At 36.5% G+C, this 72,089-nt stretch overlaps 1 protein-coding gene, 1 non-coding gene and 1 pseudogene across 4 annotated transcripts; 1 reads left to right on the top strand and 2 right to left on the bottom strand.

Annotated features, from left to right (window-relative positions):
• Positions 1-13,628: 13,628 nt before the first annotated feature.
• Positions 13,629-18,324, bottom strand: LOC104601023 (protein NRT1/ PTR FAMILY 5.2-like; annotated as a pseudogene). Its single transcript, XR_016084212.1, has 4 exons — positions 18,108-18,324; positions 17,788-18,005; positions 14,754-15,322; positions 13,629-14,671 (listed from the first exon to the last, which is right to left on the bottom strand). The product of XR_016084212.1 is annotated as a protein NRT1/ PTR FAMILY 5.2-like (transcript).
• A 15,386-nt stretch (positions 18,325-33,710) lies between these two features.
• Positions 33,711-33,783, top strand: TRNAE-CUC (transfer RNA glutamic acid (anticodon CUC)). The gene has a single exon. It is a non-coding gene; the product is annotated as a tRNA-Glu (tRNA).
• An 8,731-nt stretch (positions 33,784-42,514) lies between these two features.
• Positions 42,515-67,361, bottom strand: LOC104601022 (uncharacterized). 2 transcript variants are annotated; one of them, XM_088901698.1, is made up of 10 exons: positions 67,064-67,361; positions 64,116-64,193; positions 63,418-63,998; positions 60,790-61,416; positions 60,512-60,666; positions 58,251-58,465; positions 58,012-58,145; positions 57,554-57,918; positions 57,369-57,472; positions 42,515-43,026 (listed from the first exon to the last, which is right to left on the bottom strand). In XM_088901698.1, the coding sequence occupies exons 1-10, from the start codon at positions 67,347-67,349 to the stop codon at positions 42,956-42,958; spliced, it is 2,616 nt and encodes an 871-aa protein (XP_088757824.1). In that variant the 5' UTR covers positions 67,350-67,361; the 3' UTR covers positions 42,515-42,955. The 2 variants fall into 2 exon arrangements, with proteins under 2 accessions (XP_088757824.1, XP_010262507.2); XM_010264205.2 differs by lacking the exon at positions 67,064-67,361 and adding an exon at positions 64,737-65,039.
• Between the last annotated feature and the right edge of the window lie 4,728 nt (positions 67,362-72,089).

The raw sequence follows: 72,089 nt of genomic DNA, 5'->3' as shown, positions 1-72,089 counted from the left end.
TCACAACCATAACCAAGTACCTCCTTTGTCTGATTTCCAGTGGGAAGGGAATGAGGATATCTATCCTCCATTGGATAGAAGGCCACAGGCTGGTGAGGTACTACAGGTTGGCGGCCGATTGCTAGGGTATATTGGCATGGTTCTAGAACCAATCACAATGCTACATTAACAAGATTGTATCTGCCTTCATTATTGTCCAGTAATAGCTTTGTTAGAGGGCCTTCTGAGCAAGCGCCTTGGCCCCCAAGTGTTTGCCACAAAGTCCCTTGTGGATCTTCTGGAGCATATACTTAGCTTAGCTAGGTCGGACACATCATAAGTAAGGAAGGGTGAATAACTTCCTGTATAGTTGTTCACCTATTATTTTGCCTTGCACTCAATCTCTTGAGATGTGTATCGATATGAGGGCAATGCTCTGTGGCATTGGTACTCAAAGAGTTGATTGATCCAGCTCGGTTCTACGACCTTCACGGGAGCAAGTTTATCCTCTTCGGCCTTCTCTATGCTGGGGCATGCTAGGTCTTCTCATAGATTCTCCTCCTAGTATTGTCTATAGAGCCTACCAGCTTTGAGAGCGCATCAGCCTAATCATTCTCAGACCTCAGTATTTGACGAATTTAAAGGAGTCGAACTATCTTATCAGCTTACACACCTTCACTAAGTTCTTCACCATCGATGACTCCCAAGCTTTGTAGTGTTTGTTCACCTAGTTCACAATGGGTTGGGTATCACTACATGCCTTCACATTCCTTGCACTGACATTCTTCGCTAAGGATAGGCAATGAGGGCCTCATACTCAGCCTCATTATTGGATGCCAGGAATCCAAACCACAGGGCATACTCTAGCTTCACCTCATCAGTCCTAATAGAATCAAGCCAGTTCCGCTACCTCTCTGGTTCAATGAACCATCCACATGGAGGATCCAAGGATCCTCATCACAGTTGAGGGATGGTTTCACACTGGTGGACACCTCTAGTATGGATGTGGACTCATCTAGTACTGAGGTCGATGAGCTGAAAGTACATACAACCATGAAGTCCATCAGGACCAACACTTTGATCACTAGGCGTGGCTCGAACTGGATGTTGTATTCATTGAGCTCGATGGCCCATTTTGTTAGTCTTCCCGACACCTTTGGCTTCTGTAACACTTGGTGAAGGGTTTTATCATTGAGGATGATGATAATGTGGCCTTAGAAGTAAGGACGCAACTTTTGAGTTGATATGATAAGCATGAAGGTGAGCTTCTCTATGTTTGGGTATCTGGTCTCAGTTGCATGTAAGACCTTGAATACATGGTAAAAGAGTTGTTGTAGTTTATCTACATTCTAGACCAGTACCGAGCTAACTACCTCGTCGCTCATAGAGAGATATAGTTGGAGTTCGTCCCCAGGCTTTGGCCTTGTTAATAATGGTGGCAAGTTATGGTATTGTTTGATATCATCGAAAGCAAGTTGATACTCCTCAATCTATTTGAAATCCTTTGCCTTTCTGTGGCTTGAAAAAATGGAAGGCATTGCCCTGCTGACCTTGACATGAAAGGGCTAAGGGCGGCGATTTGACCTATTAGCCTTTGCCTTAATCTTTTTGTGGTTCGCTTTAATGCCACATTGGTTGACTATGTAGTTGAGAAACTTACTTGACGTGACTCCATAGATTCACTTGTCCAAGTTGTGCTTTAAGCTATATTTTCTTAGAACAAAAATTGCATCGGTTAAATTTAGAGAACTATAATTTTTACTTTTTGCAACTATATCTACATAAACTTTTACTTTATTTCCAATCAAATTAAAAAAAAAAACTGTTTAGAAGGTCGCCCTAGCGTTCTTTAGACCAAAAGGTATGACCTTATAACAATATAAACTAGTTTTGGTTACAAAGGTTGTTTTCTCTTGGTCTGCTGGATTCATCTAGATCTGGTTGTAATCGAAATAGGCGTTCATGGAGCTCAGTAGCTCGAACCCTGAGGTGGCATCTACTAGTATGTCCATCATTGGTTGTGGGAATTTATCCTTTAGGCAAGCTCAACTCAGGTCGGTGTAATCTATGCACATTCACCACTTCTCGTGTGCCTTTTTGATGAGCACTACGTTCACTATCTAGCTCGGGTACTCTACTTCTCTGATGAAGTTGGCACTTAGGATTTTCTTGACCTCCTCATCAATGTTCCTCCACCACTCCAGGGCAAAGTTCCTTTTCCTCTACTTTATGGGTCAGCTTGGAGCGCAGAGGTTCCTCGAGTCCAGATATGATCTGGATCGTCTTCTCGGGTTCGGTATTTAAGATTGGCACCAAGACGACATCTTCCACTAGACAAGTTTTGTCCTCACTGGACTCTAGGAATCTAATTGGTGCCTACGCACTACCCCAATTCTGGTCTCTGTGGGGAATTTCATAGCTAAGTGGTACGTGGATACCATGGCTCGGAGTGCATGTAGGATGGGGTGGCCAAGAATGGCATTGTATGGAGAGGGTGTGTCAATGACCAAGCAACGGCCAAGAATGGCAGTATGGAGTGCATATAGAATTGCCACATGCAAAGCAAGTGCACACTTACTAATGTCTATAAAAGTGTGCTTGCTTATATGCATAGAGAAATTTTAGGTCGACATAAACTCTCAACCTTTTAGCTGCAAACTTATTTGTTATGTTTAAGATTCTTTAGGCTGAATTTGGAAAGAATACAAATACAAATATGTAGAATGCAAAACCTTGTATTTTATATTGTTTTTTATGTATTTATACTATAAATATTTGTATTTGTACTGTTTCCAAAATGAACTCTAGTTATTTAGGGAAGCTCACTAAACAACCCAACCATAAAATCTGTTCCTACGAACATAGAAACATGCAATTTAGGTTTTAGGGTAAATTATACACTTAATATGCATGAATTTAGGAGATTGGACTTAATAGTTACCAAACTATCATGAGTGAACACTCATAGCGAGCTAGGGAACTTTTCACGAGTGAACAAACTAGTTTTCCATATGCATAAAGTGTGGGTTCCACGTGCCTCCATATGTATAAAACAATGGTGTGTTCACTCGTGATAGGTTGCCTAGACTTACTAGGAGATCCTTACTATTTCAATAGAACAATGGTGTTCACTCGTGATAGTTCTCTACCACTTCAACCCATAAGGTTATTCTCTCATTCTATTGCAATAGACATGCCAAGACATCCTTACAAATAGCATCCCTCATTTGAGCCACCACCTCGCTACTATTATTGTTGATTAATTGAAACACTAGAACACCCTAGACTCTATCTCATCACCACAACTAATCAATTTCCTTACCTTATAGAATCCAGGAAAACTTCAACAACCACCATTATATTGTCACTGAAAAGTAGTAGTTTGGTCATCTAGCCTTATGTTCTTAGATGAAAATATAATTTGCCATAGTCTCCACATGCTAGCTCATTATTGAATGAAGGCAATATATAGGTGAACACACACCACCTAATTTATCCTTCTAAGGGTTCCCATAAGCCATTTTTTAATAGTTAATCAATTTATCATTTGAGTGAACTTTTGGACTATCTGTTCTTTCCCTATTCATGTTCTAAGAGTAGCTTTCTAATTACCATCCTTTATCTTTATATTTAATTTAACTTTTTGCAATTCTTCTTTTACATTATATTGGATAGAATTGATTCATATGCTATATCTTCCATTAGATTAACCTCAGTCAATGTTATTGAGAAATTCTAGGATCAAGTGATATAGTTACCATTTTCATTTATTTCCCTTAATTAATACCCAATTGGTAGATTAATTAGTATAATTATTCTTCTATTCATTAATCTTGTTAGCAATCATCAAGTTTGATTAGTTCCCTGTGATCAATTTGGTTATCTATTTCTATGTTATGGAAAAATTATTCTCTATTTAGGATGCGAAAATCTTGAGTTTACTAAATAATCACCTTTTTATGGGATTAACAATTTTTGTTTTACCAATTGATTATTGTCTTAGGTTACCCAATAGTTCCCTCTTCATTAATATCTAGAAGATTAATTGGAAGTAGTTGACACTATTATGCTTGTTTTTTTTTAGCTTCTTATTATTAAATGATGTTAGTTCCAAACTCTTTTTTTTTATATTGAATAATCCTCACAGTTTCATTTAATTCTCTTTTTGGGTCAATTTAGATAGTTTCTTTTTATAATTTGCATTTGCATGAATTATTAATTATAATGCATGAGTCACCTCTTATGTTGTTAACTTCTATCTTTTGTGGCATTTGTTAGACTAGACAGATATTGGCATTAGTTAATTCTTATTACCTCATCTTGTACTTTTTTTTGTTGATTTTGGGCTTTCTCATATGCTTAGCCCCACCTACTGAAATGGGAGAGGGGTTTCTAATCCCTTCCCTCTCATTTCCAAGTCTTATCAGGCGAGTTAAACCAATGCCTAAGGTATGGAGTCACTACCAGAAAACGTAACCTAGTAGTCCATCAGTCCCAATTTAATCCAATGATGGGTGGTGACTCTAAATTTGCCCAAGTGGGTGGTTTCCCAATCCTCACAACTTGTAACAAACCACTTCTTCTAAATGGAGATCTTGGTAGTCTTCTATCCATGTGATTAAACCATCTTAGTCAACTATTTCATTTGATCATCTATTGGAGTTAGGGGTGAAAATGGATCAGATCACGATCTAATCTGGTCCTACTTTTCTTGAATTCAGATAACCCTCTATTGAATTTTCAGATCAGATCGGATTGGATAATAGGATTCGATTGGAAATCAGATCGAATTCGGATCAACCCCTATCTGATCTGAAAGGATCCAATCCAATCCAATCCAACATATACATATGCATATGCAAATATTTATAAACATATTAAAGATGCATATATATATTAATATATTTATTAGCATATTTATTTATACATATGTTTATATTGCATTTTTGTAAATGTTTTTATAAAAAGACATGTCTATATTAATACATATGATGAAAATAGTTGAAAAAATATTATTTTTTCTTTTCTTTATATAAACTGTTATGTTTATCTTCTTTTAATAATTTATTATAATATTCAGAATTTGAATGTGTAGGTACATGTTCACCATGACCACAATGTCAACGAAGGTACTAAACCAATGCTACAGAGACACCTACGACAAGTTCACAAATCGGCACAAACTTGTGATGAGCTCAAAGTCACCACAAATTTGTGTTGAGATCAAAGCCACCACAAAACCACAATGAGCTCAAAGCCACCACATACCTATGATGAGCTCAAGGCCACAATAGACTTATGACGAATTCAAGGTCACCACAAACCTGCAATGAGCTTAAATCTATCGTGAGCTTGCAATGAGCTCAAAGCTATCGCAAATTAGCGATGAACGAAAATATGATGATCAACCAAAATCGCTCGTGATAAGACACCTAGTAGGATCAAGTAGGACACATCAAACTAGCCCTGACATCACGCATGCCACATCAGTACAGGAAACTGACAAAAGGAAGTAGCACACATATATTATGAGAATCCTTAGACAAAAGGAAATTTAGTCTTTGAGAGATCTCATAAGACACATGGCAAACCCTTAGTAGTGTTGCCCTGACAATCGACACTAAATCAAAGATGCCCTTTCCAAATAGGAATCAAATCATTTTGGTTCCTTTCCTTCAGGACCTTGGGATCTCTCCTATAAAAGGAGGCATGAATCATAACGAACACACAATTCTATCGATAGAGATCCATAGCCTACCCTTGCTCTTAGCCTTCCTTCATCTTTAAAGGAGACCACCTCACTTAGCCTTACCACACCACTCACAGAATGAGATTAGATTAGATTCATTATATGACATCCTTAGCAGATTCAAATTTGAATCACCATTTGTGAGATCCAATTAGATTGGATTCGGATATATCCTAATTTGAATCCAATCTAATCCATTTGCATCCCTTATTGGAATTATTCCTAAGTTCCTATGGATAACTTCATTCCTGATCCTATCCTTTCTCGTTTTTCCAGTCATACATCTTAGCATTTGCATTTTTGCTACACCCATTTTCTAAACCTTGTTTCTTGACTACCTAGTACTCTGCTTTGTATAACATAGTTAACATTAGAATTTTTTATAGAATTTTCCTTTTAAATTAAGTGTTATTTTCCTATTACACAAAAGTCTAGATGCAACCCTCTATTCTTTCTAATTTGTTCTAAATCTTTGGGTGACATCCATTTTTTCCCAACTTGTTCTAAATTTACATGTCATATACTTTGTTTTAGTCCTATTTATTTTAAAACCTCTTGTTTCTAAGGCATTTGTTTATAGCTTGATTTTGCATTTAATCTTTCATTAGTTTCATCAATTAAAACAATGTCATCTACAAATAGATAAGGACTAAGTGCTAAACCTTGGTGAAGATCCATTGTAACTGTAAAATCTGAAGTCTCTCCTATTGGTGTTCTAACATTGATTGTTGCCCCTTCATACATTTTATTAATTAGGTCTACATACCTATTTTAAACCCCTTTCTTTACCAAGACCCACAATATTATCTCTCTAGAAACTCTATCTGACGTCTTTTTTAAATCAACGAACACCATATGAAGATCTTTCTTCTTCTCTCTGAATTTTTCTATCAATCGTCTCAAAAGAAATATAGCTTCCATGGTTGATCTTCCTCGCATAAAGTCAAATTGATTCTCTGATACACTTGTTTAAAGTCGCAGTCTTTGTTAAATTATTTTATCCCAAAGTTTCATAATGTGGCTCATGAGTTTAGTCCCTCGATAGTTATTACAACTTTGTATTCCGCCTTTGTTCTTAAGCATAGACACCATACTGTTGGCTCTCTAATTATCAAACATCTTTTGTTTTACTATTTTAGTAAATAACTTAGTTAACTATAACAAGCTACCTTTCTCATACCTTTTCACACTTCCATTGGAATCGTTTTAGGTCCTAACCCTTCCCTTCATCTTATTTAGTACCTCTTTTACTTTAATAGGTCTAACTCTTCGAAGGTATGCATTATAAATAGTTACATACACTGAGTTTATGAAAATTTATAGGCCAAAAAGTAGACCTCTTTAAATCTACATATTGCATAAGTAAGGCCTAGACCGACATCAATAGCTCTAATGGAAATTTTGTAATTTTTCAAGACCCATGGGTATTAACCTTATGGGGTAGGCTAAAAAGACAAAGGGAATAAGAATGAAGATTTGACTTTCTAATAGTTAAGGGCCCAATTAATAGGGAAGAGAATAGAGATTGCAGGAACTGCACTTGATGGCTGTGTTAGGGACTGTTTAACCCATAATAACACCTCACATTAGCAAGTGAAGTGAGAGATATGGAGTGGTTATAGGGCATATACAATTGATGGTTGTCATGGGGTTTATATAATTATTAGTTAAAACAGTTCCAAACGTAGCCATTAAGCATCAAGTGTAGCTCATCCAGACTTGAATGGAGGGTGAATTTTATTTCTCAATAGTTTGATGAGGAGGAGAAGCAAGCCGAATTCACATCGGCACCTCACAGAGCGCATCTTATGAGTGCCCTACAAACATTCTAACCGTGTATTGGGAACATCTTCCAATGATAAATATGAGAGATATTCCTAATGCATGCTGAGATATGCATGTGAGGCACTTGTGGGGAGTGCTCTGTGAGGCGCCAATGTGAACTCAAGCAAGTAATATAGCAAGTACTACCAAAGCAGTCAACACTTCCGTGAGAGAATAGGATATTATAGAAGAAAATTATGAATGTAGAGCTCTCTATTAAATCAGCATTTATATCACACATTTTGTAAAAATGGTCCTTATCATCATTATGTTGGGTGGGTGCACTGGAATACAAAATGGATAGATGCTGAAACAGAAATTTATATAGGAGTTCAGATTGGCTAGAGACAAATCATACACACAGAAGGTTGGACGAACTATCATGAGTGAACAAACCAGTGTTCAGGTGTTTCCCGTGGCTTTCATGTGTACGGAAACACCGGTGTATTCACTCGTGATAAGTTGCCCAGTCCGATATTCATGATTTTGTCCCCACTCCATCCATTTCCACCATTTAGAGTGCAATTATTTATATAGAAATTGTATTGTGATAGGCTGCTGTTAAGAGAGAGAGATTCAAGAAGGTATAGATGCAGCGAAGCTGTATGTCCAATGTATAGGAGAGAAATGGTTGAAACAAATGTTTATAAGCAATGTAAAGAAGTTGGCATCTCTATTTGTATCATGTAATTAATTTTTTTATACAAAATATGCCAGCTCATAATCTAAGTGCTCGTTTTGGGAGGGCTGAAGGGTAGAAGTAGGGATGTGATGTCAATGGGTTGGGTTTGGCACGGGTTTGTCTTAACCCTAACCTGACCCTCCAGCACCCCAACCCGATCTAGCTAAAAAATGCATAATTCTTGAACCCGACCAAACCCTATAGGGTATAACCTGATTCTGACCCGATGCGACTCGTATAATTTCAAATGTATTTTTTTAACATGTTTTGAAGATATAAAATACATTAATTTAAATTAGGAAGTTGTTTTATAGATTCTAAAGTATTGCTTTTTCCATTTGAAAAATAAGAAAAACAAAATCAACATGTAAATAAATTATAAACTTTAAGTCTATAAAGTTAGATGTCAAAAAGTTGCAATAATACTTGGTATATATGCAGGGTATCATGACTCGGCAGGTTGGATCAGCCAAAACCCAACCCGAAAACAATTCGAGTCAAAGAATCAAAACCCTAACCCAACCCTAAATCGAATATACCTGACCCTATATGGTCGGGTCAAGTCGGATTTACCATTTAACCCGACCCACTGATATCCCTAGGTAAAAGCTTCTGGATATTCATTTGTGGGGTCCACATAGATAGCCTATAAACTATGTTTAGTGAAAGCGAAATTGGTTGCCCACCAGTTGAAGGGCTGTCTACTTGATCACCCTCTTTGAATAGTTTATCTCAAGCGCCTTGTCAAGAGTAGCTAACATTTTAGCATCTGTTTGGCATTGTTGTCATTGCTCTAGAAAACAGTGCTACATCAGTGCCAAGTCAGAAAAAACGGTGCTCCAGGAAATGGGCATTTGTTTGAAACAACTTTTTCATTAAAAACGGTACACCAAGCCATGCCTTGGAAATCGAGAAGGCATGGCTTGGAGCAATGCCGAATTTGGTGTTTCCTAGATCTGCAGCTCATTGCTGCCAACAGGGATGTGAGGTGACAGTGATGTAGCATTGGATAATGGGTACCAGTACAGAAAACGTTTCCTGGAGCATTGGTATCAAACAGAAAAAAAATTATGTTACTCCAGAAACATCCTACCTAGCAGCAACGAGTCCAAATAAAAAAAAAAAGACACCATTTTCTCATAAACCAGTGTTTCCAACCCACACGTCAGCTGCTGCATCTGCAGCATTGATGCCAAAAATATACTTAGATAGCTAAGCCAGTTGTGAACAAACATAGTTTATATCATTTATGCAGTTGAACCAATTTAGCTGAACCAAAGCTCATCTTGAGCTCAGTCCTCCCAAAGGGGCTGTAGGTTTATAAGTAAAGAAAAGAAAGATTTTGTATGTTCATCATACATAAACCTCTGGTTGGGATGAGAGTAATTTTTGGGCTCATCAAACTCTGATAGTATTTACTGTTTTAACTATTTGCTAATGCAATGGAAAACTGGGTTTGACAAATAGAGCAAAGTGGAGCTCAGATCTGAAATCCAAAATTATGCTATTGGATACCCAATACTGTGCTCTCAGATTGTTTTGATGATTTTGCTCTCAGATCTCCTGATTTTGCTCTCAGATTGGATACCAATAAACCAGTCTAGCATTTATGCTTTTACGTTATAAGTAATTAAGTATGACCTCCCTCCCTACTCCGCTACTCCCTCTCTGTATTCTCTCTTTACACTACATTTCTGCATCCGATGGATCGCGGAGGGATGATAAGAGCAAACCCTTGGAAGAAGAGACTGATTTTATCAGTCTCTGAAATAATCGTCGCGCTGTTGTTGGTTGTAGTCTTCGATGTCATAATAGCTATTGATGAGGGCAGATTTGGCCCTTCAGTGAAATTGTGACACGTGGCACCTCGTGACAACTAGGCAAATACCCAGGCAACAACTTACCAAGTTGGTGTCCCCCCCGGGCACCGGTCTGGCTGGCCTAGCGTGACCTGCACGTGGCCTACAGGCGGCCTGCACGCGGCCTGGCGTGGCCCGCGCGGCCTGGCGCGGCCTGCGCACGACCTGGCGCAGCCTGGCACGGCCTGTGCGCAACCTATGCGGCCTGCGCAACCTGGCCGGATCAGCCTGCCACAGGCGCCGACCTGGCAACCTGGCCCGGACACAAGCGCCGACCTGGAAACCTAGCCCAGACACAGGCGCCGACCTGGCAACCTGGCCGGACACAGGCGTCGACCTGACAACCTGGCCCGGACACAGGCGCCGACCTGGCAACCTGGCCCGGACACCGACCCGCCGACTGACACAGGCGCCGACCTGGCAACCTGGCCCGAACACCGACCCGCCAACTAACATAGGCGTCGACCTGACAACCTGGCCCAAGCGCCGACCTGGCCGCCTGACACAAGCGCCAGCCTGACAACCTCGAGGAGTTCATCATCGTACCCCGGTTCTAACGGGATATGACGTCTTACCGTTTGAAGGCTTTTCACCCACCTAACCCGCGAGGGCACCACTATATAAGGACTCCGACCCCCAAAGCCAAAAGGGGGAGGAAAAAGGATGGTAACCCTCGCTCTCTAACTCTCTCATTTCTCTCCAAGCCCTCTGTAATCAACATGCTAACTTAGGCATCGGAGAGTCCCCGCCGGGAAAATACCCCCGGGTCCTCTGATTCAATTCTCGCAGGTCCTTCAACTCCCGCCGCCTACAAAGGAGAGAAAATCACCCCACGCGGAGGGTAGTCGGGTTGCGCTGCACCAGGGAGCTCCACCATCCTCTAAGTTGCAGGAAGCCTAGGAGCAAGTCAAGTGACGAGTCCACCAAGCAGTTCGCCACCAAGCAGCTCGCCACCAGGCAGTTCGCTACCAGGGAGTTCACCCCCAGGGAGTTCGCCACCAGGCAGTTCGCCCCCAGGTAATTCGCCACCAGGCAGTTCGCCACCAGGGAGTTCGCCACCAGGCAGCTCGCCACCGGGCAATTCGCCACCAAGCAGTTCGTCACCAAGCAGTTCTCCCCCAGGGAGTTCGCCACCAAGTAGCTCATCACCAAGGCACGTCACCACCAAGCAATTTGCCACCAGGCAGTTCGCCCCCAAGCAGTTCGCCACCAGGGAGTTCGCCACCAGGCAGTTCGCCACCAGGGAGTTCGCCACCAGGCAGTTCGCCACCAGGCAGCTCGCCACCAGGCAGTTCGCCATCAGGCAATTCGTCACTAGGCAGCTCGCCACCAGGCAGTTCGCCACCAGGGAGTTCACCACCAGGGAGTTCGCCACCAGGCAGTTCGCCGCCAGGGAGTTCGCCACCAGGCAGTTCGCCGCCAGGGAGTTCGCCACCAGGCAGTTCGCCACCAGGCAATTCGCCACCAGGCAACTCGCCACCAGGCAATTCGCCATCAGGCAGTTCGCCACCAGGCAGCTCGCCACCAGGCAGTTCGCCCCCAGGCAGTTCGCCCCCAGGCAGTTCGCCACCAAGGAGTTCGCCACCAGGCAGTTCGCCGCCAGGGAGTTCACCACCAGGCAGTTCGCCCCCAGGCAGTTCGCCACCAGTGAGTTCGCCACCAAGCAGTTTGCCACCAGGCAGCTCGCCACCAGGCAGCTCGCCACCAGGCAGCTCGCCACCAGGCAGCTCGCCACCAGGCAGTTCGCCATCAGGCAGTTCGCCACCAGGCAGCTCACCACCAGGCAGTTCGCCCCCAGGTAGTTTGCCACCAGGGAGTTCGCCACCAGGCAGTTCGCCCCCAGGCAGTTCGCCACCAGGGAGTTCGCCCCCAGGCAGTTCGCCACCAGGGAGCACCACCCGACAGTTCGCCACCAGGCAGTTCACCACCCGACAGTTCGTCACCAAGTAGCTCTCCACCAGGGAGCTCGCCACCAAGCAGTTCGTCACCAAGAAGTTCTCCCCCAGGGAATTCGCCACCAAGTAGCTCATCACCAAGGCACGTCACCACCGAGTCAAACAACGAGGTACTTAGCCAAAAAATTTATACATCACAAAAAATGGTACCTGACCAAAAACGGTTACATCAGCTATGTACTTTAGCTACGGTCAAAAAACCGTAGTTACGGTGACATAGTTGGCGCCGTTGTCAATAGTGCTTTGTCGAAGGAGATTGTGGTAGCAAGGCCAGTCATTCCAACTATTGGCAGTTTTGATGCTTGGGATAGAGATCGTTTCTGGGTTGATGTGTTGACGATCAGCGGATCTTATTAGAAGAATGTCCAAGAATGCATCGAAGCAGTGCGTCGAGTGGAAAAAGAAGCCAAAGAGGTATATGAAATTAACAATGATGGCGACCTGGAATCGGGTAGGATGTATTACAGATGGGACGAGAACACGCTGAGGAAGTTGGCCGAACAGGGCTGTTTCATGCTAGTTACGGCGTTGTCCTACTTGGGTGTTTTGGAACCATGGCCTATGCATCATGGTTACAGGAACGCCATTAATGGTGGATCATCCCATCAGCGGACCAACGACGAGCAGATCAGAAGACTGTACGTCTTGTCCATGTTTGACCTCAACAACCAGTTCCCCATTGTAATCCTCAAGCAGCTGATAAAAACTGATTTCTTCAGGAAGGAATTGAATTTGAATCTCAAGTCAGTAAAACTTAAGCGGCCAAATGATCTAATGGGGATGGTCTTGCTTGACGTGCTAGTGCAGAGAAAAACAGCTGGGTTTCAAAACTACAACCGCCAACCCTCCTCTACGCTCTTCACGTAATTGTCATCGGAAAAGTTCCCCCCCCCGTGACTACGGCAAAGATAATGAAGAATGGTGGACGATGGCGGGCGCGACGGACCTCATGAAAAAGGAAATTACATTCAGATCTAACAAAGGAAAGGGAATAAGAGGAATAAGATTCTCGGCCTGGATGAAATACTACGTCTGTCTCTATCTCTCATCTTTCTCATGGGATCATGACACAGCAAGTTTATTCAGGACTTTGATCGCTTACGAAGAGAAGCACTATGGAGACAGACGCTACAGTGAAGTGCTGGCATACCTCAACTTCATGTCGGAGCTTATTCGCACTCCTGCCGATGCCAGAATCCTGGCGTTAAGTGGAATTGTTGTTGCAGAAGCAAGAGTAATGGATAACGAATTGCCAGATGCATTAAGTAAATTAGTTGAAGGCAGAGAGATACACAAGCACAATCTCCACGATGTTCAGAACCAGATCCGCCGTTACGTGAAGATCATTTAATGGGGAAGAAGAATTTGGGCTTAAATGAAATAGTTATTTTTTAAGAAAAGGTTAATTAAAGTTTGAAGAACTGATATATTTTAAAAAGAACATTTAATACGGAGGGGTTAAGTTCTTGGTTAGTTGTTACACTAAAGTGGACTCCTCTAACATGATTAAGGACATGTGGAATCATTTTATTGGGTTATTAGAGAAGGGAGTAGAGGGAAGTTAGTAGGAAATCCGGACTGGCACTTTACACTATACAAGTATATATATCAATAACAACCCAAGAAACAATAATTAATGAATCGGTCTGGACATTCATCATGAACAACAAGAGACATAGATATAGACACATTGCTAGCTAGCTGTAAATTTTCTCTATACAAACAGCTGGCTATCGAAATTCCCCAACTCCTGTTCGTTGGTGACCTTAAACGTTGACATGACCCGTAGGTCTTCTTCCTTGAGCACTTCCATTGAATCAGAAACCTCCGCTCTGTAAACATAGAGCCTGCTTACACCAATGAAGAAGATGAAGTTCAGGAAGCTGAGTACTGCTAAGAAAAAGTAGTAGTAGTCCAAGTGAGACGCATTCAGGTTATTCAGAATCCATCCCTTTTGGCCGTGCCTCTTGGTGATGTGAGACACAGTTGAAAGAAGAAAACTACTAAGAAAGCTTCCAATCCCAGCGCAAACCAGGGCGCAAGAAGTCCCCAAACTCTTCATGTTCTCAGGTGCCTGGTCATAGAAGAACTCTATTAATCCTACAAGTGAAAATGCGTCCATCATCCCCACGAGAACAAACTGAGGTAGCAGAGTGAATATGCTGAGAGGAACTCTCCCTCCATTTTCTACTATCCCATGAGACCTGGCCACACTTAGTCTCCTCCTCTCAGTCAGAGCTGCAACTAACATGACTACAATGGAAAGAGCAAAGCCAGTGCCCAATCTTTGTAGGAGAGTGATACCTCTGGGATTCTTGGTCCACTTCCTCATGACTTTGGTGAAATACAGATCATATATCACCACGCTGACAAGCATGGATATCGTAGCAAATCCACTTATGCTGGCAGCTGGGATCTGGAAACTCCCTACAGCTCTGTCCAGTGTGGTGCCTGTTTGACAAAAAGAGTATTGGTCTGGGCAATCGTTGCAGTCGGTACAAATGTCGTTAACATTATTGGAATCATACGGAGCATTTGCTTCGTCTCCTCTACTTGGGTCACTGGACAAACCATCCATGGAGTGTTTGAAGAACCTGTCTGCACAGAGGCCTTGTTGAGGAACCTGCATATATGTATGCATGAATTATTGAGAATTAAACGTTTTATTTTCCCGTCTTAAACCAAACCACCAGAGGAAGACTAACCTCAGAGAAGTTGTAGATTCAATCCTGAACTTCCCTTTTACTTCATATTCCTTCAGGTCAAGCTCATAGAGCTCTCCAAGGTCAGCAGGAACTGGCACCCTCCATTTCATGAATGCAGCCACTATGACCCTAGCCATCCTTGTCAAGGGACTCCCTGTGAGCACCTTATGCCTATAGAAGCGTGAGCCAGCTATAAAGATTGTAAATGATATAGCAAGCCCAATTGTAGGGAGACCATACCCTAGGGCCCAGCCCACATTGTCTTGTATGTATACAAGGAAGGTGGTTGCAAATAGTGTCCCAAAGAATACGCTGAATATCCACCAGTTGAAGAAGGAAAGCTTATGGGCCTTCTCCTTAGGGTGGAAATCATCAAATTGGTCGGCACCAATGGTGGAGATGTTTGGCTTGGTTGCACCAGTCCCCAGTGCCAGTATGTAGAGGACACCATAGAACACAGCCAATTGTAATGTGGAAGCTTGTTTACACTCCGCGACATTAATTGATTGCCCACAGGGAGGTGGTTTCAGGGCAGAGATAGAAACTGCTAGTGTTAGGAGAATCATTCCCTGTGTCAATCATCAAAAATGTTAATGATGGACATACTAGTTGCAAATAGTGGTGCACATAGAGTGTTGGAAGCGGACTCGATGGTAGAACCGGTGAACCAATCAGCCATTTGGGTCCTAGTTAAGTAGTTATTTGATGCATGGTTTTCATTAGGGTTTGGTTTTTTGTTCAATTTCGGTTAACCATTTAAAAAAATGGCAGTTAATCGAATTGACCGATATATATACAGTAATATATATTTATATAATATTATATATATTATATTTTTTATTTTTTTTGAAAATCGAATAAAAAAGTTTGACAGTCTGAGAGACTTTCAGCCTTTTCTCTTTGAACCTTTCAATTGAAAACTAAAAGTTCAGCAATCTGCCAGAGTGCCAGATTGTTAGACTGCCAGTCTCGAAAATTGAAACTTTTCAGCCTTTCTCTTTTGTCTCTTCGAATTAGAAACCTAAACCTTCTCTCACTCTCTAATTCTTTTCTCTTTTGTCTCTCTCAGTTTTCTTCTAAGTTCTCAGTCTCTCTTACAGTCTTACTCTTCTTCAGCTCTTCATATTCCTCATATGGCCGCACGGCCCGAGCCAACCACCAGCACCAAGCGGCAACGCCGGTCGTCGTCTCTTCTCTCTCTCTCACCTCTCCTCTCTGTAGCTCCATCAGGCGCCACCTCTCAAGCTCTCACTTCAGGGCCTTTCTTCTCTCTCTCTCTCTCACCTCTCCTCTCTGCGGCTCCGCCAGGTGCCACCTCTCAAGCTCTCACTTCAGGCGACGGTCGATAGCAACCTCTAGCACCAACCAGTCCGGCACCGATAGCAACCACCAACACCAACCAGTCCAGCACCAATAGCAACCACCAACAATTTTAGGTTTTTTTTTTAATTTTATGTGTATAAAAAAACTGAAAAACCGAATCACGGTTAGTCAATGAACCAATTATCCGATTGCATCGATTCGATTTCGGTTTGAATATTTAAAAAGCTGATCAGATTGATTTGATTTAAAAAAAATACCCTACGGTTTGATTAACTGAACCGTGAACACCCCTAATTTTCATGGTTGCATTTGTATGATATAACCGGCCCCGGTATCTGGTAAAAGTTAAAATCATGACCCCGATGAGCTTGTCGATTTTTTTTTTCTTTTTATCCAAGTCTGATAATTAAGTATTTGGAATGCAATTATTAATGGGGAAAATCAACGATATCGAAAAGATATGGTACTTGATCAATCAAAACACCTCACAAATTTTGATAAACACTACCTGATTGGCCACCTCTTATATTATATGAGTTGATTATCGGTAAATTTTTATGGTGTCATGTCTTTCTGGTATCATATATATGGTGGGACTCTTATTAAAATCAGAGGACAAAATAATTAGGGGGGCAATTTCATTTTTGTATAGATGAACACATGGATCAGACTAGATAAGGTCGACCATGCCATAATAGAACCTAAACTTGGTAGACCCAAGCTACACGACTCAAAATGAGTCATACCAAGGGCCCATTTGGAAGGGCTGAGCTGAAATAAGCTTTTCAGCTTCTTTGATAGAGATGTACAAATAACATATGCTATGTTTGTTGGCAACCGGCTTAAGTGTCTAAGAAATCAAAATAATCTAGGGCTGTAAATAGATCAAATCAATTGGATACAGGTATATAGATCTGAATTTGATTATATTCGAATTCAAATTGGATCTTATTTGTTGAATTTATATCGGACTCAAATGGAACTTAGATATTGAATAATGTAAGTAAGTTAAACAAAAATGAACTGAATTAAAAATAACTTAAATATTACATTTGAAGAACAAAATTATTTGAAAATTAATTGTACAAAACTTAAACCTATGAAATTATTAGATAGGATAGTGGTCGAGCCACCATTTGATTGAATCCAAATCACCCTTAACTTGATGTAATTCGAAAATAATCTTCGCAAGTCATTCCATATAAGCCCTTTAATTAAAGAGGCTGAAGCAGACAGCCCTTCAACTTGCTGATTGACAGCCGATTTGGCTTATGGACGTTTCACCAAAAATAGCTAACAGACAATCAGAAGCAGCTGCGCCAAACAAGCAACAAGTTACCAACTGGATTAGGCCTTTTGGGCGAATTAAGAGTCTTTTAGGCGAGTTTTTGACCACAACCAATGCACAGAGATAGTGTTTTGTGGGTAGATGTCCTTTTAGGTTGCTTTGGAATTCTAGTGGTAGGAGATTCGGAGTCCTTTTAGGTTGCTTTGGAATTAAGCTGACCAAACCTACTTACTCTGCGAAACGAATGACGTGGCCAATTCAGACCAACCGTCAAACTGAAACCATTTCATGTTGACCACCTCTTCCTCCGATTAATTCGTGGTATGGAAGATTATCAGCTGAAATTGTGGGACTCCAATGTACTGTTCGATGAAATATTCATATGGAATGGAAGCAGTAGTACTAATTATATGTATAAATTACCAAGAGATAGATGACAGATCCGATGAGGAAGGTCCAATATCGACCGAGATATGCATCAGCGACGTAGGCACCCAAGATGGGTGTCAAGAAGACCGTTCCGGCCCAGTTGGTGACATTGTTGGCAGATTTCACTGTGCCCTGATGGAGCTTCGTGATCAAGTAAATAACCAGATTCGATGAGATGCCAAAATAGGCCATTCTTTCAAACACCTCATAAGCTGCATGCCCAACACCACTCAGAATTCAATAAGCAACAGATCATTAATTCCATCAACTATGAACTGGTTATGTATGAGAGAGATCTAAAGAGAGAGAGGTACCTAGAATGAAGGAACAAGCTTTCCATCCACCTCTTTTGCATCTAAGAACAGGGTTCCCTTTAAGATCAACAGTCCCATCTTGAGTGTGCTCACCACCGCCTTCTTCCCCGGCCATGGCTGCTGTTTAGCTGTTATGGCTTCTACTTCTTTGGGCCAAACCTATCCTGATTTTTATAGACATATTGTCAATTACTAATGATAAAGTTATAGAACCTTATTGTTCATGGAAAATTCTCACGTGCAATAAATGAAAATTAATTAATTAGGTTTTTCTATATTTTATAAACAATTAAAAACTTGATTGGAGGTAAAATGTGTGGAAAAGAAAACAAATGGTTTCTTAAAAAACAATACTAGCAGAGGGGGCCCTGCGTTGCAGGGGCTCATTCATAAACTATCAGGCTCGAGCTCAATTCGAATTAGATACTTGAGTTAGAGCTCAATCTCGGCTCAAGTTAAAAGCTCGAAAGTTCAAGCTCGGCTACCTTTAATTGTAGGTCTCCCAATTAATCGAGATGCCGAGCAGAGGCCTCCCTCAATTGCCGAGGTGCCAAATCGAGGTCTCCCTCAACTGCTCAAGTGTCGAGCTGAGGTTTCCCTATCTGGCGATATGTCGAGCTAAGGTCACTCTTATTCGACAAAGTGTCGAGCTAAGGTCTCCTTTAGTTGTCGAGGTTTTAAGCCGAGATCTCCCTCAATGATTGAGGTGTTGAGCCGAGGTCTCCCTCAGTGGTCGAGATGTCATTTAGCTCGAGCTCGATTCGAATTAGAGACTTGAGCTTGAGCTCAGAAGTTCGAGCTCGGCTTGGCTCGAACTCGACTACCTTTGATTGCAGATCCCCTAGCAGCCGAGATGCCGAGTTGAGGTCTCCCTCAGTTGGAGAGAGAGTGACATTCTTATAATTTATGAGAGTGAGAGATGGCATTCTTGTAATCTGTAAGAAAAAGTGAGAGAAAGAGTTGGTAGGAGAGAATGGCATTCTTGTAATTTGAAAGAAAAAAAAAAGCAAGAGAGAGAGAGAGAGAGTTGGTAGGAGAGAGTGGTATTCTTGTAATTTAAAAGAAAAAAAAGCAAAAGAGAATTGGTAGAGAGTGGCATTTTAATATATTTAATTTATATAGATTACATAGAAAAACTATACGTGTGCAATCAATGGAAGTTACGGAAAGAAAAGAAAAGAAAAAGTTGGAGATCACATCAGTACCCTATGAATGCCCCATGTTGGATTTTAATCTTATTAGAGATTAAATCCAAGGGATACAGATGGTTCAGACCAAGGTCAGAAGTTTTGGGCCCAAAGTACAGTTGGGGTAGGTACCAGTTCGGAATTGATGCCGATTCACAAGCAGGCCTTGGTGTATAGAGTGAGGGTTTTTGACATTTTGAATGTCTATAGATTTGCATTGGAATTCAAAAATCTGCATTGGGTCTGTCCATACTTTTACGAAAGATCATTGGGTTGCGTTTGATTTGACAACTTTATTAAGGCCCCGTTCTCTTTTCTATAAGTTACTTATTGGGGTAAATGCACTTACCCAGGTAAGTGTTTTCAAAAAAGACATTCATGTAAGTGAATTTACTCATCTTCCTTTATTACTCGTGTAAATAAGGCAATGATCATTTTAATCATAAAAATCAATTATTAAAATGAGCATTTTTGTCCCATTGAAGTGTTGGTAACTTTCTCCTAGGTGAGAAAGTTATTCATCAACCTAAGAGATAGGTATCATATCACTTACCTGGGTCAGTGATACTCAGTAAAATAAGCTTTCCCTAGCACCACATAAATATGAAAATAGATGACATGGATTTCTTGTTTAATAGGAATCAAAATCCCATTGACCAACTCTCCCCCTCTCAAAATCCCAACAAAAATGCCCCCAAAGTGAAATTTCATATATTTTGCTATAAAAATATTGATTAATAAAAGAGTCATTTTGATTTTTACCAACAAGACGAGGTCCGCTGCAAATAAAAGCTGTGTACATAAAGCACAGACGTTCAACTATACATTGTAAACATCTCCCTAAACAAAAGGGATTGAACTATATGGGCAAAAGAGTGTTGAAATTATTGCTGCGATGGGTTATCTTTTTCAATGAAAGATGAAAAAAGTAATTGGCTTGTCGGGACTAGAGCCGGGTCTCTCGGGTGAGAGACCAAAATCCTAACCACCAGGCTGCATCGGATGTTGACAAATGAAACGACATTATATTAAACTATATGAACGTTTTTGTCGTTGACAAATAGGGCAGGACACAGATCTAACTTCAATGGAATTCAGACTCACTGCACTCTAGATGCAGTCTACCATCAACAAATACTAATAAATTATTAATATTCTTTATAATTCATATCTTGTTATATACATCGATCTTATCAATATATTATGTTGTGAGACTCGAATGTCTTTGATCCAACTATCCATAAATGCTAGCATTGATCCGTAGGATGCATGGACTTCTCTTAAAAATATATTTAAAAAAAATGAAATAATGGTTATTCATCAAAGCTTTTAGATATGTTTAGTTCTTTACATACAAAATAATAGAAAATAATATTCTTTTCTATTTTTTGTTATTGAGCTCCAAATTTATTTATTTTTATATAATTTATATATTATGAAAAATACATAAATCAAATTACTTATCATGAGAACCAATTGATGGTGGCTCAGTTAGTACGTTCTTTATCTAGTTGTAGTGTGACCTTAGGATCAAATCTCACTGCCATTAAGGTTGGGGTTAAGTGTTTATGGGATGGGCTACCCACCATTGTGTAATCCTATAAAAAAAAAAAAAAGCTTAGCATGGCATCAATAACCAAATTAAAGAAATAATTTCAAAATTGAATTGATAAATATAACAAAAAAGAAAAGCTTAGCATGGCATCAATAACTCTTAACCCTTGTATATCTGTTCTCCCTTTCCACTCTCAACTTAAAAAACAAAACAACAGAAAAAATTCACTCTTAAACCAAGAGCACTCCATCTCTTAACCTCTCTTTTTCTTTTTTTTTTCTTTTTTGTTTTTTAATAAGAACAAACTTCTCTCTTTGAACCTTACATGCAAAACAAACTTTTTATATGTAAAACCCACTTTAATCTAAAAGAGGGAGCACACCCACCGTTGGATTATAACCTAATCCAACAATTGGAAAATAAGACACAATCCCAATAGTTTGGATGTCAATGAATAATTAACTTAATTCTATATTTGCATGGAATTGATCTCATATAGAGCTGTAAAATGAGCATGTGTTGGCTGGCACGGTACGGCCATGCTGACCTACGAGCCACCCCGAGCCGTGCCACACTCCCCTAGGATATTTTGGGGGGTTGGCCAGGCACAGCCCACGGCCCAAACCCTTGTGGGCCATACCATGGGTTGGACTGGTCTGTGGGCCAAGCCTTAGGCCAGGCTAAGCCGTAGACTGGGCCAAAGCTATTTATTTAAAAAGAATTGAAAAACATCTTAAAATTTTTATTTCATATTAATTTTGATGAATACAATTGTTTATATATACAATAGTTAAATAAAATGGTGTAATAAAATTAAAAACAACTGTTTATTTTATTAATATATTATATACTATATATTATTATATAATTATAATTTATATAGTATATTATATATAAATATATAAAATATATATGGGTCGTGCTAGGCTGGATCACGGGTTGGGCTGTGCCAGCACGCAGGCCACGAGCAGCACGGCCCGCTCGGTTGTATTGTATTGGCCCAACCCGCAACCTAGCCCAACACAACCCATATATAGTTACAATCTACAAGATAAAACCACAAAAATGTTTGAAATAAAATAATGATCAAGAAAATCCTATAACAATAAAAATAAAGAATTTCAAGCAAAGGATTTACATGATTTGGCCATATTGCCTACATCAATAAAATAATAACCATTTTTCACTATAAAAGAAAATGACAAATAGTATATGGTACCTTATGGCTTGCAACCCAAACCAACCCTTAACCCTTATATATCCATTCTCCTTTTCTCAATATGAAGAATAAAATAAGAAAAAAAAAATCTACTCTTGCATTAAGAGCACTCCTCTCAACCACTCTTTTTTCTTTTCTTTTCTAATAAGAGCAAACTTCTCTATTTGAGCCCTATATTCAAAAGAAATCTTTTGTATGTAAAATCCACCTTAACCTAAAGGGGGGACCACACCTTCGAATATAACCTAATCCAACAACTAGAAAATAAGATAAAATAGTTTGAGCATCAATGAAATATTTAATTCTAGATTTGCATGGAATTAAGCTCACCTTAACTTCATATTGTCAAGGAAACTATAAATAATTTCATTTTCATGAAAATTTGAAATGAACTTATTTAGTGTTGGAGAATAAAATCCTATTTAGGAACCTCACCTAAAGCTTAAGATTTTAGGGTTGAATGGTTACATGAAATGGTATCAGAGCCTGTTTGACCAAGCTGTTTGGTAGTTTATCCTTGTCACCCCATAATAATTAATAAAGTTCAGCACAAGGTGTGGGTGGGCCTCTGCTTGTCTATGCTTAAGCTTGTGCTCTAGAAAGAAAAAATGAAATAAATTCATATACGTTCAAACAGATTATTAATATTTCAATAAAATCAACTTTATAAAATAAAATATAGGCAATCTATAATTGTTGCCAATCTTCATCTAGTTTTAGAATGTTATAGGAAATATGTAGTGATATACAATGAGTCGTGTTTGGTTTAAAAGAAAAGGTAGGGCACGACCCTAAAGTCATTTACTTCCATTCCCTACCTTTTCTTTCAAACCAAACACATCCTGATGTCTTTGCCCATAGGAAATAATAGTAGAATTAAAATTTCACTCTATTGCAATAATTATCTTCATGTACTGAGCTCTATATTTGTGGTTTCCAAATCCAATTATATCATGATCAGAAGTGTGTTGACTTTTCATTCTCATGCGGTCACTCCAAATTTTGTTTAAAGCCTTGGGCTTTGGCCCATAAATTACCCAATCATGAAATTGATAGCTCTATTGTCTAGCCAAATTGAAATTTTGAGCATTTACATTTATATATTATATTGAAAGATGTAGTGTAACAAATATTTTATAAAACAAATTTCTTCATTTGAGGAACCAATTTGTCCTTACCATTTTATTATATCCACTGTTTAATAAATTCTTGCATTCTTTTATAGAAAGAACTTCATAAAGAAGAAGAAGATATAATGGAGGCCTGATGATATCTTATCACCATGATAAATAGCTTTTGCCTTGATACATTACTTCAAATGCTTTTATAATACCAATATTGCCCCACAGGTTCTATGACTAAAAACCAAAACTCAGAAATTGTGTTAAAGAAACAAATGATGGAAAAGATCAGAACTGCAGAGAACCTACTTTTTTAATCTTACCTAACGAAACTCAAGGAAAATAAAAAACACAGCTCTCCAGACATCTGAAAATGAAATATGACCCTTGTAACAATTCCCTCTAGTTTCTAATGTTCAAAGCTTCTAACGGCACTCTCTCTCTCTCTCTCTCTCTCTCCGTTTTATAAAGAAGAAATGGTATAAACAGAATTAGAGAAATTGTTCATCTCTTATCTCCTCTTCTCCCTTTCTTTATTCTCTATTCTTTGTAGAAGGTATCGACATCTATTTACAATTAAGGGGCGTTTTTTTTCTGGATTTTGAGAGGGGGGAAATTGGTCAATTGGATTTTGATTCTCATTAACCAAAAATTTCATGTTCTTTTTTCAGATTTATGTGAGAACCAGAGAAAGTTTATTTTTCTGAGTATCACTTATCCATACCCATCTCGTAGATGGGTTTTTCCCACCTTAGGGGAAAGTTGCCAACACTTGAATGGGACAAAAATGCCCCTTGTAATAATAAATTATTATGGCTAAAATGGTCATTGTCTTATTTGCATGGAAATAAAAGAATATGGATAAATGCACTTACCCGGATAAGTATTTCCCAAGAAAAATTTACCCGGATAAATGATAAATAACTTGCCAAAAAACAAACAAAGCCTAACAACAGAATCTGCAGAAAAATATGAGAGAAGCTTTCTTTTCTTTTCTTTCAAAGTCCGAGGGAACTTCTCTCTCTTTCATTGTTTACTCCTGGAAGCAAAGGGTAACTTTTACTATTTAATCAACATGTAGTGCCAAAGGGTATCGTCCCAATAACCAGATTTATGCCATGGACAGGACTCAGTTTCAACCGGCCATCCAAACTTTCCTCTTGCAGCTTAGAGCTGGAATCAGTAGTAAATGCATTAACCAACAATAGTAGGGTGTATGCTGGATTAACTGACGTTCCAGTGGTGTGGGTTTGGGGATTTGGAGAAAGAAAGAAAATGGCATATTTTTAGACTTTCATGAACAACTAAGGATATTTTTGTCTTTTACACTTTATCTATTAGATCTAACGTCAACAAAGCATGTATAAGTAGATTTGAAAGTTTAGGGTACATTTAAATAGCTTCCTAAACATACAGGGTATACATAACTAATTAACCCCTTTTTATTTTAAACTAGCTGTGGGCCCTGCGTTGCAGGGTGCTATATATGAAAAAACAAAGTATTTTTTGAATAAATAATTTTATTTATGTGGCTGAAGTCATTATTAAAAAAAAAATTGTCAAAGAAAAACAGTCTTATTAAATTAAAAAAAAAATGTTTACATTAAAATAAAAACATTGCTTTTTTTTAAATAAAATCCACACAATCTCTCTCTCTCTCTGTGACCCCATGGGTCCCATGTAACCCTCTTTATTTTTTAATTAAATATTTGTTTTGGAAAAATATTCACTTAAAATAATGAAAAAAAAATGGTTGAAATTTCCCCTGAAGTTTGGTAATTGTTATCACCTTTCCTAAACTTTCAGACATAGTTGCAAGTAGACCCCCTCTATCTAAAAATAGGCATGAAAATGTCTAAAATACCAATGCAGTCAATTTTGACCAAAATGTTTATCGTCCAAATTCTTTTCTTTGTATGGATTACTACCCCAAACCCTTTCAATCCTTTTTTGAAATTAAATTATATTTCAAATTTGGCCTTCATATAAATTGCACAAAGGTAAAGCTGCAACTTTAAATTCTCTTTTTTCTTGTTTATTCATAAAATTTGTAACATTTTTTTCTATGGAAAGTAACCACGCTCAATAGTAGTTGCATGGATATTTTTGGACATTTTCATGCCTCTTGTTAGAGGATTCTAAGAAATCGGCTCTACATGCAACTGTGTTAGAAAGTTCAAAGGAATTGATTGCTATTACCAAATTTCAAGGGACATTTTATCAATGACTAGAAACTTCATGGAGGTTTTATAAATTTACTCAACTTTTAAAATTTAAATAATATTATATATTATTTACTCAATTTAGTATCCCCATAATCTCCATCCCCATCCCCTCCCAATCCAGTAGTAACAAGGATAAGGAAAATTGTCATCCTTACCCACTCTACCACCCCCCCCCCCCCCCACCCCCCGCCATCTCAACATTGTTCATAAGCACCCCCTATCGGGTTCTACAACCCTTTCCCATTATGACACCGGGTCCCACACCCCTCTCTTGCCTCTTATGACATTGGGTCCCACAATTTAGTAATTAACTATTTTGAACAATTAACTAATTTAATTTAAAGATTTTAATTATGAAATGATTACTTTTCATTGTTATTAGTTTATTAATAATTCATTATTATTTTAATTATAAAACCAAAATGTTTCATAAGTGTAAAGGTAATGATACTTTAGGAAAAATAATTGGACTTTTCTAAAATTTATTAAAAGTTTAAAAATCAAAATCAAGATTTAATCCAATTTTTTGTCTTTAAATAAAGCAAAATATATAAAATAACATGTCATTTAAACTTTTGCAAATTATGTCCTATGAAAATGAAGCAAAACTCCAACATAGATTTTTATATTATATTATTTTATGAATATGAATGTTGTAACATACATTGTGGGTGATCATTATTAGCCCAATCCAGAAATATGGCCCAAACCAGTTGGCATATTTCCGGGGCTGGGACCAATTTTTCTTCTTTGAACCAACCCAGTGTCGGCTAGCATTAAGCCCTGGAATTTGTGGGCTGGACCTAGGCCAATACTTCAATCCCAATCTGAAACAATTTTTTGGAGTTCACGTCAGCGCCTCACAGGTGTCTCAAACAATCAAAATCTGCCACCTGTTCTCCCACACGAGCCACCCATCACACATGCGAGAGTTTGGATCTGTTCTTCACAGAGCATGACTCACATTGACCTCACGTCATGTCTTGGCCATACATCGGGAACATCTCCCTAATTGTATATATTATTTATACAGAGATGTTCCCAATACAAGGTGGGATGTGGATGTAAGGTTGGTGTGAGGCACACTTTGTGAGGAGCAGATCCCAATTCCACATGCAGAGTAGGGGTGCAATTTAGGCGGGCTTAGCCCGAGCCCGAATTGGCCTAATCCGGAATTTTACACAGGCTGGACTTGGATGTTTAGTCCTCGGGCTCAAGAAGTTGGGTTTTATTATTTTTCAGATCGGGCTCGGACCTGGCCCTTAGGTAGCCTGAGCCCGACTTGAACCCAGCCCAACTATATACATTTATACATACATATGTATATATATGTAAATGTTACATATATATATATATATATATATATATATATATATATATACCCAGGCTCGAGCCCAACTTGAACGCATCAAATTACTATGTGTGTTGGGCTTAAGTTGGAAAATCGGGCTTGTTTCGGGCTTAGGCCTAAAGCCCAAGTTTTAGGGCCGGGTCTGGATTGACCATAAACCCGACTGAACCCGCCCGACTTGCACCCCTAATGCGGAGCTAACTTTATGGATATTAATTCATCCTGTTAGCTCCTACACGAGCTCCACCGGTTGTACCCTTGACCCTGAGCAGCAACAGATGGGCCTTATCTTGGAGATCATCCACACTAAAAATAACCATCCGTTGACCCCAACTATGTGCTGCAATTTTGACTTTTTGTTGGAACAAATGGAAAAGAAAATGCAGCAAGACTTGAAAAAAGTTGCACACAAGGAGTTGAAAATAGTTAGTTGAAATTGATAACAAGTCATGCTCGTACATGACCTAGATACTCATTGATGCAAAGGAAATGGAACAAAACAAAGCTGAGATCCATGATTAAAAAGCTTGGTTTTAAACCAAAAAATAAAATTATTGAAGGTCAACCTTTTAATTATTTGTTGGAAAAATAGAAATTAATACACATTAACATGCCATTATATTGATCAATACATAATTTGTGGCTGATATTTAGTCCTTGCACTTCTGATTTGTTTAAACATTAGGCTTGGAATGAAATAGATAAGTTTATATTTTATATTAAGTGATTAATAATTAGATTTTCATGCATGTTTTTATATCTCTAAAAATGTGATTTCTAACTTATTTTTTATTATTTTCTTATAGATTAAACATGCTAAAGGAGAATACTTCACATGTTGGATGAGGACAAATTTGATCAAATTTTACACCTCAAAGTCATTTTTGGGTTGAGTGTCATGTATTCAACAACCTTGAATTTGTAATAGATTTTAAACATATGGATGTATTAAAACACCTTGAGATTTAATTCGTTTTTTCATTATATAATCTTTTATTGGAATTTTTCATTCAAATTCCATCTTATATTATGAATGAAATATGTTGTGCTTGTATTCAATACAGGAAAAAAGACTTAAAAAAGTAATAAAAAAATTTTAGGATCTAGTCATCAACCATATATTAACAATTTTAGGTATGGACAGTTAAAAACTGTAGCTATAGATTCATTTTTGGCTACAGCCTGTTTAAACTGTAGCTATAGGATCAGTAGCTATAGATTCATATTGGTAGCTATGGACATTTCAATACCTTAGCTATAGATCTAAATTTTTTAGCTACGGACACTTCAAAACCATAGCTATAGAGTGACATGTAGCTATAGAGTCAAAGTTGTAACTACGAATAACTTAAAAACCGTAGCTAAAACTTCACATATAATTATTGAATTAGGCTTTAGCCACAGACATAGACCATAGCTATGGGTTAGTTTTAGCTACGGATTTTATCATCCATAACTATTACCTATAGCCACTGTGACTGTAGCTAATGGTTTTTTACCGTAACTAGTTCGTAGCTATAGGTCTATTACTACGGTTTTTTGGATTTGTAGCCACAGTTTTGTCTATAGCTATAAGTCTATTTTCTTGTAGTGAGGGTACGCAACTTGTCCTATATTAGATACATTTTTCCATATTAAATATGTTGTCTACCACTCTCAAAACATTAGAACTCACCAGCTTCACTAATGTATCTGAGGAGCTACTCATTTTCAAATAAATAAAAAAAGAAAGAAAAAAGAAATCATGCCCAATAGAACAAAAGTGTGAATTCCTCAATCCGTTTCTAGCTTTGTAAGTTCCTAACACCCTCTCTCTTTTTTTCTCATATTTTTATGATTTCTTTTTTCTTATTTTCTTTACTCCCCCTCCCCCCCTCCTTTGGGTTGCTCTAAGAATTTCTTTTTAATAATTAGACTCTTTTTTGGTGTTTGTAGCTATAAAATTACAGAAAGTCATTGTCTCAAATCCCTGTATAATAAGGTTTGCAATTCTTTCTCTTTTTTTTTTGTGTGTGTTAGGGTTTAAAGTGTACTCTCTGTTTTCCTTTTATTTGCAGTTCATTAGAAAGCACTATTACAACATCAAATCTTATAGTTAGAAAGCTACATTAATAAATAGATGGATTCACTTCCTGAAACCTATGACACATAGGGTCTACTTCAGATTTTCGCCTTCTCTGGTTAAATTTCTAAATATCACTGTAGATTATTGTATACTTAAATGACATCTCCTACTCTTGAAGACTACATCTCTCACTGGATTAGGTATCTTGTAGCAAACGTGCTTCTCAACTATGACATTGTATGCAACAAGGATCACTATTCTTAGTGAGGTGTCTATTGCCATAACCTTTTCTCTCTAAACATTTTCTTGGATTATTTGAGCTCTCTTTTCTATGCCTAGGAATATGTCAAAGTTTGAATTTGGGTGGGGAGATTTCACCCTCCATTGGAGCCTTAAAGAATTTGCATGTGCTTTTTCGTATTTCTTCTCCTATTTCTCATTTGCTTTCATTTTTTTTTTCATGTGAATTAGCTTCCTTTATTTATTTATGGGCAGAGATTTAAAAGGAAACCAACTAACCAATGAGCAAATTACTTTGACATTCTCTACCAAGTTTCAAAGCATGACCGTAGGACTTGGGAGATTAACCAGTTGGTGGGCTGAATACCTTCAATTTTGTTTCAGATTCCAAATCCCAAAACTGATCAATAAGTTAACCTAATTTTTAATGTATTTGTGCCTATGATGTTGATTGTGATTTTGCAAAAATCAAATCCTTAGTGGTTGTTAACTGAATACCCTGCACACCTTAACTATCTTAGAATCAAGCTCATAATTTTCCTATTATTATTTGTTTTGGCTGGCCTTATAAGTCCTTTATTATTTCACTTGAAGAGTTTATACAATACAATTTAAGGGAAGTAGGACAAGAATTATAATCATGGGTTACAATTGAAATAAAGAGTGATTATAAACATGATGATCAACTCTGGAAGATGAAGATTTGTCTCAAAATAATCCTTGGTCATGTTTTGAAATGGAATTCATACACAAGATGCCAATATGTTAGGTTTGGTACATGTTAGGGTTACTCCATCCCTAACCTTACTCCTTTAGCTTTAGCTCTAAGCCAGTAAGCCACCTTGCCAACTTGACTTGCTAAAAAACCACATGTCCTGACTTGACATATCCAAAACCACTATCCACCCACCCTACCCTATGGGTTTTATAATTGGATGAACCAAAAAGTTAAAGAAGCAACTTAAAAGGAAATGTGGAGTAGGAAAACTATAAGAAATGGTAGTAATGCAGCAGATTTGCCGAAAACCAATTTAGAAATTAACATTAATAAAATCTAAAGACAACCAATTCAGAAATTTAAGATATATTTGTTGTAAAACTAAACAAGTTTGAAGAAAAAACACCATTTCAAAAATGTAAGAGATATTAGTTGTAAAACTAAAGAAGTTTGAAGAATGAAACACAAAAATCTATATAAAACAATCGATTGCTAACTTAACCTAAAACATCTAGAACAATTAATTCCCCTATTATTAGAAAATATGCAAATCACAACTTTTGTTTTGAGAATTATTCTACATCTTATTGTCTTATTTTAGCTACAATGTGTTCAAATTATGTTTGCATTCCATAATTCTTTTTTATCTCCTAAATTAAATTATTCGAACACACTCTATCGATCATAACATCCATGATAAAGATGATAATATTTTCATATGTATCTCTACAGGTGCCACAAGTGCTGTAACTACCAACAAATTGATTTTCTGGTTGTTCATAGAATTGATTTAAGTTGAATTTGTTAGAAAAGTAAAGTTTGGAAAAATATTTTATGTTTTTCTTTTTTTTTTCTGATAATACAAGCCCAGGGGTAGCACAGACCCAACTATCCAATAGGCAAATACAAAGCAAGCAATCTATTCAGATCTATAAGCCAAATAATGATGTTCATCCATGAGTACTGGATTTGTCAATTGATATATGAAAAATCTCTCCCATTATTCTGTATTTTGGAAGATTTTTGCCTATGTTGTGAATTATCTTCAGTTTGTTTATCATTTGAAGTTTTGTGATAAAAAAAGGTAATGTATGTTTATTTAATTCAGTTGTTTGATTTGTTGTTCCTCCATTTCTCAAGTTTAGGGATCAATGCTCAATTCATTAACTGAAAAATAACAAAATTTTGTCAACTTTAAAATTAATTCAAATTTCACTTAAACTATTGGCTTTCAACCTTTTTTAATGGAAAACCTATTAAAATTGGTTTCTATAGAAGGGATGTGTGCATTGGAAATTTGCCACTCTTATTGTGGGTCCATCTTAGATTGCGATAAGACCAATTAGATGTAATCCAAAAATAACAATTGGGTTGAACAACTTAGCCCAATTAGAAATATCAATGTTTTGGAACCGTCATTGACCTGGACGGTCGGATCATTTGGATCAGAAACCATTTAGGCAACCAGTTCCGTTTTACCCCAAACCCGATCTTTGGTCAAAAGTAGTTGAACAGTTTGACCTTTGAACCGTTCGACCTGGAGAACGGTTTGCAGTTTATTAACTTGTCAAAAGGGAAGCTCAGATCTGAGATATACTGAGACTCTGAGAGAGATGTGTGTGTGTGTGTGTGAGAGAGAGAGAGAGAGAGAGATCTCACATTTAGAGATCTGAGAGAGAAGTTTAGACTTTAGATTCTAGATGACAGATCTGTCGTCTGCGAGAGAGAGAGAGTGAGATCGATTTGATTGAGAAATCTCAGATATATTCTCGTTTTTCACCATCGCCACTGTTGTTCCCGCCATCACCGCCGCCACTGTAAGTAGCCGCTGCAGCCTTCAAGCCCTCCTCTTCCTTCTTCTTCTTCTTCTTCTTCTGAACTCTTTCAGCCGAAACTTCTCAAATGCCTCTCATTCCATCTTTATTTTTTCTTTATATTTATATGCATCTTACCCTAATATTCCAATCTAATGGATAAGATGACATATCACTGATAAAATACTCTACCTGTCTGAATCATTTGACTTGGACGGTCGAACTGCTGACCCAAAAACCAGTGACCAGAACGGTTCCATTTCCAGGTCGATTTTTAAAACCTTGAGAAATATTATAGGACTCATGCTTCAATTTTACTTGATAAAAGATCTTGGTATAGATGGGATTCAATCCCGGGTGTCCACCATTACATGTATGTAGCCAAGTCTTTGTACGTATACATGCTTTAGGTGCTCTTTCATTGTATTTTTTCCTCTCGTATTATTTTTTAATGGTTTCCTACTTTTTGTAATAATTCATGCCACATTAAAATGTGCCAATTTCTACTTTAATATATTGTGACATAGTGACAAATAAATGCAATATTAAAACGTGCCAATTTCTACAAATTATAATTTTTCGTGCATCGCACAGGTCCCCGCTAATAAACATATATGCTCTAAAAGTTGTGTGTGTGTAAGAGAGAGAAAAAGAGGAAACCCCTATAGACCTTCTCTAGTTCTTGAGGATTAGAGAACACAACATGAAGTAGAGATATTTCATGTGAATTCTTCTATCTCTCAATAGCCTTTTGATTGGGTTTAGATGACCCACTATGAGTGTTCATTTCTTCCCCTTATTTTTCTAGTCAAACCCTACCTTTCCATTAACAAGAACACTAAAACACAAAAGGGAAAATTTTGGCAATTTAGTAGCAATTTAGCAAGATAGATGTTCAAATCCATTGGATTCTCTAACCGTAGTTGGAATTCGATTCAGAACATTTTATCAAATATCCAATAGGAATCTGATTCAATTCAATATATGGAATTGGATTGGATCTTTTAGGATCAAATAAGGGTGATTCAAATTTGATTCGATTTTGAAATGGATCCTATTTTGTCATTCAATCTGATTCGAAAATCCAGTAGGGGGATATCTAAGTCTGGTAAAACCGGATTGGATTCAAATTTGGACTGGATCATGATCCGATCCATTTTAACCCCAGACAAATGATATGGAAACACTTGGATAGTTGATGCACTAGAGAAATGTACAAAAATTGCTTAAGTACATTAATAATACTAAATCTAATGCTGAATTATCTACAAATAAGATATAAATATATGAGAAATGCACACTTTAATAAGTTATATGAAAAGAAACATTACAACCAACAATAACTAGACCTTAGAACATGTACACATCATACAATATTTACTACTCTATTTCAGTTTTTGTAATTATCATTTTCAATTTTTATTATTTTTTTGGAAAATTTATTTCTTTAGTATTTTTATATAAATAATAACTCTACTTTTTCAAATAATAAATATGTTTTCATTTTTAACATATAATTTATATGTAAAATAAAACATATAAATCATTGATGTAAAATAAATTATTTTTATAAGTCTTAGTTTTTATTAATTTTATAGAAAAAATTAAATCTTAAGTTATTTAGGCCTACTAAAGAGCTAAAGCGTTCATGACTTCCATTTAGGCCAAGTTTGAGAGTGCTTAAAAATAATTGTTTATTCAAATGAGCATTTATTTTGAGTTGAGACCACACCAATAAGCACTTTTAGGTATTTGGGAAATAAGCCAAAATAAACACTTATTTGAGAAGGCCAATATTTGGGCTTATTTTTAAGTGTTCATTTCATAAACACTTATTTCCTTTCTAGGCTATCTTGGCCTGCCACATCATTCATCATTTTGAAAATACTGATACTACCCCCTATTTATAAGTGCTTTTTTACCAAATGATCATGAGCGATTATTAGGATAAGCACTTGTTTTTTAAATAAGCATTCGCAAACTTGGTATTAGTGTACAACGAGTATGAACCCGATTAAGCCAGACCTAGCTCATGTCCCATTATTTATGTGGAGAGAGCCAAAGGGTGCAAAACTGGTTTATAGCATATTGGTGCAAATGTCTCAAGTTCCGTTGTAGTCTAGTTGGTTAGGATACTCGGCTCTCACCCGAGAGACCCGGGTTCGAGTCCCGGCAACGGAATGAAGCTTTTTCATCTTCGTTTATAATAAAAAAAACTGGCAGAATCACGTTTTCTTAACCCAATGCCATCTCCATTTCCTTTTTGATTGTCAACTTTATATGCCTCTGTTCATCAGTGTTCATCTCTAATCGATATTGCTTGATGTTTGTTACAAATGCAAGGCAATGGAAATTGAGTTGTCTTATATTGCTGTAAGTGCAATCGGGTCGGGTCAGATCTGATTATTCCGACTAATAATTGATTTTGTACCGGCTTCAAAATCACAGGCCAATAGGGCCTGATTCGGTACGGGTCTACACACTTTGGCCTACCATATTTCGAACCAGACCTGAATTATTGACTGGCCTACAGTTGCCATCCAACACTTTGATTTATGCTGCGTTTGGTTTGAAAGGCCATTTAATTTCTTCACGTTTTCTTTCAAACCAAACACAGCCTTAAAAACTTTCTTTAGCAATAATTTGACGCCCATTATTTCAATCTCCTTTTTCTTTTCTATTGTCTGCTCTAAAGTCTCATGATCCTCTTTAGCATAGGTGAAGTCATTTATAATAGCCAACCCAAAAGAACTCAATTAATCAACCTATTGACAGCATGGTACCAAGAACTTTAACCTAATATCTGAAAACCAAGTAAAATGTTTGTAATTTCAGTGTTATATCTGAAAACCCAGCTCATTTGTAGGTAAACAAGCTTAGCCATAGGAAATTTTCCTAAATTTTCTATAGGGCTGTCAACGGGTTGGGTCCGGACCAAAATCAGTTAGAATCGGAACTGACCTGACATAAAATGTTTAGGGCCCAATCGGTTTGGGTCCGTTGGATCTGTCGGGTTGGACCCGACCCATTGACAGTCCTAATTTTCTGTTGCTAACCAAGCATAACTCAACGATCTTTTAGCTTTTACTTGAAAGAATGCTAATGTAGTGAACATTTGCGAACAGCCGAACACCTCCTAAAATGAATCTACTAGCAAACCTGTCTATACACAAAAAATGGTTTCTGCCTAGGCCGAGTAGGTACTAGGTAATAGGGGAGCAACTCAGGTTGGCCCAAGTTAGCATTGTACACTTCTTTCGTCTTGGGCCTTTAGGCCAGGCCCATTCATATTTTGAGAAAAGCCCAACCCAAGCCCACCAAATTGTACCCATATGTAGTAGGCTGTAGGTAGCTTCCTTGCACTGTCATATCGGAGCATCTTGTGGTGTGGATGATTCAGACCTTTGAAATGGATTAGCCATATAAACAATGTCACAGTCCATTTTAGCCACATAACCCGCCTTTTATTTGTGGTTTTGACACAGTTAAAAGGATTTAATTATTTAATGTGAAACTTTTCCATAAAAGTATACTTATTTTATGTGTATCGGGATAAGTTTCGAGTTTAATTTTCACCATAGGTAGGGTGAGGAGAGAAACCGACCTAACATGAAGTATTGAGGACCCGGAACCATACTGGAGACTGATAGGGTCTATAGTTTTAGATCCATAATCAAATTGATTGGTTCTCGGGACAATCGGGGTCTGGTCTAATGAATCCGATTATAATAAATAAATATATATATATATATATATATGTTTAATATATATTAAATATTATATATAAAACTTGGGTCGGGTCTGAATCGATTTGAGACTGGGTGAAATTGGTTCCGAACCGATAATAATTGGGACACTATATCAAGACTCAAAATTGATCCATCAGTTCCAGTTCCTAGAACTAGAACCGGCCAAATTGGTTTGGGTTTATCAGATCGGACCCGACCCATTGACAACCCTAACCCGTCATGATCATCCTAGTTCATTTATGGTGATTTGGATGAACTGGAATTTGCTGATTTTTGAACAAACCAGACCCTCGGCGTGTTTGGATTTTGGCAAAGATTCATCTCAATGAAATTGATAAGATATTAGGTTCCACTCAGTTGAGTCAATCAACTTTAGCCGCAGCCCCTTCTCAAACTAGAGATAATCATGCTCTTTCTTCAATTTTCCTAAACTTAGGCGCTTTCTTTTAAGAGTTGAAAGAGTCCTCTTTTAGGTGAACGAGTTCTCAACCCTTTGGTTGAGTAAGTCCCCAAATCTTACTATCTCATTGTAATTCATCTTATAGTAATGGAGTACCATATAATTTCATTTTGTTTCTATTTGTTTAAGCAAATTTCTTTCATTTATTCTTTAGAGCTTGCAAGTTCATTGCTCTAACTCTCTTTTATCATCCAAAAATAGTATTGCAGGTTTAGAAAATAGGGCAAATGGTGTCCCTATTTTGACAATAAAATCATCAAAATTAGTTGACAAAGTTGCCTACATATCCAAATTCTTCCAAATGTGAGGTAAGACGTTGAAGGTCCAAATTGAAATTCAACACAAGACTCCAATTCGATATGCTCGTCTTGATGAAGAAATCAATAAGCTTAAGAAAGGCTACAAAAACCTCCAATAATATGCAAATTTATTAATAAAATGAAAAAATAGTAAGAAATTTTCAGTTCAAAAGTAATTTTTATCATTTAAAATATTTTAAAAACTTATAAGTAATGATAACAATCAATAAATATAACAACAAAAAGCAATTAATAAAAATAATATATACATTTTAAAGTTTCTTTAATTTAAAGCCCATTTAAAACACTAAAATTAAAATTATATATAATATAAAATAATAAAAATTAATAACAAATTAATAATATTGTATAAGGCTCCTTATGCCACAATTTCTTTTAACAAAGCTTGTGCTTCACATGGGTCTTATAACTATTAACCTAACAAATTTTAGATCTTCACTATTATGGAAATATAACCAATATCAAGGCTGGGGCAAGAGCAATACTGAATGGGACTCGATGTCAAAAGACAGAGAGGGAAAGGGTTTATGTGAGATCCGATGTCACAATAGGGAACAATAGGACCCAATGTAGAGAGAGGGGGTTGTGTATTGGGAAGGGGTTTATGTGCCCCTACTTGTATCTTCTTATTAACTGCTAGTTGGATCAAACTTGACAGTGAGCCAAATTTCATAAAAGATAAAAAATTATACATATAAAAATTTATTTCTTATTATTCACATAAAATTAAAAATATTATATAATATAAGCTTGATTAGACTCACGAGCTGAATTTCACTGGACCTTGAAACTTGGCTCAAAACTTGGTTTAGATTGAATCAATTTGAGCTTTTCACAAACTGGGCTCGAAAGTTTCATGAAAAAACTTGGTTCGCATCCACAGCTACCTTTAGATGAGCAAACAAAGCAGTTCATTTGATGGCAAAATTTACAAGAACCAAGTGGTGTCTCATTTTTCTCCTTAGATTATATTCCTCAATCTTTAGCGAGGTTTTGTATCTTGCTACACTCAATTAGGTCCTATAAATACATAACAAAAATAAGTTAGGTTTAATTGTTTTGTCGGATTCATCATCTTAGTGGAAAATATATGCCAATAATTTGAAAACAAAAAGGAGAGAAAAAGTGACTTCTTTCAATTAAAGAATCCAACTTTGAGAGAACCTGCAATTACATGGATTTTATCCCATGCTTTGGAGGGACACCGAGTGACCATCTCAGCTGCTGAATCAACCTCTGCATTTTATTGCCTCGTGCTAGATATAGGTTAATGCATGGTTTTCAAAACTGAATTCGAACGGATGGTTGGACCGTAAAAATTGGGAATCGGTTAAATGACTGGTTTTGGTTTTCATTAAAACGGGATTTTTGTCAAAAAAACGTTGATTTGATCAATAAACCGCTGACTTGGGCGGTTGAATCGTTCGAACTATTCAACGATTTTGATCATTTTTTTATTTTTTTATTTTTGTCAGAATGGATCATCCGTTTGATTCAAACAATCAAACTGTTCGACCCAAGAACTAGCCCCTTGACCGGTTTGTTGTCCGAGACGATTTTAAAAACCTTGGGGGAACCTTGTGGATGTTCGCATGGATGCTTTCAAAGTTTTTAATTGTGGATATTATTTCTTTAATTTGGTACTTGTGGGAGAATAAAGATGAAAGGATTTTTCAATTCAATAATAAGACTATCCTCTCTCTTATTATTTTGAGTCAAGACTTAAGTGCCTTCTTAGAGGTTAAAAGCTTTAAATCAGATTTGATGAATAGAAAATGTAAGATATTGGAGACTATTATGTGGAAATGCACCCCAATGGACACTATCAGGGTTAACTTTGATACATCTTGTACATAGGAAAATCTGATATCCAATATGATGATAGAAGGAATTAAAAATATTTGTAAAAGTCACCCCAACAAAAAAAAGTAATAGAAGAAACCATAAATTTATATAGGTCAACAGTGACATATTTCAAGTTTGAAATTAATTAGATTAGTTAAGTTAATTTGGTTACATAATTTCATTAGGTCACCTGGGTTAATTAAATTGACTTGATAATTTGGGTTTGGTAAGAATATTAGGTCAATTAGATTGATTATGTCAACCATGATAGTTCCACTTAATCAATTAATTAGTTGAATTAATTAAATCAATCTGGTAGTTAAATTAGGCTAATTTTGTAATTAATTATTTTTATTAGGTTTATTAATTATTAAGTCAATAGATAGAAAATAAATAAATTGTTTGTTCATTAATTTACTATTAATTTATTGTTAACATTTTATAGTTAATGAAGTTTATTAATAGAAAACGGAAAAGAGTAATTATTATAAAATTAATAGTAATAGTAATAGTAATTTCTATTAATTAGGAGTAACAAAAAATTAATAGAAAAAACGATAATAGAACATTAAATGACTTAATTAGCCTATTTACTATTAATTTACTGCTAATAATTCTTATTAACAAAATTTATTAGTAAAAAATAGTAAATCAAGTGAGAACATTAACAAATTAATTCTTAGAATTTCACTAACAAACTAACCATTAGAAACTCACTAACCAAAATGGTTATTGAAAGCCCATTTATGAATTTAAATTAAGGTTCATTCATCTTATTCTCTCAAAACGATTGATGTTTCTGGCATCAATCTCCCCCTCTTGAAAAGAAGTCATCCTCGAGTTGAATAAAAAAATGATTTGTCACCATGCCTCAACTGCATTTCTTTTTCATTGACCCTTCGATAGGCAATTGATGGTGTAAACCACCAATTTGGATTGTGGTTTTTCATTGTGCCTCATAACTATTGAAACACATTTTAACGCCCATTCAAAATGTTAAGAAGATGGCTGCCCATAAGGATCTTCATATACTTGTATAAAGCAATCAAAATCTCCTATTTGATTAGTATTATTTTCATCAATTTGAAATTGATCACAAACAATAGAAGATGCCTCATAAATAATACTCTTAATCAAACTTTGGAGGACTAGTTGTCTCCATTTTTAAATTAATTACGAATGATAGAAGATTCTTTATAAATAATAGACTTTTCATCAAGCTATGAAAAACCATACCAGACAATATAGTCTTCTTTATTTCATATTATTAATGAAAAGGGCACATAAGATTGTCATTGCATGTATTGATTGTTAACTTGGGCCATCAACATCTTACCTCACTTTTTGAAGAATTTAGGTGTGTAGACAGCTTTGTCAATCAATTGTGTTTTTAACTATAACATTTTGTAGAAAATTTTGATTAATGAACCATTAATTTGTTTGTTGTATTACAAAATAGACCTGAAGATCCTTCCGATGGTGTATGGCATGGCATTACCTATTTTGATAAAGATTTCATTTCCGGAATTAGAACATCATCTAGCTCATTTTCTAAAACTACAACACTGTTTATGGATGAGGAAAGAGAATAGAGCAATAAAGTTACAAGTTCTAACTCAACCCACTCTAATACCAACCAATTGGTGCAATTTAAATATGAAGAAAAAATGAAAGAAATTTGTTTAAAGAAAAAATGGAAAAAGAAGAAGGGAATTGAACAAAACTTTATTGATATAAGGTGAACAAAGAGGCAAAAGATTTAGGATTCACTCACCAAAGGGATTGGGGACTCACTTAAGAGATGACTCTCGCAACTCTGAAAAGAAAGGACTAAGCTTCACAAAACAAAAAGAAAAAAAAAAAAAAAAATTTGATTACCTCTAATTTGAAATTATAAGGCCTTTTCTTGGTACTTAACACAACACACTAACTTTTCAATGTAGGTGCTTATAGCGGAATTTGAATCCGCATCTCTGTTGGGACTTTCCAGTTAACATACCAATCAAGCCACCACTCAATTGGTATAAGGCGCTATATAGAGAACAAAAAAACTAGATGTTGGAACATTTAATATTTTTTATTAGAAATAGTAACATCATTAATGAAATATCAAGATGCAACTGTCAACCCCTATTACGGGGTGTTGAGCCCAAGGTAAACTTTCATTACAATATTTCCCAAAACAAGTTCTCCCTCACAGTCCCTTGTTTGGTTAAGTTATCAATTAATCCATTAGTTAACCTTATCGTCCACTTGAAACATGCATCAATCTCCCTTATTATGCTAAGGATTTCCTTTATCAATTTTCTATGTGTCCAAGCTCCCAAACAACTTGACTGCAACCATTCAATTAACAACTTAGAGACTTCTTCTATCTCAATTTGGTTTAACCCAAAGTGTTTGGCATATCTTACACCTTGAAGCAAAGCCATCACTTTCGCTCTTAACAAGTCCTTCACTTTTATTGGCCCTGAAACCATAGAAAATATTCTACTATCTCCATCTCTGAAATCTCCCCCTGTACTCGAAGGGTTTGAGTTACCTTCAGAGCTTCCATCAAAGTTCAACTTCATCATTTATTGTGTTGGTGGGGACCAACGTTCCTGTACAACAAGTTTTAGGGAAATTATAGCTGCCACCTCACCATAATTCCTGTAAATGTCCTCAACTAAGAAGCCCTTGAATAAATCAATTGATTTCAACTAATGAATAATCATAAATGGTTATTATTTCTACAATTTCCTCCTTGGATATTTTTACACTTTTAAAGATCCTATTGTTTCTTTCTTTTTAGACTAACCAAAGAATAGTTGTTATTGTAACTTTCCACATAATTCTTCTACACCTCTTTGGTTGCCTAAAAAAATTGGGTCAAAAAGTTTTACCACATCCAAAGGAAAGGTCCACACATATAGTCAAAAAGATAAGAAAACCAAGACTAAATAAAGAATGCAAAAGGACAAGAGATTAGGCGTGTGATCATCTCATTAGAACCCAAGGAAAGGCAACAAACATGGGGTGAAAAAAGGCAAAGATTTTGCCTTTTTTCTTTTCAATACATCCTAAATATTGAATTTTTGAAGTAGCACCTCTCAACAAAAAGCCCAAATTTTTGGAAGTACAGGGCTAAACCAAGCCTTCTTTAAAGGAAAGTTCCCTACAAGCTTAGATGATTGAATAAGGCCATTATAGACAAGGAAGTTTTCTAAATTTTGCCATCCAAGCATGATTTATCCAAGTAAACCAATCTTAAAAGAGTAATAAGTTCATCCACCATCTTCATTTCCAACTCCCTTAACCCTCTCCTTAAGCCTAGGTCCCATGAATTATCAATAAAAATCAAAGAGAACACTTTTCTTTTATTCTCTGAAAGTGAATAAATAGTAGAGAACCTATCACTAAGGATAATCCCTCTAACCCAAGCATCTTCCCAAAACAACACTTTGTTTCTTGCACAGGCATTAAATTTGAAATAAAGGAGAATGAAAGGCAAGATGCCATGGATAGCTTTCTAAGGAGAACAATGAAAAGCCCTAGCATTGAGACCCACATCCCAATAATTGTTTGCCAATCCATGTTCGTTAGCAATCACTCTATGCCACAGTCTATCTTATTCCATAAACAAACTCTACAATCACTTCCCCAATAATGATATATTTCTTAGCTTGATATTTCCTATTTCTAGGCTTCAATCATCTCTACTTCTAGGAACCACCTCCTACTTCACTAGGTGATCTCCTAAGTTTCTTCCTGTTCCAATAGGGAGTCCCTTGTAATCTTCTCTAATTGGTTGGTCACTTTTACTAGTACTTAGAAAGTAGATAGGAAATACACTAATAAATTGGCCAACGTTTTTAATTAGAGTTATCCTTCCCCCAAGGAAATGTAACATTTAATAAAACACCCATTAACAAACTAGTGGTTAGAAACCCACTAACCAAAAACACTGTTTAAAGCCCATTAGTGAGTTTAAATTAAGGTCTATTTATCTTATTCTTTGGGAATGATTTGATGCTTCTTGAATCATAATTTTAAACCGCATCACCCATTGAACTGGAGGCTTTCACCTTTCAGGAAAGGTTTATTACTTGCTCAACAGCTTAAGCTGAATCAAATTCTAATTGAAGGAGATTCTTTGGAAATAATCCACGCCCTTTGGAATCCAATGTTGTCAAAGTCCAAGCAGATTGGACAGTTGGACTATCAAAACGGGGAACTGGTAGACAAAACCAAAAACAGTTTCTTTTTCTTTTTCTTTTCTTTTTTTTATGCTCAATTCTTTGAAATGTTGGCACCGTGAAACTAACTCTATTTACATTTTAACATGCAATATGCCCTATAACCCTTTAAAATTTATTTATTTTATTAATTAATGTTTTTAATTTGAATAAATCAAGTGGTTCAACCATTTGCCCAAATAATATTGATCTAAACACGGCTTAGTGAGGAGAGTCAGCTTGATGAAAGGAAATTCCATTTGTCAGTAATCAATTTATGGTCCACTGGAAGCCATTTAATAATTCTAGAAGACAAATATCATGCATGGTGTCCTGACCTTAAAATCAAGAATTACCTGCTTTTATTTGATAATAATAATAAAAAAAAAAAAAGACTTACATTCACACAATTTTGTTCTTCTACGTGGTGGTATGTATTCTGATAATCTATTCTCTTTCCCTGCGCAAGGGAATTGGGAAAACTGACATTCCCAGATGAACGTTCACAATGTGAAATTCAAGGAGTGAACATGGGACCCATAAACTGCGCCCATTAATAGCTCAGGTGACACCTTGGGAAAGAATTAATTTAACAATGCAAGTTCCCCACTGCAATACTCCTTGAGAATAAACTGAACAAATTATACTGTCTTGGTGATGGCCATCCAGACAAGCTAACAGCCATTAACTGCCTGATAATCTGATGAAACTTTGGATGATCAGACTAGAATATTCAGAAGGGGTAAATGCCATATCGAAATATCAAATGATCCCTGTTCTGATACTGGTAGTGGCATTGATCTTCAGGGAGTGCTCTGGGATATAGGTCCGACCTGTTATTGCAAACAAATGTTCCAATCAGAATCATTGCTTCTACCCACTAGAACGTGGGGTTAAACACTAGCCAGAAAGGTAGCAATAACTTGCCAAGTTATTTGAATAACTTGGTCCCATATACCCTAACCCTACATGGGGGGGTATTATTAATGCCTGTAATGTTAATCAAATTCAATAAACAAAATAAACTCACAAAAATGAAAAAAGTGTAGGACTAAATTCAATGCTGGGAGAAAAAATAAAAAAGAAATGGCACAGAAGAAACCATATCTGCCCCTCCAAAGGCTCCAACTTATTTGGAAGTTGGGTTATACTTCATTTACGAAACGACAAAACACAAAAACTATGGCCTCTTCTAATCCATAACTTCCATATTCTTCTTAACATCAATGCTAAATAGACTCCCCGATTGATAACCTTTCAGATATAGTGCATCTCAGACTCCTTAAATGTCTTTGGTAAATGCACCAATTGCAACTGTCTTGGGAACAACAAATATGGTAAGAGGCTTCTTTCTTTCAGGCTGCGTTTGGAAACAATGCAAATATGTAGAGTGCAAAACGGTTCATATAAATTGTAAAGTTGGGTTAGTTTTGCATTGACAAATTTACCTCCTTACCGTACAGACTTTTGGCTGTAATGGATGCAAACACGAATTCCAATAAAGCATATGCTTTTTTTTTTATCAAAAGCCCACTTGAATGCAAATTTACTTCGTTTTTATTGATGTATTTTTACATCTTATTATCAATGTAAATATGCATTGATCTGTCATTTGTCAATGCAAAAATGTAATGTTGCCAAACACAGGCAAAAGTGAACCAGAGTGCAAATTTACCCTGAACTGGGATTTACACTCCATTTGCATTGTTTCTAAATGCAGCTTTAGAGATTTGAACCCTAAAATTATTCTTGTGGAAGTGAAAATTTAGGGATTTTTTAAAGGCTTAATGATGCAGGAGCTAATATGGGATTTCTCTATCTATCTATATATAGTTCTGTCCCAGAAATCAGGTAGTGATTAATTATCATGTTGCATGATTTAAGCTATTGTAGTGACTGATTACCATAAATCATAGTCACTCTAGGATCTCATTGACTGATTCTAGGAATTAAATTGATTTATGTTTTCCCTTAATTTTACATCCAAACCAAAATTTACCCATTTCAACATTTTTGTCCTTTTGTGTCAAACCATATGCAAATACTTTCGTGTTAGATGCATCAAAGAGACTTGATAAAAGATGAGGAAATCAAGAAAAGATGGAGAAGCTATTTTAATAGATATTAAATGAAGAGCATAAAGAAGGTGATAGTGGAGGAGGAATTAGTGACTCTAATATTACTAAAAATAATATGTACCTTCATAAAATTATAAGTTTCAAAATGAATTAGGATATGATAGTATCACAATAGGATAATGAACAAAGATGTTAGATGAATGGGTAAAGAACACTATGGTTTCTATATTCAAAAACAAAGGTGATATACAAAGTTGCAACGATTATCATGGGATTAAGCTCATTAGCCATATTATAAAACTTTGAAAGATTTTTTTGAGTAACAACATGCAATTTATTCATCCAAAAAAATACACTACCCAAGAGCTAGATAGAATGGATAAGTACAAGATGTACAATGACCCCATTCATTTTTTGGTAAATGGAGAGGGGAGAAATTGGTCAACAGGAAAGTGATTACCGTAGACCAACAATCCCATGTTCTTTTTTTGGTAAACCATAGGTCCCATGGTAAATGACCTTTCCCCGGGTATCACTTAGGTGGTTAACTTTCCCACCAGGGGGAAAGTGGTGGGTAACTTTCCTAACTGGGGAGAAGTTGCCAACAAATGATGGGACAAAATTTCCCTTCTAATAATAACATTTTATGGGAAAAAAGGTCATTGGTTAACTTACCTATTAAATCTCTCTACAATGCTTTGTCCAGAAATCAGGTAGGGTCTGACTCAATTAAAGGAGAATGGGGGAAACCAATTCCCCCAGTGGTGGAGGCTTTTGCTTGGCTCATCTCAATGGGAAGTATCCTGACTCAAGACAATCTTTGCTTGTTTGAAGAGGAGTCTATTCTTCACCTTCTGATTCGATGCAATTACATTAGGAGTATTTGGGCCTATTTCTTCAAGCTATTTAACATGGACGGTTGGGATCCTAATGTCTGTATGGAGATTTTTGGGCGCTGGCCGAGGGTAAATGGAAACATCAAAACAAAAATCATGTGGATTTGTGCTCTATTTGATGTATGTTGGGAGGTCTGAAAGAAAGAAATAAGAGAATATTTGAAGGCAAATTGAGAAGCAATATAGAGTTAACGGCTGTCATCACTCATCAGTTCAAGGATTGTAGGGTGGGTTTTAGTTTTGCCAGAATTCAAAGGACTAAGCAAAGAAAACTTTGGAGATGACTTCTGGAATACCCTGAATGATCAAGTCTTGCTGTATTTTCTGTTTTTTGTTCTCTGCTTCTGTTTTGTAAGAATTGGGGTGACTTCTTGTCACCAAATCAATGTACCTTTTGAAGAAAAGGTACATCAATCTGATTGGAGCTAAGGGCATAACTGTCTAACACCTTTTGGCCTATTTGAATAAATTTTTGTCTTTATTGATCTTCAAAAAAAGAAAAAGAAAGAACACAAGTAAATGTACTTACCTGGGTAAGTGTTTCCTACCCAGGTAAGTGCACTTACCCAAATAAATGGCTTCCTGAAAAGTAACGGGGCCAACGTGTTAGTCAAGATATCAAATAATAAGCTCATAAAGAAACTCACAACATAATAAATGGTCCAGGTTTTCCCCAAACTAAATGCTCTTTGTTTACTCCAAACTTGGCAAGAAAATCTACAGCGCACTTGCAAACCTAGGGACCCATCCAAATTAAATGAGCTCTTTAGATTGTGCCCTAGTTTCTGTACTTATTAAATTAAGGTTCTACACCTCCATGGAATGTCTTCTTCTTGCCTCATAAAACTTTAAGGAATTTGGTAGTCCCCTTGAATGACAACTTCTGTTCACCCTTGAGAAATCATTAGATTCAAGCCTTCTCTTACTGCCAAAATCCCAACCTTCAAAGAATTACCATGCCCAGTTAGGCTTGAATAGCTGAGAAGAGTTTTACATCCATGATCTCTTACAATGCCTCCAATTCTAAATGCCCCAGGTTACAAAGACAACAGCCACCAAAATTAAATTTTATATTCCCCCCTTTGGAGCTCTCCATTCCTCTACTATTTCAGAGGCTCTAGGCTGGTGAGATATCGCTATCAGTCAATCTCTCCAAAGATCATCAAATGAAAACACCTTTAAATTCCTCACATGCCAAAGCCCAATGTTCTATTCTCATTTTCGAAAATTTCAATAAAGGAGTTGATATCCAAGTCCTTGTCTTCAAAAATCCTAGCATTCCCAAGATTTTCTGGTTGGCAAATAGTTTAGAAAAACATGGAGCATTAAAAAAATAGATTTTTTGGGGACAAACACCCCAAGGACTAGAGTTTTAAAGGATCTTAGATGAGGTGGTTAACCAAGGATTACCTTTGAGGGATTATCTGATGATGTATGAACACACTTTGTACTACTCCTTTCTATATCTTTATTAATAAAAGTCATAACTGTTATTCATCATTAAAAAAAAACTTAGTGTTCCTTTCTCCCCATATTCTCCATAGGATTGCAGCTCTCATACAATGCCATAGAATTTTGTCTTTTTGTGTGGCATACCAGCAAGTTGATGGAGAAGAATAGATGATGGTGCTATTCATACTCCACCAAGGAGAGAGAAAATAGATCCGAACCTGAGAAGCAAAGTGAAAGTATAAAAGGAGATGGTTAGTGTTCTCTCCATTCTTGGGAACAAAGAACACACAAATGAGGGGAGAGGCGTCAAGTTTTTCATTCCTATGAAGTCTGTCCTTTGTGTTAATGGCCTGCATAGTAGCTTCTTAACAGAAAGTTTTACTTTTGGAGGGGACAGACCAATCCAAAGAGCCTTAGATGGGAAAGAGAGTGGCAGTATTGAAAAAGAATGCACAAGTGAACTTGCCCATTGGATATCAAGGGGTACCTCTTTTGGGTTATCATGAAGATCTATTACATTTTTTATCAAAGAGAGAGAGAGAGAGAAAGAGAGAGAGAAGAAAACAGAAGATCTATTATATCTAGAGTTTCTTACCTTCTAATCCCTCCCCTCAACCCTAGGTTCCATGTGATTCTCCCTTGGTCCATGATTGCAAGTTCATTAATATATTGTGAGGTTATAAATTCTGGGGTAAGATAAGAGGGGAGTCCCCCACCATGGATCCTCCCAAAGTTTCACTTTACTTTGGGATAGAGTAATTGAGCAGAGATTAAGACATAAAAAGTATATTGGGAAAACAATTTAGTGGCATGACAGGGAGATCAACAATGAAAGCTATCTGTTTATTGAATCAATTGATGGAAAATTTTAGAGAGAAGTGAGATCTTCATATGGTATTATTGATCTAGAGAAGGCATATGATAGTCCTGAGAGAGATAATATGGTGGGTTTTTGAAAAGAGAGGAAGCCAAATAGATATGTGGATTTAATTAAGAACATGTATGAAGGGCTAAAAACCAATGATAGAACACCTATAGGAGAACCGGAATTTCTAATTATAATGGAACTTCACCAAGGCTTAGTACTTGTCCCTTATTTATTTGTAGTGGTCATGGATGAATTGACTAAACATACTTACGAGGAGACCATGGTGCATATTATTTATTAACAATGAAGCATAAAACTATAAATTGGTAAAACTAAAGAAGGATTAAATGGAAAATTAGATTAGTGGATAAATACCTTAGAAGAAAGAACCATTACTTGGTGTAATAGTATAATCTTGTGCTAGCAAGAGTGAGAAAATTAGTTCAAATCTGAGAGTGGCCACTTTGTGCAAAAAAAAAAAAATGCCGAAGGATAGAAGTTAGAACCATAACTAGTCTAGGACCAACATTGGGTAATGGCCTTTTTTGACCTAGAGATATCTCAATGTGACATCTTTCATTACCTTCGTTTGATAACCCACAACAAGGGAGAGAGTGAGGAGGATATTGCCCATATAAATTGGGCAAAATGTAGGGATGCATCTAGAATATTATGTTTTAGGAGAATACAACTTAATCTAAAAGGAAAACTTTATAAAATGGTTATAGGGCCAGTAATTTTGTACAGAGCAAAGTGTTCAGAAGTCAAAAAACATGCCCAAAAAATGTGTGGCAAAAATGAAAATATTAAGATGGGTGACTGGGGAAAGTATAAAGGATAAAATCAAAAAAAAAAAAAAATCTTACTCGATGAATACATGAAGGAGAATAAGAATATGGATGATATGATTTTGAGAGTGAAGGACCTTTTAGGCCATCTACCAATGAGTGTGATAAAGGCAAGATTAAACCCACCAAGAAAATAGAAGAAAATTAAACCAATTGTCATACCATCAGAGAGTAAAAAGGATGAAATAGCTTTGAATCTAAACCCGAAAGATAAATCTACAATCAAATCAGATCCCACCTAGAGAAGCCACGGAATTAGAGAAACTTATGAGAGATTTTCTATGGGAGCCGGGAGAAAATAAGATGGACCATCTAATTGAGTGGGAGATTGTGTGCAAAAGTAAAGAGGAAGGGGGTTTATGCATAGGAAATGCAGTACAAAAGAATGCAGTGTTTTTAGAAAAATGGATGTGAAGGTGGCCTTTGGAAAGAAAGAGTTTGTGGCACGAAGTGGTGGCTAGTATTCATGGCTGTTTAGAGAACAGTTAGAATGTCGGTGTATCTTGTCAAGCCATGTTGGCAATACCGTGTAAGGCAAGTCATAGTATTCTTCCACAATTTCTCAAGTTTAACAGGTATTATGTGTGTTATAGGAATTTTGCTTGTTTTTAGGAGGATGTTTGGGTTGAGTACCCTTAGTATGGAGGTTGTGTCCAAATTTATCCCCACTCCAGCTCCTTTGGCCCCAACTTGGGACTTTAGTTTTCATAGAGGATTAAGAGATGAGGAGATTCATTCCTTGTCCAGTTTGTTGAGTACCTTTAGTAAGGTTTGTATAGATCCCTCAAAATGAAACAAAAGGATTTGGTCTTTTTTTGTGTGCCTCTTATTTTTAAACCCCTCTGTCAATCTCCTTCTCAATGTTTCCAATCAAGGAAGTTTGGTGTAGGCCTGTTCCCCCTAAAATTAGTTCTTTTTGCTAGGTGGGAAAGGAAAAACCCTCAATAATAAAAGAAAGACCTTTCTCGTGCATCTCACCTATTTGGCATGTTCTTTGTAAGTCTAACAATAAGGATTTCTTTCATTTACTAATTTCTTGTGTGGTTATTGTGAAATTATGGGATTGGATTTATTATTTGTTTCAGTGCAGGTAGACTTTGCCATTAGAGGTTAGCATGCTATTTTATTCTTCTACCTTTGTTTGGCCTAAAAAAATAAGGTGAATGTGGAGGTGTGCTAGAGAAGCTTTGTTGTAGACCATTTGGGAAGAAAGGAATGCAAAAATCTTCCAAGGAGAGAAGCCTACAAGAGATGAAGGATTGTGTGTTGTATAGGGCAATCCATTGGTTAAAAACATAGGAATTTTTGGGTTCTTTTTCCTTTGATGATTGCTGGAGGAATTGATCTTCTGTGGCAAGTTTCTCTTCCAGAAATAACAACTACCAGTGACTTGGACATCCCCCCTTAAACATTATGTAAAACTAAGCTTTGATAAAAGTAGTGTTGGTAATCCAGGCTCATCTGGTATGGGTGGGGTCCTCAGAAACGAGGTTGGGAATATCTTATCTATTTTTTCTCAGGTCCAATGGGAGTTTGAGACTCTACAAGGGATGAATTACTAGCGGTTGTTCAAGGAGTGCAAATAGCAAATCAGCTCAGAGTGGAGTCCCTACAAGTAGAAGGGGACTCAAAAGTGGTGGTGAGGTAGTTGAAGGATTCAGATTCTGTTATGTGGTGCTATAGGAATGAAATCAAGAGATTCAAGTGGATTACATGGAATATGAATATAAGCATACAATGAGTGGGAAGAGTGGCAAATGCTTTAGCTGATGGTTTAGCCAATCAAGGGATCAATATGGAACATCTGTTTTGGGCTCAGTTGTAACTTGCTTTCTGCCTTAACCTATGTATTTTGGAGAGGATGCAGCTCACGCCTCTCCTAGGGATGATTGTATTGATTTGATCTTTTGATTAATAAATTATTTTTCACTGAAAAAAAAAAATCAGCTTACAGACTAGTGAAAGATCAAAATAAAGGCAATCATAGAGTAATATCCAAAATCAGAATATTTGGACGTTAACATTTCTTCCTCAAATCAAATATTTCTTGTACCTGTTATTTAATGATAGAATACCATCTAAGAGTTTCCTAAAAAGTAGAGGTAGGAACATAGATATGGATTGCTCCACATGTGGAGAGCAGGAAAGTACTCATATATTCAAAAGCTATGAATATGCACAACAAATCTGGATGTTATTAGACCCAATATTCCCAACTCTATGGGGTGTGTGTAACCTCAATTGAGTAGTAGAGAAAAAGTAAACAAGTCAGACAATAGAGATTAGATTTACAGATTGAAGGAAAACATGGGAATGTTACTATGGCAAATTTGGAAAAATATAAATCAAAAGGTGTTCAATAACACTATTCTCCCTCACCTAACATCATTGAGGCCAGACACTAAATGTTAGAATATAGTGCTACTAGCATTTTAGACAAGAATTAAGAGAGTGAACCTTAAAGCTATACTAGGTGAGATGAAAAGATCCACCAGAAGGGTACATCAAGATAAATTTTGATGCTTCAAGAAGAAGTGATTGGAGTACTACAATCAGATACCTAGCCCAAAATAGTGAGGGCAAAGCTCTATTTCCAAAAGCTAGGGATATTGGGCTTGTGATTGTCAATGTTGGGGAGGCATGTTTTGCCCTGGAAGCCCATAAATAACCACCAGGTTGAAAAACGGAAATATAATTATTAAGGGTAACTCAAAGCATGTAATAGACAGTGTAAAATGAGTTGATGAGAAACAACTGGGAAAGAAATTTATTACATGATGAAACACACACAAGAACAAGTGGGAAAGAAGCCACTAGAATATTTATTGTCTGCAATCAAGTTCAATATGCATGTAAGCACAGATAAACTAGCTTATAAGATTTAGATACTTGAACTCTTTGGTTATCCTCTGGGTGTGAAATATTCTTTTTGGGTTGGTGTGTTCACTCACTCAATATTCTTCCTTCCTATACATTCTAATAGGCCATTAACCAATTCTGGCCCCAGCTATTTCAAGGGTACCTTGGGAGGGGTGGACTGGATATGGACCTAACATCTGGCACTTTATGCACAAAATGACCATTATCAACTCAAATGTGCATTAATGACTCTTGTCAGCTCAAGACTTTACCATCACTCCAACCAATGGACCCTCTTTCCTATAAATTTTATTTTCTATTAATGATTTTTTTTTATTTTACAAATAAAAGAACTGTCAAGTTAGCCTGTCTATCATGTACTTAAATGTTTCCAAGCAGAACATGTTTTCTGGTATAGCAAGAAACTTCCTAACTATGAAAGTTTAAATGGCTCATACATGTAGTTTTTATATGAAGACTATGTAACCTGAAGAGCTATACTCGAAGTAGCAAGGAAGAGAAGAAAACCACAGAACTGAAGAGAATGTCGAACTGTACTAGCCAGTCGACCAGTCCTTTATTTATAGATGAATATAGTACAAGGTACAAGAAATTACTGGGATGCCCCTGATTAGTGATGGGACACCCAGATGACTTAAATCATTAAACAGGAATAGGCCCATTAACACAAGCCCAGTTACAAGATAAGTTAAACATAAGAATGGGCTAATAAGAACTCTTATCAGCCAAACATAACTCTAACATTCTAACACTCCCCCTCAAGCTAAGCAAGGATATCAATCATGTTTAGCTTGCCAAGTATGTCCCTGAACTTCATTGATGCCAGCCCTTTAGTTAATACATCTGCAATCTGCATCTCTGATGGAGTATAAGGCACACAGAGTTCTCCTGAAATAATTCTCTCTCTAACAAAGTGTCGATCAATTTCAATATGTTTTGTCCTGTCATGCTGCACAGGATTGTTGGCAATGTTGATAGCAGCTTTATTATCACAATACAGCTTGAGAGGACCCTCAGTCTTGATACCAAGCTCATTAAGGAGAGTCCTGAGCCATAAGAGTTCAGCAACCCCGTGTGCCATAGCCCGATATTCTGCTTCTGCACTTGATCTAGCCACAACATTCTGCTTCTTACTGCGCCATGTGACTAGGTTTCCTCCCAAGAATGTATAGTAACCTGAGGTTGATTTTCTGTCTCCAACAGATCCAGCCCAATCCGCATCAGTGTAGGCTTCAATTTCAAGTCTGTTGTATTTTCTGAATAGAATTCCTTTCCCTGGGCAAGTCTTCAAGTATCTGAGGATTCTTTCCACTGCTCTCATATGAGGGGTCTTTGGTGAGTGCATGAATTGACTGACAACATGCACTGCATAGGCAATGTCTGGCCGAGTAAGGGATAAGTATATCAGTTTTCCTACCAACTTTTGGTACCTTTCCTTATCACAGTATTCCTCACCCATTGATTCTTGTAATCCATGGCTTGGTTCTATTGGAGTGTCTGCTGGCCTGCACCCCATCATGCCTGTTTCCTCTAGGAGATCTAGCACATACTTTCTTTGACATATGTAGATTCCTTCTCTTGATCTAGCAACTTCAATTCCAAGAAAGTATCTTAGATTTCCTAGGTCTTCGATCTCAAATTCTGAAGCTAAGAACTCCTTCAGCCTCTTCATCTCTTTCACATCATTTCCAGTAATCACCATATCATCCACATACACAATGAGTGTTGTAAGTTTGTCATCATGTCTCCTTGTAAACAATGTATGATCTGCACTGCTCTGAGTGTACCCTACTTTCTTCATGGCCAAACAAAGTCTCTCAAACCATGCCCAGGGAGATTGCTTCAAACCATATAATGCTTTCCTTAGTTTACATACCTTCTTTCCAACATCATATCCAGGTGGGGGTTCCATGAATACCTCTTCATGAAGATCACCATTTAGGAAGGCATTCTTCACATCCAGCTGATGAAGTTCCCAAGAGAATTTTGCTGCTAGTGGCAATAGAACCCTGATTGTGTTGAGCTTTGCTACTGGGGCAAAGGTTTCCTTGTAGTCAATTCCTTCCTTTTGTGTAAATCCCTTTGCCACAAGTCTGGCCTTGTACCTCTCAATTGACCCATCTTCCCTGTGCTTTACTGTGAATACCCACTTGCACCCAACAGTGCCTTTCCCCTCTGGCAAGTCCACCAATTCCCATGTCCTTGCTTTCATTAGGGCTTTCATCTCCTCATTCATGGCTTCTTTCCACCTTGGATCAGATGCCGCCTCTGAATACCTGGAAGGGACACATACAGAGGAAAGAGCAGACACAAAGGAATGATAGGCAGGGGATAAGTGTGAGTAAGAAACATAATCGGCTATGGGATGCCGAGTGGTACAAGAATGAATAGGCTTACGGAGAGCAATAGGAAGATCTAAATCTGAATTGAGTGAGTCAGAATTACCTTGGATTGCAGAGACAGATTGATCCGAGTTCAACTGGTTGCAATCATGAGGTTGAGGGGCCTTCTTCCTTCTACTGTATGTAAGTATCTCTTTCTCTTGTTTACTGGAACCTTCAGAAGCATCAGCCGAATCTGGAGAAGCAACTGGCACAGTGGAAGTCTCACTAGGTTGACCCGGAATGTTACAGCTAGTAGTAGTGGAAGGTGATGAAATGGGAACAAAAAAGAAGGGAAAATGAGAATCCTCTTCCAACCCACTACTCTCCCCCTGAAGAGGATTCTGAAAAGACTGGAAATAGGGTTGAGACTCAAAAAAAACTACATCCCTGGTGACATATTTTTTCTTGGAGACAGGATCATAACACTTATACCCCTTCTGCATAGGAGAGTACCCCAAAAATATTCCCTTTGTAGCCTTAGGATCCAGTTTGATCTTCTTTGGATCCTTCACATGTATGAAGCATGTACAACCAAAAACCCACGGGGGAAGAGGAAATTCTGGAAGAGTGGAACACAAAACAGAGAAAGGGGTCTTCATACCCAGTACCTTAGATGGCATCCGATTTATCAAGTATGATGCAGTGAGAACAGCTTGAGACCAATATTGCTTGGGCACATTGTGCTGGAAAAGAAGGACTCGAGCTATCTCCAATAGATGTCTGTTCTTGTGCTCAGCGACCCCATTTTGCTGAGGGGTGTAAGCACATGATGATTGATGTAACATGCCTACATCTTCCATGAATGAGTTCAAGGATCTTTCAAAGTATTCAGCTGCATTGTCTGAACGGAATTGCTTGATCTTTTTATCAAATTGTGTTTCAACCATCTTGCAAAACATCATAGTTATTCGGGGAACTTCTTCACGTCCTTTCAACAGATAAATCGAAGTGCACCGAGAATAATGGTCAATAAAACTGATAAAGTAACGAAAGCCATCAATGGAAACAATGGGTGAAGGACCCCAAACATCAGAATGAACCAAATCAAAAGGGGCTTGAATTTCATTACTAGAAATTGGATACATTGATCTACATTGTTTTGACATTTGACACACATCACAAGCTAAACTCTGACTCGGAATGCCCTTACATAATTCGGGAAACAACATTGCTAAGGAAGAAAAGGACAAATGACCTAGCCTAGCATGCCACAAGTGTAGCCTAGCTATTGACTCCACACTTTCTGGACTAGTAGTAGAAGCTTGCAAGGCTGAGCTGACATCTTCATCAAAATAGTAGAGGCCCCCATACTCATGACCACTCCCAATCATTCTCCTCGTCAATCTGTCCTGGAAGACACAATGAGAAGGAAAGAAAATTATACTGCAGTTCAAGTTTTTCGTAAGCTTTGAAACAGACAACAGATTTGAGGTAAGACTAGGAACGTGTAGAACTGATTTAAGAGAGAGATCCTTGCTTAGGTCAACCACCCCCTTTCTAGAGATAGTGGAGAGGGACCCATCAGCTACTCTCATCTTATCCTGGCCAGACAACAAATGATATGTAGAGAATAAGGAGGACATATGTGTCATATGGTCAGTGGCTCCGAAATCAATCACCCAAGAGGTAGAATTAATGGAACTAGATGCACTAAATGCAGAGGTTGTACTTGATTTGGCAAAAGAGGTGGAAGCTAAAGAATTGTTCTTCAGACGAGCTAAAGCCCGGCTGAGAACCTCTACCTCACTAGCTGTGAAGCCCGAAGTACTTGGTCCAGAGGAGTCGGCAGCCTGCCTTGCGGTGGAAGATGACACTGTCTGAATACTCTGTGAGTTGTCACTACTGTTGTTGTTGGCAAGATTCCCACTTGCTGTGTGGCCCTTATGTTGCCTTTTGTCCTTTCTCAGAGCAGCTAGCTTCAGATGAGGGTACAAGACCCAACATTTCTCCTTTGTGTGTTTCTCACCACCACAATGTGTACACTTGAGGGACTTCTTGTCTGAAAATCTATTCCCCTTAGTGGAGACTAAGGCTGAATGTTCTCCAGGTAGTTCTGTTGACTGTGTCTGGGAGTCAACTTACATTTCCTTTCTCCTTACTTCTTCATTCCTCACCAGGTAGTAGACATGGTGAAGCTCAGGTAATTCATCTCTCCCTAGAATCTGTGACCTTATACCTTCATATACAGGGTCAAGCCTCGCCAGAAACTTGAAGGCTCTGCCCTCCTCAATCTGCTTATCATGTCTCCCCTTATCATTAACATTTTCCCAATCCAAAATCAAATGGTGGTCAAGCTCTTCCCAGAGGCCTTCCAGTGTTGCAAAGTAGGTGGCCACGGACATGTCTCCTTGCCTTAGGGCTGCAATGTCTTGGTTCAGCCTGTAGATTCTAGCATTGTTCTTTTTCTGGCCATATGTCTTAGATATTTTCTCCCAAATTTTAGCAGCTGTGGGGAAGTGATGAACAGTTCTGGCCACCCTAGGAGTCATAGAGGCCAGCAACCAAGACATGACTGTGGCATTTTCCTTGCGCCACACGGTGTATTCAGGACTGCCAATTTCTGGTTGTTTCTTGTCTCCATCCAAATAGCCTATGAGCTCACGAGAGGTAATGAACAGCATTGCTGAGAAAGACCACTCTCTGAAGTTATACTCATCTAGCAGCACACTTGTAACCTGCAAGCTGTGCAGATTAGGGTTTTCCAGGTTTGAGGACCTTGTAACAGGTCTGTTATCTCTAGAGGAAACTTCACCGGATAGTGAGGACATCCTGACTTCAGTTCAAGAGTTGTTCACAGTGCTGTAGGTGGTTCTGTTTAGGACTGGCCGAAGTGGTCACAGTGTTCACAGTGCTGGTAGAAGTGTTCACAGTTCGGGTACTGTGCAGTGCTGTTTAGGACTGGCCGAAGTAGCAAGTAAGGGGCTGTAACTGAACCAGTTCACAGTGCTAGTAACTGAAATTACTTCAGTTAGGGCTTGTTCTGCGACCTGAAGTAACTGTGCAGTGCAGTAATTGAAGTTCACAAAGTAGGACTGATAACCGACCTGAAGAAAATATGTAACTGAAGTTACCACAGTTCTGCCCAAGTCTTGCTGGAGCACGAAGCTGCAACTGTAGAGGAAGCTCTCCCACTTTCGGCTAGTGCTAGGACTGCTGAAATCAGTCCTCAACTAGGTCTGTCCTATACAGACCTCTCTTAGTAGCCCAATAGCTACTATTTGCTGGAGATAATCTAGTAAGACATCTACTTTTGGGTCTTACTTCCCTTGAGTCCTACAACCAAGAGAAACCCTAGGTTCGAACTTGCTTTACTCTCTTACACTCCTAGGTCTTCACTGCAGCAACCCAGAAAAGGAAGAGAGAAGATGAAAAGACAGCAAGAGAAGAGAGTGCGCCTGCTGAAACCAGGAAGGAGCTAATGCTCTGATACCATGTAATCTGAAGAGCTATACTCGAAGTAGCAAGGAAGAGAAGAAAACCACAAGACTGAAGAGAATGTCGAACTGTACTAGCCAGTCGACCAGTCCTTTATTTATAAATGAATATAGTACAAGGTACAAGAAATTACTGGGATGCCCCTGATTAGTGATGAGACACCCAGATGACTTAAATCATTAAACAGGATTAGGCCCATTAACACAAGCCCAGTTACAAGATAAGTTAAACATAAGAATGGGCTAATAAGAACTCTTATCAGCCGAACATAACTCTAACATTCTAACAGACTAGTCAGCCTTGTTACATCCAAACCATAAGAGCATATTCATACCTTTCTCTCTAACATGAACTTGTAGTGTATCGAGTGTAATAATCCCATCTGTCAAGGGGAGTAATTCAAGCTTGACAGTAGCAGTGGACTGAGCAGGAACACATCTGAAACAATAAAACATAATTTTCAATGCTTTCTAACAATAACAACAAACACTAACAACCAAAATAAGTAGAAGATATTACCCAAGAGGAAGTGTACTCTGAAGCCAAAGATGTGTGCAACCCAATCCATTACTTGGAATGACATCAGATACAGAAGCAGTCTCCTCATGAGAAGGAACAGACATTCCTCCACCACTAGAATTCTCCTTTTGATTATCGGGAATAGAACTAGAAAAAGAACTAGAACTTAACCTGTGCACACCAGTACCACGTCCCTCACCACTCACTCTTCCTGCAAACTCAGAAAAACCAACAAATGGACTCATTGGTGTTGATGGTACAGAATTCAGAGAGACCACTGTAGGGGGTGAAGTAAACGATGCTGGAGCAAGAACTGTTAGGGTTAGATCCTCTGATGTTAAATTTGAGGCCTGAAGAGTTAAAACCTGAAAATTTTGGAAGCATACCACCATTTAAATTTCAAATTCAAGGTTAACCAAAAGCATATGCTGAAATGCTGAACAAGACAGGCATTAAACCTGAACTGGAAGCTCAGAAGTTCTTCCATTGGACCCAGAAGTTTGTTGTGACATTTCAGAAGCAACAGAAATCATGAGATCCTTTGCAACACGAGGTTTCCAACTTGTAGGCTTCTTGAAAAATAGCCTCGACTCTAAGGAGAAAACAATGAACACCAAGCATAAGATAAGAATCAAGGAACTAATAATCCACATCTTGAAGTATTTCAGGTACAAAGGGATTGTGATAAGATAGATACCAGTGTAGTTGCATCTACATGATACTAAAACTGCATACTTATCAGCAGTTAAAGAAACCCTCTTTCCTTCACCAAGCCTCGAGGGCAGATGAATACTTGGTGCTGTCCTTCCAGCCTGTAAATGTGATAGTTGAGAATTTTTTTCACCATAACCCTTAAGATTTGACCACACTGAGTTTACTGGTTTGAGAATAAAAGAGTATTCTTCACCTTTCCTGCCATAAGATAAACAATAAAATAAAAAATAAAAATCAAAGTTCAACTGGAATAAGAAGAGCGAATATCATCATCCTTTGCAAAATATGACACTATAAGGCTAGAATTAATAGATTCCTTTTTGCTAATACCCATTTCTATGAAATTTAACAAGCTATATACTAATATCCATTTGCAAATGGGCTAACAGATTTAGCTTTTTAAACTTTCATCTTTCTACAAGTCTTGAGAGTATGTTTTGTTTATATTTATAGCGTTTGTGTTTCAAACCCTAATATGTCCCATGCTCATCTTCAGATCATAGTAGAGAAGTTGAAAATGTCTAACACTAACATGCCAACTAGAGGTGGAATGTTGAGAATATGTTTGCAATATGGTCGACCTACGGTGTCCATGTCCCAAGCCATAAGATTTCTTCTGTTAATTGTTAAACATAGGTATTTCTATCTTTTTACGATAGATATGGCACTGAAAAGAATGGAATGACAAAACAGGATTCATTTATCCGACTCCATATAGTTGGGACAAGGCTTAGACAATGATGATGATGATGATGATGATGATGTTGATGACATACTTCTGTTGTTGTATCACTAAGACTCTTTTAACAATTTAAAAGAATAAAAGTTGAGGAAGTCAAGAATCCCCCTTGACATTTTTTCTTATACCTTTCCGGTTGCATCACTTTTACAATAAATCAATAATAGACAATATCTATTAATAAAGAAAATAAAATTTCAAGAACTCTTTTCCTTCCATCTTTTTTTTTATTTTTTTGAAATATGGAAATAGAAATTGTATTAAGACGAGAGGGAGATATTCCCTCCCAAGAAAAGTACAAAGAGAGCCAATATAAGAACTATCAAGAGCTAATTACAAAAGTATCATTCCCAATGATCCTATCCCAACATGAGAAGATACTTAGAGAACCAGGGATATAGCAGCCTCTCCAACTTGCCAATCATTGATTCCATAGGTGAATTTTTGCCATTAAAATTCATATCATTATGTTAAGTCCAGACGGCCCAGCAAACTGCAACTGGGACTAACTTCCACAAAATGGATCCCCTCTTACAAGAATAGAGAGCCATGCTGGGAAGAGGCTACTTGGGTCACTAGGAAGCATAAAGAACAACCCTAACAACTGGAAAAAATGCCATCAAATGCTGCAAGTCAAAGAACAGTAGATCTGTAAGTGGGAGACAGATTCTTCCCCTTGACAATAGAGACTACATGGGTTAACTAGCATCATGCCTTTTTCCTGCAGGTGATTGATAGTTAGGGTCCTCTCCATAATAGTTGTCCACACAGACAAAAAAAAAAGAAAAAGAAAGGATTTTGAAGGAGATATAGACTTCCATATCCTTTTCCATGCCACTGCTGCTGAGCCATTAGACCTATTCAATTTAGAGAAGAAAGATCTGACTGAGATTGTTTACCCTTTAGAGCCATTTTCTTCCTCTTTTTTCTTTTCCTTTTATTTGGGGAAGGTTTTACGGAAGGTTGACAAATAAATGTAAGCTTTTATGGCTATTGAGAAAGATGGTTTCTTCAATCAAACAAGCATACACCAGAAGAGTTTTTGAGATAGTAACTTTCCTCTTAGGCATAATTAAAATTAATAATCCTGCTTTCTGGGAAAGCTCCTTTTAAATAGTTTAATTATGAAGCTTGAACCCATCCTTTAGAAAAGGGTAGCACTAAGCACAAGTTGGTAAAACTTCAAACTGAAAGTACAGTCATAAGTTGCCATAAAGAACAAAATTCACTATTTTGTCCATAAATCCAAATAACAACTTCTAAGTGCAACCACAAATTCTATGGTCTGAATAGGAAGAGGAATTATTTGGCATAGTTTAGGTGTACATGTGCACCATGATTAGAAAGAAAGTAAAAAGGAAGAGATAAAATGTACTCTGCAAACATATAAACATTCTTCCTTTAAACATACATGGATAAAAATAGCAGTAACCAAATTGCAAGTATAATATGCAATTTTTTAACAGCCCAAAACTATATACAACACACATGCCAGGGATACCAACCTGAGGGCAATATTTGGCAAGCTGTAGTCATTTCCAGCTTCAATGCATGCAATTGGTAATGAATGAGGCGGTTCACTTTTTGGAGCCTCCTCAAAAACAATTGATATAGCATCCACAAATATCACAATATCTGGTGTATTTGCAGGACAAATATTCTGGAAAAAAAATGTTTAATTTTGTTGTAATAAAAGAAAGAAACTGGCAACACACACTTATATAGAAATAGAAATATTTTGGGTCAACATTATATTGATTTTTTTGAAAATCACAACTAGTACCTTTATCTGAACACAGAGGAGATCCTCTGTATTACAGTCAACAGTGAAAGAATGGATTTCTACTGGTTGAATAATTTCAAGTTTTCTTCTCCACCTCCTTCCTGGTATGTAGATGCCTTCCAGTCCACAATGAACAGAAAATCTTTCTGGTTCAAGCGATACACCTCTAAAGGATAAACGCTCTTCACTTCCAGTTTCTTGACTCTTCAGAGACTTCTGAGGCAGAAAACGATCCCAGTCTTCCAGCTCAAAGTTTGGTTTAGAATTGGAGGTTGTAACTTCAGGAAGGGGTGGTGAAGTATTTGGAGGAAGAGAAGACATTGAGTAACTTCTCAAGTTACCAAACGAGAAGAGTTGGGAACCAGATGAACCAGGAAATGTGGACTTCTGAGATGTTGAACTTGCATTCAAAGAAGCAGGAGATAGCAGACGAGCTGGAGGAGAAAGACTGCGATCCAGAGGAAGCAACCATTTGAGAAGTTCCCCACATGGATCATCCTGATTTGCATACATAAAGTTGTTGACCTTCCCAGAAGCTAAACTTCTTTCCTGATATTTCTCAAATTGAAGCACATCAAGTATGGGATCTTTTGAAAAATTAACTCCAACATTGACTCCTAAAAGCACCTGTATTCTTCCAAACAAGGAGACAGGATGAGAATCAGTAACGATACTGGTAAATGGTTTTTCAACCACAGCAAGTTAGGAATATAAGTTCAACTGACAAATGAAACAATTTTGAGTGCAAAGACACAATCATGTAATTCTTTTGCTGATGGGCTAGCTAAACAAGGGGTGGACAGGGATGTCATGTTCTGGGCAAAGATGTGATTTACTTTTCTTCTTTTTCTGTTCACTCTTTCTCTCTTGTTTCCTCTTTTGGGGCTCTTGATGTAGCTGGAAGATGAGAAAGTGTCTTCTTCTCTGTAATTATTGTGATAATTAATGAATTAATGAATTGTATTATTGATCAAAAAAAAAAAGACACAATCATGTAATTGTATCAACATGGAAATCTTAAATGCCAAACTAGTTTGCAATAAATTCAAATTTTGTTTTATAGAATAACTTAAGAAAAGGTGAATTCTACATGGTTGACACTGGTATACCCTTGGATCTGCCCTGGTTTTTCTCCAAGAAAAACTTTGCAGAGAAGTTCTAAGAAGAATGAAAAAAGTTAGTAATTCAAAATCCCAAAGAGGGGGATTATCAGAAAATATATTAATGTAAAAAGGGTAGCCCAAAGGTTCCCACCAAACTTGTATCCATTTAAGGCTTCCCAATGTCCGCCTAGAGCATTCATCTCGCATCTAATGCACACACAGACACAGACACAGACACAGCAGAGAGAGAGAGAGAGAGAAGAGGTATTTACTATATGTATCTGCCTGCATGGAAAATTTATAGAACTTACATTTTGTTAATTCTTTACTTCTCTTTCTTGCATTGGCTACTATATCTGCATGGGTGTTCATACACATATTTGCATGTCTATGCATGGGATGAGTGAGATTGTGCTCCTATGAGAATTTAAATTCTGAATTCCATTTAATTTAATTATTATAATGGGGATATTGGAATCCTAAATGGTTATCAAATGGTGGTCTTAACCTCTTAGGTGATATTTCTCTAGAAATTCAAAAGATGTAATACTTCTACTGAGTGCAACTATTAGGCATATAACAAGAATGCAATAGTTGAATGGCCAAGTTTAATTGCCATCTTACAGAATCTTGCAAATCTCAAAAAAGGGCCATTACCCAAAGTTGATCCTAGCTATCTGGGGTCTTGGGAGGGGCAAACTGATATGGTCCTAACCTTTGGCTTTTTATTATTATTTTTGTTTTGGCACAAAGTGAGAATCTTGCAAATCTGTCCCTAACAAATTCAAAAATTGTAATACTTCTAATGAATGCAACTAATAGACGTATTACAAGGACATAATAGCTGAATGGTCAAGTTTAATTGCTATCTTATAATCTGTCCCTAGGAAAACTATCATAGGACCAGTGGAAGGTTTGGAACAGATAAATCTAAAGAGACTCCTTTAGCCCAAAGTCATAATAGCTTACACCAGTATTTTCATATACTCTAGTGTATACTAGTGTATGTCTACCAATTTTGAAATTTGAAGAATTTGGATTGTACTTTGGTAATGCAAATCACTCTATGATGCAGGTTTTGTCTAGGTCATTGTATCCTGGAACCTTGATTTTGTTGATACCACTGTTGCAACTTTGATATTATCAAAAACAAATTTATTGAAGAAAGTTACTAACATAATTTGCCTCATATTGAAGCCTTTTTATCTTTGATTTCCTTCAAACTCTTCTTGGATTGGGGCAGAAATACAAAAGGCAGATGCAAAAGGATCCCAAAATCCACTACTTTCTGCATTCCATTGTTTGACTTTGAAAGCTGACTCACATAGAATACCGAAGTAGCAGGTATTTTGCCACATTTTCCAAGACTTCTATGAATAATGAAATAACCATTGGGGTGCTAATCATTGCATTATCCACCAGTCACAGATTCTGTGCCATGGACAGTGAGATTGGAAAACTTATTAAAGATCAAGCAAAGCAAAAGACTAACTTCCCCTACAACCATGGAAGTTTCAAAACATACCACTATATCCCCATTAGAAAGGGCGCAGCACTTGACAGTATTTCTAGCTACTCCACCAGATACGCTTGCATCAAAGTTTCCTCTATCAATAACTGCATTGAGTTGAGTACCCTTCCTTGAAAATTTTCTGTTCCCTCCATTAATTGTAGTCAATTTTTCCCTAGCCATCTCAGATGATTCTGAAGATGGCCCTCCTGATACACTTCTTCTTGACCAAAGCGGCTCATCTGATTCCGCTATTCTAACAAAAAAATGGGAATGTTTAAATCTTTCCAAAAGTGCCTGGGTCCGTCTTCTATGACTTTCTATTCTGAGAAGAGATTCGCTTGCAGAAATATCCCCACTTGGATCAATCTTCTCCGTAGTTAATGGGGTGTCACTATTATGCTCTACCTTCTGACTAGCAGGACTTATTTCCCCTCCTTCAGTAATGGAACTGGATTCAGTTTCCATACTAGCGTTTTGCTGCTTAGTCTTTTGTAAGCCATTTTTATTCATCATTGCAGCAACCTTGAATGGAGTTATAAACTCCTTATCTTGATTAGAAGTTGACAGACATGCCAAAATGTGAACCTGTTCACCTGGTTGTGAAAATAGAGTTCAGACTGAAGTTATAATGCAACAGAAAAGGGAACTCCCAGATGGTCGTGTCAAAGCTAAAAATCCAAAAACATTATATTCAAAAACAATAAAACTACCGGGAAAAACAAAGGAGCGGTCCAAGGCGCGAAGTGTGAGTATATCTGGTGCATCATTCCAATCATCAGGAAGTTCCTCTGCAAGTGTACATCACGAATTAGAAACACCAGAAAATGAACGCCAAATTGCTTATTTACAATTTATTCAAGTCGGTGGCATTTAGAGATTATTAAATTCATGCTTGGGAAATTTAGGACAACATTCACTAAGAAATCAAAATAACTAAAAATATAAGTCACGCATCAGATATGATTCTAAAAGAATCATACCATGACAAAATATTATAGATGGACGAGAAAAAAATTAATTGGGAGATAAGAGTTCCTCTCTAATAAAGCCAACTATCTGTCATTACCATCCAATTATAAACTGATGTCTACAAAACATTCCACCAAAAATACAATTTTACCCGTTTAAGCTACATGTGTGAATTAACGCTCAGATCAATCTATTGGGGTAAATTTCTAGAATATCACGGAACCACGAAACAAATGTGATTGGTTATAAGGCAATTTGAACATTGCAGAGATGGATATCGCAAAACATGAACAGAGGAAGCAAAACATGAATAAAAATTAAGAGCAACAAAAACCCAGAAAATTTGTGAGGCGAATTTATACTATATGGAACAGTAATCTATCCTTCGTCTTCTGTTGTAACAACGGAATGATTCTCAACGATGGGAAGATGATGCTTGGCGCTTTGCCCTTCAACACCAGTACTTCCACGTCCATCTATGCTTGAGGGGAATTTGGAAGGGGATCTTAAAAAATAAGGCACTCCAAAGTTATTGCTTGTTTTGACGTAGAATTCTGGTGCGAAGCGGGTACAACAACAGAAGGGTGATCGACGACTACAACATGTGCAGTTTGAAGTAGAAAATTCATTGTACCTCTCGAATGAGAGTTAAAGGAGAATCATATAAAATTTAACGAGGAAGCTATTAATAAAACCAGGTTGTTATTAATAATAACTATTAAGTATAATTTAGTTTTTAAGTTTACTATTTATTTATCAAAAATTAAATAAAAAAACTAATATGGGTTTGTATCTTTCTAATTTCTAATGTAACCTATTATATTTGAAAATCATTATTAATTTATATTTTTAATTTGATTTAAGATATTAAATGAAATCTTATTTGTAAACAATAACCCACTTTACTTGATATTTATTATTTATCTAATAAATCTACTTTGAGTTATTTATTTTTAAAAGTTAAACTAAGTTGCTTCCTAAAAGTTAAATCAAGTCTATAATTAATAAAGTATTTTCTTTTTTAAAAAAATATTTAAAAATAAACTTGGGTTTATGGTAATCTTTTAGTAGATCCCACCATTTGTATTTAATAGATAATGGATACGTATGTGTTAAGCTAATAAATATCTGTATTGAGATTGCTTATGAGTGAAACTATCCACTTTTTGAATCCTATTTCTTCAACTAATAGGATGCCATGTGTTTAAATAGTGGTAGTGGATTGTGGGTCTTAACAGCAACTTTTCAGAAAATGTCACATGTCTAGCTTTCTAGAAAAATGAGAATGCCACATATCTAAATGGTGGCAGACTGTAGCCCGATAGTGGGATATGGGCTTTAGCAAGAATTTATCAAAAATTGCCACGTATCTAGAAAATAAGAATGCCACTTGTCTGAATGGTGGTAGTGGGTTGTGGGCTTTAATAGCAACTTCTTAAAAAATGCCACTTGTCTATATTTCTAGAAAAATGAGAATGCCATGTGTTTGAATGGTGGGGGTTGTAGCCTGAAGACCTTCTTTTAACACACACACACGCACACACACACACATATATATACATATATATATAACTATTACTAATAATAATAGTTATAACTAATAGCTAATAACCAAAAAACCAAGTCACGCTTTATATATGATTCAGAGAATTAAAAGAATCATAACGTGACAAAATATTAAATGGGTAAGAAAAAAAATTAATTGGGGCTTAAGAGTTCCACTCTAATAAAACCAATTGGTTGTCATTACCATCCAAGTATGAACTGATGTCTAGAAAACGTTCCCCCAAAGATATAATTTTTACCCGTTTAAGCTACATGTATGAATTAACACTCAAGGCAAATTTCTAGAATATCATGAAAGCACCACTTAGACAAATGTGATTGCTTATAATGCAATTTGAAGATTGTAGAGATGGATATTGCAATACATGAATAAAAATTAATAGCAACAAAAACCCAAAAAAGTAGTGATGCAAATTTAAACTATATGGAATATTAATACATCATTCGTCTTTTGTAACATTGGAATGATTCTCAGCAATAGAAAATTCATTTTAGCTCTCGAATGAGAATTAATAAGAGAATCATATAAAATTTAACGAGGAAACTATTAATAAAACCAAATTATAACTATTAATAGTTATCTTAAAAATATTGTGGAAACTATTCACTATTAATAACTAATTAATAGTAATTATAACTATTAACTAGTTATTATTAATAGTAATAAATATTAATTAACTATTAATAATTGTTCTAATTATTAAAAGTTAATAACCGAAGAAAACAAGTCATGCATCATATATGATTCAGAGAATTAAAAGAATCATACCATGGCAAAACATTAGATGGGCAAGAAAAAAATTAATTGGGGTTTAAGAGCTCCTCTCTAATAAAATCAACTTCTTGTCATTACCATCCAATTATGAACTAATGTCTAGAAAATGTTTCACTAAAGAAACAATTTTTGTCTATTTAAGCAACATGTATGAATTAACACTCAAATGGATCTATCAGAACAAATTTCTAGAATATCACGGAAGCGCCACTTAGACAAATATGGCTAGCTATAAGGTAATTTGAAGATTGTAGAGATGGATATCGTAGAACATGAACAGAGGAAACACAACATTAATAAAAATTAAGAGCAACAAAAAACTAGAAAAGGTGTGGGGTGAATTCATACTATATGGAACAATAATCCATCCTTCGTCTTCTGTAACATCAGAATGATTCTCAACAATAGGAAGTTGATGCTTTGCACTTTGCCCTTCATCTCCAGTGCTTCCATGTGAAACTCCACTTTCTCTACCACCATCTACACTCGGAGGGGAATCTGGAATGGGATCTTCAGAAATGAGGCCCTCCAAAGTTGTTGCTTGTTTTGACACAGAATTCTGGTGTGAAGTGTGTTCAGGAACAGAGGGGTGATCAATGGTTGCAGCATGTGTAGTTCGAAGTAGAAAATTCATTGTCCCTATAGGAGAATCTTATAAAATTTGACAAGGAAACTATTAATAAAACCAAGTTATTATTTATAGTTAATAGTTATAACTGTTGATAGTTATAACCATTAACTATTAATAACTAGTTCTTAATAGTTATTATAACTATTAATAGTTATAAATAGTAGTAGTAACTATTAATAGTTATTAATAACTATTAACAAAACCAAGTTAAAAAAAAAACATATTTACCTTATAAATAGTTAATAAAAATTAAAAAATCATTTTTAAAACATTAATTAAAAATATTTCAATTCCACTTAAAATCAAACTTAATAAACACTAATAAAAATAAGAAATTTAAATACAATAAAAAATATCAATTAATAGTTTTAACAATATTATAATTTAAAATCTATTGCACATAATAAACATGGATTTGATATATCATATATTGCACATATATTGAACCCGTGTTCTAGTGTTGTATTATGTTTTGTTTATTCTTTTTATTTTATTAGATAACTTTATATTCATGCATTTTGAATTAATTGATATTATTATTAAAATTGACACTTATAAAAAATAGAGGGCCTATTAAAAATGATATAGAAATAAGAAAATTTTCTAAAACTCACCATGACTTGCGAGCATTTCTCTTAAACTCACCAAAACTTTTCAAAACATCTAGGGAACCCCATGTTAGTAAGCTGACATTAAATAGATTAAAAAATATTGGTAGATTACTGCTTTGCCCTTTGTTCTATTGTAAATGGAAATTTAATAAAAAATAGAAAAAATATATCTCAAATATTTCAATCCAAAATTTTTCTGCCCATTTTACATATTTAAGTAAAAATTGAGCTTCAAATAAAAAAAAAAAAAAAAAAAAAAACGCTTTTGATTCAAATCAAGCTCATCTAATGCTCCATATCTATTTGCCTAACACAACTGTCACTTTATCCCTTCTAATTTCAAATGCAACAAGAACCAAGATCAAGAAAAGGTCTATGGTCAATAAAATGACATGTGGCTCTATAGGATCCAAAGTCCACTTCTATCAAATGTTAGTTAGAACAAAGGTGTATTGAATAAAATTAGGCTGACATAAAATATGTTTAATAAGACTAATATGCCATTCAATGGTAGTTTGGTTAGAAAATTTGTATTTATGATGACATGGACAACTTCTGTCAATAAACACCAACAGTGATCTAACAGATGGTGATTTTGGAAAGCAAAAAGTCACTGACATGAGGTTTCCTGAATGTTCTGAAAAGTCATAGTGAATTTAAGAGAAATGTTCAAAAGTTATGGTGAGTTTTTAGACAATTTTCCTAAAAATTAAGATTCATAAAAATTCATTAAATTTTAAAATTCATTTAGATTCCATTTCAAAAAAAAAACATGGGTTTGACTTGGACCAGCTCAACTCAAATGGGAATATATTAAGGCTCCTTGTAGTTGTTGTGACCTAATTTCAAATTACCCATATAGAATGAAACAAGGCTTGTATATGTGACATGTGCAATACTATGTAGTTACAAGGCAAGGGACTAAGGGTGCAACTTGGGCAAGCCCAACCCGAGCTTGAACTAACCCAGCCTACATTTTTTCATGGGTTAGGCTTCGATTTTTTGCCCATAGGTTGGGCCTAGGCCAAAAGCCTTAGGCTTTTCTATTTTTGGTGTTGCACTTGGTAATAGCCTCTAGGTAGCTTTACCCGGCTTAAACCTAACTTAACCTTATCCTAACCTAAGTCTAGCTCAACTATACATAAGCAACTTGCAATGACCTTAGCCTAACATAAACCTAATGTGCATGCATGATACGTACACTAAATTCCTATTTAAATCTTTAAATTAGTAACGATAAATAGACTCATGCAACTTTTTAGTGCATTGAGCCTAATAGGTCCACTTTAGCCTAATTAACCAATCTAAGCTAGATCTGAGTTTGGTTTCAACTCGAGGATGTAAATTTTTAGTTCAAGCTAGGGTTGGGTTGGAAAGATCATGCTTAACCAAATGCCCAATTAGGGTTTAGGTCGTAAGTCCAATATTTAGGTTTTGGAATAAAACCCCAAGGTTTTTTATTTTTTATGTTAGGTTTAAATCTAGCCACAAGGTAGCTCTAACCCTGGCATAAACCCAACATACATACATACATACATACATACATACATACATACATACATACATACATACATACATACATACGTATGTACGTTGGTACGTACGTACACATACAATACACACACACATATATATATATATATATTGAATCTAATTAGTGATAATAAATATATATATATACACGTACGTTGCAAACTTCCTATTTGAAGCCTTAAATTAGTGATAATAAATAGGTTCATTCAACTTTTTAGTGCATTGAATCTAATAGGCTCACTTGAACCCAATTGACCAATCCAAGTTCAACTCGGGTTGACTCAACTCAAGTATGTTAACTTTTCAATTCAGCCTAGACTTGGGTTGGAAAGATTAGGCTTGACCTCATGCTCAATTTGCACTCAGGCCTTAGGTCCAATTTAGGGTTTGGGCCTAGGTTGACCTTAAACCCAATCAGCCCACCCACCACCCCTACAAGGAACAAGACCCCTATGTGTTTATGGTGCAAGGTACCATGCCTTTCATTAAATGGGTGAAGCTAAACCATTTCCTATAAAAATCATTGAAATTTAATTTTTAAAACTCATTTAAATTCTATTTAAAAAAATAAAAAACTAAAAAATGATATTTAAAAATAATTTTATTATTTTAGGACCAAAAGCAAACATACAAATTTCTTGTGCATCACACAAGTCCCAACTAGTACATACTAATATGTATTAAAACTTTTAACCTTGCAAAACATTGAGCATAATGGATTGGCAAAACAAGATTCATGTAACCAACCCCAGGATGATGATGATGATGACACTTGTGTCTATTTATAATTTAATCCCTCTTTTTAATATCCCTACTTTTTAATTTAATCCCTCTCTGCTCTTTATTATGAGGGCAAAATGTGTAAATTGAACTACTACTTTTATTAAATGCATTCTATTTCCTCTCGTTAACTACTATATTCAAGGTGTTAAGTCATATTTTCTCCCATTAAAGTCTATATTCAAGGTGTTAACTCCTATTTATTAAATTCATTCTATTCCCTCTCATTAAGTCTTATATTCAACATTCACTCAAAAAAAGTCCTATATTTAACTCCCATTCTCTCATTAGATCCTTTATCTGAGGTATTTTTCTTTTTCTCATGAATAAATTCTATTAGCCAAATCTATATCAAATGATTTTCATAACACAAAACCTATCTGTTTAAAACCAACATGAAAATGAAACCTTCCCTTCATTTGGGTAATGGGTAAAGTAGTTAAACCATCTCAATCAAACAAGTCAATCAATGGTCTCATAGTTAAATAATAAATTTTTTAAAAAATAAATAAAATATAAAGAATACAAGAAACATGGGAACTTTTGTAAAATTCTTTAATATTATGTGTTAATTATAATATTAAAAAAGTCTGACAAATAAAAAGTATTTTATCAATGATGGAAATGAAATACAAAATTTAAAATCTATCCATTAATGAAACCATTTTCCTGTTTATATCAAATGGGCCATCCCATGATGTAATAATTTAATAATAAAAATTTCAAAAAAGATAGATATACAAAAAATATTAAAAAACATATATATTTTGTAGAAAATTTCGGGTACATTCCTAATACTATATGTATCCATTATATTAAACAAAAATAAGTTTGATAAATAAAAATTATTTTTATTAATAATAGAAATAGAATAAAAAATGAAACTAACTAAAAAAAGAAAATATTTTTCAATTAAGTGGTGGTTGAACGTCCATATGGGTGCAAATTGGGTAGGCACAACTAGAGCCAAATGAACCAAAACAATAACTTTAGATGGGCTAGGTTTGGATTTTCAATCCTTGGGATGAGCCTAGGTCCAAAAGATTGGGCTTTTTTATTTTCTTTGAGTTGGGCCCAAGCTTTACCCAACTACATACCTACATACATAAACACATATTTGCAAACATATATACATATATTCATACAAAATTGCTTACATGCATACAAATGTATCAAGTTTCAGTGTGGCCCAGGACTATATTGGATAAATTCGGTTTAACCTCAAGCTTGGCCCAAGCTCGAGCATTAGGACCAATTCATAGGGTTGGACCTGGGTTGAGCTTAAACCTAGCCCAACCCACCCAATTCGCATCCTTAGTGATGATATTTGGGTAAAATGGGTCAACCAATGATGTCATAAAATTATAATAAAAAAACTCAAATATATATAGATAGAAATAAAAATTATATAAATTACAAATTTTTGCCAAAAAAAATGTAGACATCTCTAATATTATATATTTCTCATATTAAATAAAAATAAATATAGTAAATGTAAACTATTTTTATTGCCAAAGGAAATAAAATACAAAATTAAATTTAAATCCACTAGAACTCTAATTATTTTTATTTTCTAATGGATTCTAACAAGAATATTGAAATTGTTATTGTTATCTGAATTTTTCATGTGCAAATGCACATATACATTTACCAGTACATTAAAAGTTTACAACAAATCTTATTTGAGGACAAATTCTTACTTTAGACTAAACAATGGGCAATTGGATGGACAAAACCAAGTAATGATCATTGATTGGTAATAATAAAATTTCATTCAGCCTATTTATGGAGTAACAAAGATTACAAAACTAGACTAATG

This window comes from Nelumbo nucifera, chromosome 3, assembly GCF_055504915.1.
Source record: "Nelumbo nucifera cultivar China Antique chromosome 3, China Antique-T2T, whole genome shotgun sequence".
Taxonomy (NCBI): domain Eukaryota; kingdom Viridiplantae; phylum Streptophyta; class Magnoliopsida; order Proteales; family Nelumbonaceae; genus Nelumbo; species Nelumbo nucifera.
The sequence above is the reverse complement of the archived record's forward strand: the minus strand, read 5'-3'. Positions and strand labels throughout refer to the sequence as shown.

Bases quoted from the DNA above. Each gene is read 5' to 3' on its own strand.
- LOC104601022 (XM_088901698.1), bottom strand. From the start codon at position 67,349: ATGAATTTTCTACTTCGAACTACACATGCTGCAACCATTGATCACCCC. The intron at 57,919-58,011 runs GTTTAATGCCTG...CAAAATTTTCAG, and splicing joins CTTCTGAGCTTCCAGTTCAG to GTTTTAACTCTTCAGGCCTC. The intron at 43,027-57,368 runs GTATGAATATGC...TTGCAATAACAG, and splicing joins AGTTCATGTTAGAGAGAAAG to GTCGGACCTATATCCCAGAG.